This window comes from Salvia hispanica, chromosome 6 (genome assembly GCF_029641045.1).
Source record: "Salvia hispanica isolate PSC_SH4W2 chromosome 6, Shi_PSC_v1, whole genome shotgun sequence".
Taxonomy (NCBI): Eukaryota; Viridiplantae; Streptophyta; class Magnoliopsida; order Lamiales; family Lamiaceae; genus Salvia; species Salvia hispanica.
In genome coordinates, this window is record NC_142697.1 from 4,274,800 (window position 1) to 4,346,888 (window position 72,089).

The 72,089-nt window shown below is 36.5% G+C and overlaps 4 protein-coding genes, 1 long non-coding RNA gene, 1 other non-coding gene and 1 pseudogene across 7 annotated transcripts; 4 read left to right on the forward strand and 3 right to left on the reverse strand.

The window, feature by feature from the left end:
• Positions 1-4,753: 4,753 nt before the first annotated feature.
• Positions 4,754-6,426, forward strand: LOC125205145 (F-box protein CPR1-like). Its single transcript, XM_048103965.2, has one exon. The coding sequence runs from the start codon at positions 4,863-4,865 to the stop codon at positions 5,973-5,975; it is 1,113 nt and encodes a 370-aa protein (XP_047959922.2). The 5' UTR covers positions 4,754-4,862; the 3' UTR covers positions 5,976-6,426.
• A 6,920-nt stretch (positions 6,427-13,346) lies between these two features.
• LOC148923094 (F-box protein At3g07870-like) lies at positions 13,347-14,510 on the forward strand. Its single transcript, XM_089061390.1, has one exon. It carries the CDS (start codon positions 13,347-13,349, stop codon positions 14,508-14,510), a length of 1,164 nt encoding a protein of 387 aa, XP_088917516.1.
• Positions 14,511-17,719: 3,209 nt separating this feature from the next.
• LOC148923095 (cell division cycle protein 27 homolog B-like) lies at positions 17,720-26,183 on the forward strand. Its single transcript, XM_089061358.1, has 16 exons — positions 17,720-18,160; positions 19,051-19,123; positions 19,306-19,412; positions 19,545-19,591; positions 20,694-20,791; positions 21,344-21,648; positions 22,106-22,261; positions 22,880-23,093; positions 23,703-23,923; positions 24,002-24,067; positions 24,296-24,415; positions 24,670-24,746; positions 24,903-25,022; positions 25,114-25,333; positions 25,410-25,691; positions 25,835-26,183. Exons 1-16 carry the CDS (start codon positions 18,056-18,058, stop codon positions 25,892-25,894), a joined length of 2,271 nt encoding a protein of 756 aa, XP_088917484.1. The 5' UTR covers positions 17,720-18,055; the 3' UTR covers positions 25,895-26,183.
• Positions 26,184-30,698: 4,515 nt separating this feature from the next.
• On the reverse strand, positions 30,699-33,933 carry LOC125192522 (uncharacterized). Its single transcript, XR_016132982.1, has 2 exons — positions 33,138-33,933; positions 30,699-30,963 (listed from the first exon to the last, which is right to left on the reverse strand). It is a non-coding gene; the product is annotated as an uncharacterized LOC125192522 (long non-coding RNA).
• Positions 33,934-35,819: 1,886 nt separating this feature from the next.
• On the forward strand, positions 35,820-39,237 carry LOC148923096 (stromal cell-derived factor 2-like protein). Its single transcript, XM_089059959.1, has 6 exons — positions 35,820-36,180; positions 36,929-37,069; positions 37,187-37,327; positions 38,665-38,714; positions 38,801-38,930; positions 39,020-39,237. Exons 1-6 carry the CDS (start codon positions 36,082-36,084, stop codon positions 39,101-39,103), a joined length of 645 nt encoding a protein of 214 aa, XP_088916085.1. The 5' UTR covers positions 35,820-36,081; the 3' UTR covers positions 39,104-39,237.
• A 17,168-nt stretch (positions 39,238-56,405) lies between these two features.
• On the reverse strand, positions 56,406-56,512 carry LOC148923097 (small nucleolar RNA R71). The gene has a single exon (XR_016133104.1). It is a non-coding gene; the product is annotated as a small nucleolar RNA R71 (small nucleolar RNA).
• Positions 56,513-69,616: 13,104 nt separating this feature from the next.
• Positions 69,617-71,040, reverse strand: LOC125204614 (small ribosomal subunit protein eS12-like; annotated as a pseudogene). Its single transcript, XR_016132554.1, has 4 exons — positions 70,790-71,040; positions 70,181-70,478; positions 69,959-70,021; positions 69,617-69,887 (listed from the first exon to the last, which is right to left on the reverse strand). The product of XR_016132554.1 is annotated as a small ribosomal subunit protein eS12-like (transcript).
• Between the last annotated feature and the right edge of the window lie 1,049 nt (positions 71,041-72,089).

The window sequence follows — 72,089 nt, forward strand, 5'->3', positions numbered from 1 at the left end:
GCTGGATGCCTTCGATTTGAGCCGGGTTGGTCGCCTGCATCAGGGCGTTGTGCGCGTCCAACAACGTCCTATAGTTGGAGGAGGCCACCAAATCCGTGTAGGCATGTGACGCAGCCGAAGATGGGGTTGTGATCGCGCTCGGGGTCGGGCTTGGGGCCTGGTCACGCGGCGCCGCGGCGGAGGAGGTCGCCTTGCCCTTGCCCTTGACAGCCTTGATGCCAGGGGACGCCGGGAGGACATCGGTGTGCCGGAACTCTCATCCTCAAACACCGGATTGTTGAAGTCCATTGAAGATGCGCTTTTGCTGCTTGTATAATCAGTGAAGGTGCGCTTCGACGCCCTCTTCTTCGTCGCCGTCGATTGGAGAAGCACACCACCAACGAACTTCTGCTTCTCCTTCAAGAGCGCCCAGGACTGGTAGTGCTTGAATTCGCCGTACAATGACATGTACGATTGCACCACTTGTCGCGCACATCCGACAGACTCTCGTCGCTGCTCTGCTCCCTCTCGCACTTGTCGTACTCCCCCGCGAACAGATTGACCTGCTTCTTTATTTGATCCCAGTGCTTGCGGAGCGGCTCCCTTTGGCGCTTGTAGGCGATCGGCGGCTTGGCCGCGTTGTATTTTTCGGCGATGCGCTCCTTATACGCAGTAACCTTCTGGTTGTTGGCGAACACCAGATCTTCTGAAACATCAATCCAACATCTCGTCAAGACGATGGATTCTTCCGGGCATAGTTCGTCCTTCCTAGGGCGAACTCTTTACACACCGCCGTTTGTGGCAACTTCTGGGCTCGTGCCTTGGTCCGCTTCTTCTTGGTGGCGGAGGGGCGGCGGCGGGTGTGCGGTTGGGAGAAGGCTCCATGTCTGACAGCCCGTACGAGTCCGTGCTGAACTCGGGATCGTACTGGGTATTGGTGTCGAATGGCCGGTATTCATCGGGTTCTGTACCCGGTCATCGTGCACCACCGAACATTGAACTATTCGGACTTGGATAATCTTCGGGATTCATTTTGTTTGAAATGTAGAAAATGAAGTGTGAATTTGAGAGTGAAAGGAGTGAAAAATGAAGTGAAAAGTGAGAGGTATATATAGGTTTTGAAAATTGAATAAAATTAAATAATAACCGAAAACGCGTCGCCTTCGTCCGTCGCATCGTCCGTGACGCCACAGTGGCGGACGATGGAGAGGCCATCGTCCGCCCCATTGTGGATGCTCTAAGATGGAGTTTGAACGGAGATTTGAGAGACGTACGCAAAAATAAAGTAAATAAAATTAAGGAATTATGATATTTGATTAATGATTTCAATTTACATATTCTCACATTCGGGGTTGGTTCGATTTTCTTTTGCATTCTGAGAAATGATCCATAAAGAAAACCCGCAAAATAGCTTATAATTACACGAACTCAACATTATCTTAAATAATATAAATTGCATAAAACGAATTAAAATCAAATAAATTAACAAAATAAAACTAACTACCGCGAGACATAATCTTGGTAACGGTCGGAAGGCCGCATTTGATGTCTCGGTCATTGGCTTCGTCGGTCCTCCTTACTCTCGGGCAGACGCTCCTGTTGTGCGGGTTCGGCCATGGCGGTCTATTTCTCCACCCATGGTTCCTCTTGGGCTACCAATTACCATGTCGATATCAATCAACTTAAGGAGTTGTTCGCTGTATCTGATATAGCCAGATTTGGGCCTTTTTCTGCTCCAATTCCGACGTTCGCTTTATCTGATTAAATTCTACATGGCCCTAGAAAACAAGCAGGCCCGCACTGTTCCTTTGTGAATTGTCAAAATTTCAAATCGTGTTGTTGAGGTGGTTTTAAATTCTCGGAGTACCATGAACATCCAGAATTGCACACAAGATTACAATTACACCCTCCTCATTTTTTAATCTTCCCCAATATTCACTTTACCTAATTTTCTCTCTATCGCGTAATCTCTCAGCCCTAGGCAACCTGTTCTCCGCCTTGCACGACTGGATTACCAAATTGCGTCGATCTCTTCCCGGCGAGGTGAGTGTTGGTGGTCGATTAGCAGAATCCTCACCTCGACGCAGACCACGTTTAACTGATTCGTGACATTACACTGATTTGAGAATAAAAATCTGAACTTGAAGTTGAAACTTCAATTGAGGGAGTGGCATTTTGGGTGTGTTGGGATTTGAGGATTGTTGAATTCTGGTGGTTTGCTTGCAGGGAGGTATCTTACTTTGATTTTGAGATACATGTCAGTAAAGGGTTTTATTTGTATCATACTATAGAATTTGGGTCATAGCTGAAGAATATGAAGTATCTGAAATTTGGAATTTTTTGGGAGGGAGGGTTGGTTTTAATTGAAAATTGAGATCTCATTGTATGAAATTTGGGTCCTTGTTCAAGATGGGTTTGATCTAACATCTTTTCTCCCTCAATTTTGGATGTTGTTTGGGTCACGACGCTCGATGCTCGATTAGAAGCAGAATTTTATGTTCAAAAGCTTTGGGAACACTGTTATTTGGTTTTGCAGGCATCATTAATTTTGCAAATTGAAATAAGGGTATTTAGATCAGAACACCCCATCTTTAATTAAGAAAATAATTTATATATTTCCAATACTAAAGACAATTCTGGAACACCGAACGTTGGTTTACAGAATCATTTAGGTGGGCCCTACCATTACAAATGAGACCGAGATTAATTTCTTAGCTTTTCATATGAAGAAAAGCGAAATATTCTGGGAAATTATAAATGATTTTGTTTGCCCATGTATATGTACGCCACAACAAAGCATGAAGAGTTGCATCACAAATACTTTAAAATCCAATTTATGTATTTGTTAAAAGTGAATTTGAATTTTAAAAATAATTTATGTATTGTTGAATGCTTAGGGGTGCTCTTAAACCATAGTATAGATTAAGCTACAAAGTCTGATATATTTGTGAAAAAAATGGGAAAACATTACTCCATAAAACTGTAAATATTAAATAGATGAGTTAAGAATATGTAATTATTATTTTTTTAATCGAGGTTCGACTATATATTTTTTAGATTAAAAATTTATATATAAAATAACATTTTGAAAAGTAATAAATTGAAATTAAGAAATTCTTAACAAATAAAGCTGAAAATTCAATTAGTATTAATATGTCGTATAGGGAGTAACATTTAGGATGTTGTATACTTCTAAAAATTTATATACTATAAAATAACATTTTGAAAAGTGATGAATTGAAATTAAGAAATTCTTAACAAAGTGAAATTCAATTAGTATTATATGTTGTATAGGGAGTAACATTTAGTATGTTGCATACTATAGCGAATTGAGCTTTAAAAAACTCACTTTATACATAATTTAAAAAATATAAATACTGGATTATTTTTTATTGATGTTTGAATGTAACGTTACAAAATTAAGAACTTAAAGAAATCAAAATTTAGGAAAGTAAACAATTCAACCAAAATTATAAAAATTCTTAAAATCAAAATTGTAAACTTATATATATTAAATTTTAATTTGCTGCTTAATATAGTGAATTGGGCTAAGAACTCTAATAATTTTATAAAGAAAATATAAAGAAAAGATAAATTTTACCTATATAGCTTAAAAATAGTAAATAGATGGTTTAAGAATTAATTTTATGACCGATCGTCTGTAACGTTCCAAAATGCTAAGAATTTAAAGAAATTACAATTTTCGAGAAGTATAGTTCAAATCAAAATTATGAAATTCAAAAAATCAAACCCACATTGTATACTAAATTTTAATACTCTCTCGTCCCATAAAAATATGTGCACTTTCCATTTTTTCCGTCCCACAAAAATATGTGCATGTCATTTTTGTAAAGTTATTTCAATTTAAAGTAATGGTGTCAATTTTGATCCTAAACATATGATCAAAATATGAATTTATTTTACAACATTCATTTTTTGAAAAACAGGTTCATAACAAATGAAATCCTTTTCGGGGTGGTCCTTTATTCGACGGTTCCGTAAAAAAAATAACAGCCGCGCCACTGTGCAATTAGCGTTGACCATTAATTTTTTTATGGAACCGTAAAAAAATGAGTACTTTGTTGACATTTTCATTTGTTATAGACATGTTTTTCAAAATGTGAATGTTTTGACCAAATTCGTATTGGTTATCTACCATCAAAACTCATAATGTGGGTCCAACTATCTACCAACACTATTTAATTACCCTTCTTTCTATCTTTCTTACTTTACTAATTTTGTCTTAATTTTCGTGTAATATCAATTGTCCATACTTTTATGGGATGGAGGAAGCAATGAGAAGGAATTTTGTTGGGGATGTAAATATCAAGAATCTAAATATTAGTAGTACAAGTTAAGCATAATAACTTATTAAAAACTGCCCTAGGGGTACGTAGTGAATTGAGTAGATTTGTATTGTGGAGTAGGAGTAATTTGAATGGAGAATTTAAAATTGAAAATAAATGCAGATAGAATTTACCAACTGTATGTATATGTGATCAAAATTAGGTAAATGATTATTAAAAAAAGTCATTTAGCCAAATCGAAAAAGACAAATTTTGTTAATCGGAATCATAAATTTATGCACAGGTTTATGATTTAATAGTAATAAATAAAAAATATACATACCCAAGGCCAATATATAGAACGTAAAATATACATACCCAAGGCCAAAATATAAATTTAATAGTAATAAATAAAATTTAAATGTAAAATTAGGTAATGCGATAGTTTCAAATAAATCATTTTCCATTTTTCAAATACATTAACCATTGAATTTTGGGAATCCATTTCATTTCCAACAAAATCCCCAAATCGCAGCCCTCTTCTTCTTCAGTGTGAATTGTAACTGAACAGTGATTCAGTCCAAATTGAGTCCATCAATGGAGCTTGATTTCTTCAGTTATCTACCATCAGAACTCACCACCGAAATCCTCTCACGCCTCTCCATCCGAAGCCTCGCAATTAGCAAGTCCGTTTGCAAACCATGGCTCAATCTAATCGATTCCGACGATTTCCCCAAATCCGAAATCAAAACCCCACCCGCCCTAGCTCTCCTGACGCCGAAGGAGAGAGACTCAACTCAGTGCACGATTTTCGAAATTGAAGACGAAGACGAAGACGAAGTCGATGATGCCGAGAAGAGCCACGATCTCCACTACATTCCGCTCACGGATTTGGTGATCCCTCACGGAAACAGGGCATTCATCGATGTTATCACTGCTAGAGGATTGCTTCTCCTCTACTCACCGTTACCAAAAGGTATTCATGTTCACATATGCAATCCGATGACTCGTGAATATACTGAGCTCTGTTGCCCCGAGGCCTACGCCCCGGGTCAATTGTTGAAATTCGGATTTGGTGTGAGCGAAATAAGTGGGCGATATAAGGTGGTTTACAGAAATGCGGACACCGAGTCTCAATATGTATACACCCTCGGAACAGGAACATGGAGGCGAGTTGAAGCCGGTGCTGTTTCTGGTTTCCGATTTTTTGGTCCAAGCATTGTGTGCAATGGCAACGTCCATTGGATGGTATTTGATTTGAACGATAACTTGCGAATTTGTGGTTTTGATGTTGAGACGGAATGTTTTAGGATCTTCTCTGCACCTCCTATGGGATATCGAGATGGGGATTTGTCTGTTTTGAGGGGTTGTCTGTGTTATTCTTACACACGCGACAATGAAATTGTCATTTGGATGATGAAGGAATACGGAGTCGAGGGTTCTTGGACCGTAGAGTTCAAGTTGAGTACTGTTGGTTGTGATGATGATTGGGATGATATTTCTATTGATCCGATTAGACATTTCAGAGATGGTGACGTTTTGATGTCGTTGTACAGATATCAGCTCATCTACTACTCTAACAAGGCAAGAACTATTCAAGAAGTGGGTATGTTCAAGGATGCAGTTGCGGGTTACCTTACCGCCTTGATTTTTACTCCTACCCTTTTGTCACTCAAGAATTTCGGATTCGAGAATGTGATCTCGTTTTAGTTCATAATACTAGTCTGCATAGTGTTCGGATTCTATGGTTTGTTTGTTGTGTAGTGTTCGGATTCTAATGTTTGTTTGTAGTGTAGTGTTCAGGTTCTAAGGTTTCTTTATCGTGTAGCGTTCAGGTCCTAAGGTTTCTTTATCGTGTAGCGTTCAGATCCTAATGTTTCTTTATTTTGTAGTGTTCGGTATTGGTCTTATCGTGTACAACCTGCAACTGAGCCGTTTTAATGCATTCACTCGGAAAATTTTTGAGTCGTTTTACTGGAAAATAAATGGCGAACAAAAGTGGCAGCTTAGTGATGAAATTTGAAGATAGAAAATGGCGGGCTGAATGGAAGTAATTTGAAAGGTAAATAACTGTAATGCTATTTTTGCTTTTTCAAATATTTTTTATAATATTTTTTTCTAATACGTAGAGCTAAAGGATATAAAGTGCATTTTTTATTGACTTTTGAATCATTGGAGATCTGAAGTGAGCTCTTTTTTCAGTTTAATACAATTAATTAGATTAAAGTCCAAATTTGTCGTCTAAATTTGCCCATAAATATTTGCATTATTATCTACAAATATATTAACAATTCACCAAGTTTCGAAGATAAATAAATGATGCGTACTCATTTCACTAATATTTCCTCTCTTCCCGTCCACAAAATGTTATCCACACTCGTTATTTCAGTCGGTCTACAAAATATTATCCACATTTATTTAATTTTTCATTTTTTGATAATGATCTTCACTTTCGACTAACTCATTAACTCACGTTCTATAAATGTGTTTGAATTGATAGATATGCACATTTTAAAGTGCATTTAATGGTCTTACTCCTATCTAGTGTTTCATATGTTGGTTAAATTTTCTGTGTGGTCCCCTCAATGAGCAAGAGCCCATTGAATTAAGGTTGAAAAAGGGTAGTTTATTATTATGAAAAATTGAGTGATAAAAATATGTACAATACTATTTCAATCATAGATTACCTAAAATTACTAATATAGCCCCAATCTTGGAAATATAGAAAAAGTCCGAGGATAGTTTTGGAATTTCCTACTATTATGTGGCTTTAAATAACAAATCAAACATGTGTTATTGAGGACTATAGATAATATACCATCAATTCAAATACCACAAATAGAAATGGAAAAACAAGAAAAACATTGTTGCAAAATGGTTGTGTTCTTAGCTAAATGTGTTCTTATCTAAATGAAAGATAAACTCCAATTCAAACACACCCTTAAACTAGTACTCCCTTCATCCCACAAGAATATACACTTTTAGTTGGGCATGAGTTTTAATCCACAATTGGTAAACTAAGAGAAATGGCATAGCCAGAATTTGACGTGAGGAGGGGCAAAGATATACTATTTATCTTTTGCATGTGTTAGATGATACATAAAGAAAATTAAATTTGCTAGAAACATATGCAGTTTATTTATTTGGTTTAAATTGGTGTCAGTCTCTTAGGCTTGTACTCCCTCCGTCCCAGATAATTCGATCCAGTATTTTATTTCGGGTCGTCCCACATAATTTGTCCCATTTCATTTTTATAAGTTTTGATAGTGGACCCCATATTCCACTAATTCATTTTTACTCACATTTTATTATAAAATTAATACTTTAAAAGTAGGACTCACATTTCACCAACTTTTTCAACTTACTTGCCATTAGATTTCTTAAAATCCATGCTGGGTTTAAGTGTCTCAAATTATCTGGGACGGAGGTAATATGTAGTTTGAAAAAGGTAGTAGTATAAAATATTTAAATTGAGTAAGGAATGGTGGTGCATTTGGAACAACACTAACTACAGCGACAAGGGAACTTCCTCGTTGTTGTTGACATCGGAGACAGTGTGAGCTTGCTTTAGTACCTTACAGATTGATTGCCTATGGAAGAAAACAGAGACATTGTGATTATGTTAAACAGAGTACAAATTTGTATCTCGCTTTTTTTTTTCTTCTATTGTTATTTGTGATGATTTCTTGATTTTATTTTGTGTTCCTGATTGAATAGTGCTGGTAAAAGGAAATTTAGAAAAGAATTGTCATTAATAATTTAATGTTATAGATATTTGCTTCTCTTATTGAACCCAAGCCAATGTTATTATATTATTTTGATACAGCAGAAAGGAAGAGAACAAAGCAACTTAATTCAAGAAATAAATATTCCATTCGTCCCATAACCATATACACTATTTTCTTTTTAATCCGTTCTACAAGAATATGCATTTTCTAATTTTGGAAAATCTTTTATCTTGAAGGGCACTCACAATGGTGGCCGATCACAAAGGCCGAGCGACCGGCCACCCCATCGCCGCTAATAGGCTCCCATTGTAGAGAGCCAATCGCCACTCACCAACAACTACCCCTGATGCACTTTTTATTAGCACTAAATAAACCTGCAAATATACAGAGTATATATAATATAGCTAAAGGTTAGTACCGGATATCGAACACAAGAAAAACGATGTTGTTTGGAGAAAACAAAGATTTTTGGTTTTTGAAAATAAAAATTGTAAAAACAACGAAAGTAAATTACTAATGCAGATAAAAACACAGAGAAAAAACAGATGAGATAAGGGAATTCCAGTTATGTGTTTTCATAGTTATGGTTCATATTTTACTAGAACGAGTCACACATTTATCGTCCATGCGGCATAAAGATGATTACGACACTAGGGGCGTCAATTCTAGATTAGTCATTCCTAAAGGCTCCTAAGACTCTTAATGTTCTCGCTCTTAATTAACCGCGTTGTTTTAAGGGAAGCTAATTGTAACGTCAACTAAGCACTGTCCTAACTCGCAAACCTTCTCTCACGATTATGTTGTAAGTCAATAGATCATCATAGAATGTGTCACTCAAACACGAAGCAATTATCCAACACTTAGAAAAGAAGCAAAGTAATGAACAAAACGGTTATTAAATAAATATGAACTGTATAAGCCAAAGTCGTTACTAACACATCCCTAGAATTCTATGAGTTTAGTTACACATTACGGAATAAGCTAAACACATAGTTTGTAGAGAAAACAAAGAAAACATTAAAACTAAAGAAATAGAATCTAAAGGTTGAATCTTGTAGTCTCTCTGGATTCCACACTTCAAACACCTTGAATCTTGATGATCAGTGGAAGGAACTCTCAAATATTATCTCTGAAAATTATGCAACAAAAGATTCCTTTGATGAAGCTTGATGGGGTATTTATAGCCTCAGGGTCGAATTCCCTTGATATGGTAAATCCTTCTTCTAGTATGGTAAGTCTTGGAGAGAAAATAGGGCAAACCCGTGTGCAGCGTTTTCTCAGCGGGCCGCTGCAAATCATCCCGTAGCTTCCGTCTCTCGATCAGCGGTCGCTTCACTTGTTTCAGCGGTCGCTGGCAATTCCGTAGACTACTGGATGTAACCGAGCGGTCGTTGTGCACAACCCAGCGGATGCTGGGCGTGTTCTTCTTTTTAGCTCTAATTTTTCGAAGTGGACCGCTACAGGATCAACGATCGTTGGATGTGTTGCAGTGGACCGCTGGCTGGATCGAATACTCCAGATTTCCATCTTCGACTTTTTGCTATCTTTTTAGGCTCTATGTCGCTTATTTCTCACAACACACATCAAAATACCAAAATAGATAAAATATTCAAATAATGGACATGTTATGTAACTTTGATACTCAAAAAGAACAAATAATGACCTTAAAATAGTGCAAAATCCCAGCGTATCGCCCCACCCCCATGACCGATCATACGCCTTAGTCGATCCGCCATCCTCAATCGGCCCTGAGATAGGCCCCCATTGCGGGCACCATGGCCGATAATTTCAAAAAATCATTTTAAATTTCTTCTAAAAAATCATTTTAAATTTCTTCTCCTATTATAAATACCTCACAACCACATTCATCTCACACACCCACATCCTTCTCTATTCACTATTTTTAAAATTACTTCATTATATTTCTTATCCTATTATATATGTTTTATTATAATTTTATTGAAATTTTCTTATCGTTGTATTCTTTTTTTCCAATATTGTAATACATCAGAGAATTAATTTATTATGTACTCCCTCCGTCACTTATTTTAGTTTGTCCCACAAAATATGTCACATTTTCTTTTATGGAAAAAACTCTCTCTCACATTAATATAAATATGCTATTTTCTCTTTCTATTTAACACACAAAACAACATCTCCTAAAATCTCGTGCCATTTCATAAGTGTGTCATCTACTATGGGACGGAGGGAGTATTTTAATTCACACTCACTACGTCCTAACTAAGTTGATTCATAACTTTTGGGCACGGAGATTAAGAAATTGTGTTGAAAAGTAGGAGAGGGGAATAAAGTAGGAAAGATAAAGAAAGAGTAAAGTAGGTGATGGAATAAAGTATGAGTGATTGGATGTTTTGTTTTTTGTTAAAAAATGAAATGACTCAACTTAGTTGGGACATCCGAAAAAGGAATACGACTTAACTTAGTTGGGACGGATGGAATATTATTTAGACATTGACATTAAAGATAAAAGAAAATAGTGATAAGGTGGAAATGAGATAGACTCCCATTGCAGGGAAATGGGCTGCTGACGTGACAGAAGAAAATGAATATAGGCTCTGATAGGGATGTCAATCTAGCCCGAAACCCACGGGTCGACCCCAATAACTCGGTAAAATCATAGGGTTAGGACCGAAAAATCACAATCCATATTCAGAAGCGGGCTACACGGGCTACGACAGGTTACGCGGGCTGGCCCGGATGGGTTGCGGGTTAGCCCACGGGTTGAGCATTTAAAATAAAAATATAAATAAAATTTTGAATTATATACTTATATGAAGTATATTTGGTAATATCAATATTAAATATAACATTGATATGAAGAATATATGGTAATTATGTCTTCTCTCGAATTTTTTTTAGCCTTTAGAATTAGGCAATTAACATGCATTCAGCTAAACCAATCCTTTTTCAATTTATTTTTAAATTAATAATAATAAACCTCTCTATTGCCAACGTTAATTAAAACTCAAATGAGAGAAAATTCATCATCGTCATGGCCAGTTTCATCAGCCCAATCCACTTCGAATTTGCCAGCTGATTTCATCAGTTTAGTTAGTCCGGTTAGATCTTCTAAATATGTAGGATGGTTGATGGCTTCAAGTATAAAATCCAATCCTCTCTTCTCATACTCCTCCACAACAATATGAAGTGCATGATTTTCATTTAATTGTAGTCAGATTCATGTGTGCTATTAATTAAACGATATGTTTATCTATTTTGTTTCAATTTTCAATTATTATTATTTTCTTTCTCTTGATCACTTTTGATAACACTCTCTCTGTTCCATAGTAATGGATGCATTTCTTTTGTGTTAGGTGAGTTAAGTAAATGGAGAATAAAGTAGAAAATGAAAAAGGTAGAGAGATGAAGATAGAATAAAGTAAGAGAGAGTAAAGTAGGTGTGGAAAAATATGTTGACTTTTACTAAAAAGGGAAATGACTCTATTACTAAGGAACGTACCAAAATGGAAAAATGACTCTTGTAGCAAAAGGTGATGCGGTCACCCTGGCCACCCCACACCCCGGCCCGACAGTTTGAGAGGGGGTTCAATCAGGGTACACAGCGGCCCGTTAGAGAGGAGGCCTTCAACCCACTGTCCTGACAGGAGCCCATCTCCCAAGGCCTCACACTTGTGCCTGAGAGATGGAAGCTCCCACACGCCAGTAGTGGGATTCGAACCCAGCTCCTTGTAGCAATATCTGCTCCCCCGGAACCAACTGCGCTAAGCCCCTGCGGGCAAAATGGAAAAATGACTCTATTACTATGGAACGGAGGGAGTACTTTACTATTTGTAACAATCTTCTTTTTAATAATTTAGAATATTGGATTGGATATAAAGTAACATATAAGATTACTATTGACCCGAATAACCCGTGGGTTAGTTCGAAACCCAAAAATTTAGGGTTAGAGCCAAAAATTTATAACCCGAAAAATTCACAGCCCGAATAACCCGCACCCAAATAGCCCGACAACTTGAGTGGATTGGCCCGAACTCGAGCGGGTTAGCCCAATTGACATCCCTAGGCTCTGAGATGAGCTCTGGATTTAATGCCTCAATTGTGAGTGCCCTAATGGGATAAGACTCATTCTCCACTAACAAAATTTAATTACTTTTTCTCTCGACATCTCTCTTACTTTACCAATTTTATATTAAAATTCTTGCCGAACTTAAAGTACATATTCTTTGGGAACGGAGGGAGTAACACCAACGAAATCTTCAACACAAACACAACTAGTATAAACAAAAACATGTAACTGTAATAATATAAATTACATACTTAAATAAATTTTTCTTAGTAATTTATTTATATATTATATACTCTATCCGTCTCATAATAAAAGTCTTATTTTGCCATTTTGGTTCGTCGCACAATAAGAGTTCTATTTTACTTTTACCATAAATGATAAGTAGGTCTTACATTACACCAACTTACTACACTCACATTTGGTTATAAAACTAATATATATAAGTGGGACCAATAGTCCACTAACTTATTCAACTCACTTTTCTATTCATTTCTTAAAACCCGTGCCATAACTAAATTGGACTCCTATTCTGGGACGGAAAGAGTAATTTTTAATGAAAAGTTACTCTCTACGTCGCATAATAGATGACATACTTTGTTAATGACGTGAAATTTTAGAAGATTTTATTTTATGTATAAAATGGAGAGAGAAAATATTATATTTATATTAATGTGATTATGTGAGAGAACTTTGTAAAAAAAAATGTAACATCTTTTATTGAACAAACTAAAATGAAAAGTGTGATATCTACTATGGACTATACTGCAATAATATAGTACTAAAATAAATCAAAATTAATTTAAACATTGAAATGCATTATACATACTACAATAAATTTAAATTGAACTAATCCGTTGGTTGAATTAACTTAATAAGCTCATTTTTTACTACGACCAACTCATCTATTACTAACAAATTGCATAAGATACTAATGATACTTAATTATTAAGCCCAATTTTAATGGGTCCATCTACATATAACTTTAGCTCACTTTTACTCATAAAACAAACAAATAATTAAATAATAATCTAAAAAATAATAAAATGTCTTTTGACTTGTGTCGCCTCAGTCTCTTCTTTTTCAGACCTTTTTCCTCCTTCCAACTTCCTGGTGACTTTTCTTGCTCCCTTCTGTCCCCTCTTTCCAATATCTAGAAAGAATTGACCTTAGATACAATAATCATAAATATTTGCATAGCACTGTTCAAAAACGCAAAAATTGGGGGATTTGCGATTGTTTTGGAGCATGGTTACAGGTGATTCTTTAGTGTGTTTGAGAAGTACTCCAGTCTAAATCCTTCCATTAATGGGGCGGCGTAATTTCTTCAAACACCTATCATCAGAAGTCAGCACAAACATCCTCTCACGCCTCCCCATCCGTAGCGTTGCCGTTAGCAAATGCTTGTGCAAGCCATGGCTCAATCTGCTCGAGTCCGTCGATTTCGTAAAATCTCATCTTTCCAAAATGGAAACCCCACCCGCCCTAGCTTGGTTGATGCCGATGGCGACGAGGAGGAACTCAAGTCTGCTGAGGGTTTTGGAATTTGAAGACGAAGACGAAGCCGATGTGGAGCACCATATTCTTCACTACCATCCGCTCACATCATACATTATCCCTCACGGAGCAGGCTCAGAAGAATATTTATCAATGAGAGGTATAGAAGCTCATGGATTGCTTATACTACACTTATATATCAATCCTATTAAGATATGTAATCCTATCACTTGTGAATATATCGAGCTCTGCTGCCCCAAGCAATACAAGTCGTTTTATTCTTTGAGTTTTGGATTTGGTTTGAGCAGAATAAGTGCACGATATAAGGTTGTTTGTATCAATCAGGACGTTGGATTCGACTCTTGTCATGTATACACCCTTGGAACGGCAACATGGAGGCGAGTTGAAGCCGGAGCCGCCTCTGGTTGCTTTTTCGCTTACCATTCACACATTGTATGTAATGGCAACCTCCATTGGATACTAAATGATTCGACTCAGATTTGTGGTTTTGATCTTGAAACGGAATGTTTTGGCATATTCTCTGCTCCTACTGAAGATGGGGTTCCTACGACAAGTAATGGAGTTGTGGATGAGAAGTTGCATGTTTTGAGGGAATGCCTTTGTTATTCTTACACCTTCTACGATAGGATTTTCATATGGTTGATGAAGGAATATCAAGTTGAAGAATCTTGGACCTTAGTGTACGAGATTAGTATTTATTTTGACTATAATTTTAATTTTGATTTTGATTGGGGTCATATGACTATTCATTCAATCAAACTTTTCAAAAATGGTGACGTTTTGATGTTGTTTGGAGAGAAGTGCCTCGTCGACTACTCCAACAAGGCAAGAACTACACACAAAGCAAGTATGCTTACGCGCGCAACTTCAGAGGATGACTCTGTCCTTGCCATGGTTTATCCTAGTCTTTTCTCATTCAAGAATCTCGGATTCAAGAATGTGAAGTCGTACTAGTTCATAATATTAGTCCATATTTCTATTTTGTTGTAATCTGGTTGTGTTTGTATTTGGTGGTGTTCGGGTTTAGTGTTATAATGTTGACTTGAGTCACTTGATGCACACTATGTGTGGCCTATCTATTATGTATTGTGGTGGTTGTTTAAAGTCTCATTCTAATGCATAATGTTAATCTACATTTGTTTTTTGTTGTATTAGATCGTGTCAACATAAATTAAATTGTGTTGTCATCGTGTTCGTGTTCGTGTTTGCAAGTGGCATGTTCGTTTATACAAGGTATTCTTAGCTTGTGGTGTTTGAGTTTGACCTTATCATGTTTTGTTACTGTATTAAATGAACTCATTTTGCAAATGTTTTAAAAATGAATTATTGTGAGCTATTGTTTATGATCTTGTATTGGTTTATACAAATTATTAACCTATATTTGTCCTTTGTTGCCAATAGGTGTGTCGACATGAATTAAATCACGTTATTGTGTTTGTATGGAACAAGTTCGTGTTGCAGGTTTTCTTATTGTGTGGTGTTAGTGTTCGACCTTATCATGTTGTGTTGTTATTGTATTAGACTATTATATGCTCCGTATTTATTTGTATATCATAGAGTTTGAACTGAAAATGGATTCAGTTTTGTGGATGTACCAAAGCATAAAAAATGAGATCTTTTTTAGAAACAAAGGAAGTTTAATGGGACCTCGTTCTAGTTTATAATGCTAAATTATTTTTTAGGATTACCATACTTCGGCCATTATTTTCTTACCTAGCCTTTTATCACGTAAGAGTTTCGGAGTTGAGAATGTGATCTCGTTCTAGTTTATAGTGTTAGTCTACATTTGTGTTTTGCCATTATCTAGTCATGTTCGTGTGTAAAGTTTCATAATCGTCAGATTTGTCTTTGTTATATTGACCTGAAATATACTACTGTCTAGCGTAGCTAGTATACAGGGACGGAGCCAATGTATTGGCAGGTGGGGCATATGCCCCTCCTAAAATTTTTCTACTCCTCAAATTTTTCTACATACATATGCATATCTATACCTTTTTGCTAATTTGCACCATTTATTCACTTAATGCCCCTTCTTAAATTCTTCAAAATTTTCTCTCTATATATTTTTGCCCATCTTGATACTATTTCCTAGCTCCGTCCCCGCTAGTATATATATCTTGTGACGCTCTCTATGATATCATTCTAGTTGATAATCTCAATCTACATTGTGTTCATATTCGTTTTTAAATTTCTTATATTGTGTTGTCCGAGTTTGGCCTTATCATGTCGTCGGAATTATAGATATCATGGGGTTCTATCTATATATAAATGAAAATAGACTAGTTTTAGTGGACTTAAAAAATGAACTATTGTGGGCATTTGTTTATATTCTCGTTCTAATTCAATAATGTTATTCTATATTTGTCATTCTCATTATCGAATTATGTTAACAAGATAACTTCATTATCGTGTGTACGAGACATATTCGTGTTGAATGTTTTTTTATTTTATTATGTGGTGTTTATGTTTGATCTTATTATTATGAGTTGTATCATGTCAGGCTATTATATAAAGTATATTGTGTAGATGTATAATAGGAAAATCAAAAAATTAATGGAAATGGACTCAATTTATGCAGATTATAATAGTAATAAAAATAAATTGTTTTTCAAAAACCTCACCAACTGCTGAGAGACTTTCGGTCTTAAAATTCACATACTCAGGCGAGCAAGATTAGTTCGGTACACCTATGGTCACACCAGAAAAAGAATTGTTTTTCAAAAATGAAGGAATTGTGTAGTTAGAAACACTTATATTTGTGAACATAGTGTTAAAAAAACTTGATCGGCTTAAAATTGGTCCGATGGCGAATCCATGTTTTGTCTGATCTGATTTGGACATGAAAATTGTGTAACTTGAGTTGTCTTGAACCGAATAATTTAGCCTCTAAAAATATAATTTTAAATGTAGAAAAATTACAACACGCAATAAGAAAATTGCAATCTCCATTTTTCATGTCATTTCGCTTAATTATCAATGTCCAATGAAATTACCAAAAATTAACCATAAAACCTAATTCGATGAAATGCAAAAATGGTAATTTATTCAATGAAATTAGCAATAATTCGTGAATAAATCTGTTCACCAAATGTTTGCATCTAATTTCTCATGGTTCCAAATAGGAGGATAACCTAACAATGTCTAAAGAGAAAGAATAGAAGTAGTCAAAAGCTTGTAGTGAATAAACTCATGTCTACAAATACATCATCTAATTCATCATGTAATTAAATTACAATTCTCCAACTCTAATTTAGTTTACAATTCTTGAGCTACACCTCCACCAAATCAAGTAATACTATTTCAATTCACCGCTAAACTATAAATGCGTTGTTGATTTAGAGATTCTTCAAGAAATGACTGCTCGTTTAGTTATTAGTTAGGATATTGGATTGTGTTGGAAACAACGTTATAAGGTTTAAGATATACAGTTTGTGGACGTAGAGTTTACTATTATCCAAGTAGATCGCGTTTGCTGGAAAATTTAAGGGTACGGAGTTTGGTCAAATTCTGCAATTGAAAAAAATGATCAAATATCACAATTTGATATTTTTCTCAATTGTCCTATAGTCTATGATTCGTGGAAAATTATGTATGCTGGTAGACGAAAATATATCTTGCGAACAAAACATTCGGTTAAATAAACGATGTTAGTATTAAGAAAGATGAGATATAACAAGATTTGTTAAATAAGATAAAAAATGCGGCTTCGTGTCAAGATAAGCTCGGATGAAGGTTTTTTCGTTGTTGTTTGATAGACAAGAAATTACCTGGATTTTGTATTAAAAATCATAATAAATGAGGTAGAAATGCTATCCGACCAAATTTGTGAGATACATATCTTTGTATTTTAAGGAAAAATTTGCGGCTCGGATGGGCCATAGAGAAAATCACGGGCTGACATAATAGGTTGACTATGATATCAAACACTTAGAAATAGTCTTATAAGTATCTATATCTAGGCATTACTAGCTTATCAAACGGGTCCACCGTAAATTAAATATCGGGTGTGGCTAAAAAAAAAAATACGCAGAAATATTGTAGCACATATAAAGTTAATGATTTTAACTACTAAAATCTTACTAGGAGTAATAAATAAATTTAAAAAGAGGAAGGACAAAATATATGCCGAATTTGAATTTTAACTAAGACACGCGTTACTAAAACTACTGTTTGCTTCAAAATTAAGAAATTTTCAAATCTTAGGGTTTTTGTCAATTGGGGGTTTTGCCTCACGAATTAGCTGATTCCAACGAGATGTTGTTTTTGTTTTCCGTTGATGTTTAATTCCGAGAACATCTCCGAATTTGTACAATTAACCAACTTTCTCCGTTTTCAGCTTATCTTCTTTCACAATTTAAAATCTAGTGAGATTTTTTTTCAAACCTCCATCTCCCTCCATCTCAGTCTCTCGCAATCTGAGTGAGTATAAGTATTGATTTCGTATAAGATCTCCCAAATCCTTAGTTTGGCCTAAAAAAGTGTTTGAATTTACGGCCAAGATGGAGGCTATACTTGCTGATAGTGTCCGCAACAGCCTCCAGCAACTAATGTACCGAAATGCCATTTTCATGTGCGAGCGCCTCTGCGCTGAATTTCCTTCCGAGGTTAGTTTTTTTGAATATGGCCTGATGATGAAATTTTAAATACAATGCGGAACTGTGGAATTGTGGAATATTATTTACAATTATTTCTGGAAAAGCAATTACGGCACTTATGTTTTATTTGAAGTGAACCCCTTTTTGAGATTGAGCTGAATGATGAAGCCATGTGGAGTTTAAATTGCGATGCCGTATAGTTTACACATCCTATACATCTTTGGTTGTATAATGTATGTAGTCTGGTGGGAGCGCAGCTATTAACCCCAGTCTGTTAGTACTTTTTAGTTCACTTCTACTTCCTGTCAAACAAGAGTCATGGTTTTTTACTTTGTCGAAAAATGATACTCCAGTACTTTTAATGTGCTACTGCATATAGTTGTTGGCTTGTACAGTTATGTGGGAAGGAGTGGGAATTTGTAGTTATATCTTAGTGGTTAGTCTTGAAATTAACACTTGTGATTTCCTCAAGTATTATTTCTAATTTCAGTACTGGGACACCACTAGTTGAGATGAGTTGAGTTGCAATGCCATATATTTTATACTCCTACTTCTTTTATTGTATAATGTAGTCTGGTGGGAGCACGGCGATTAACTCCAGTATGTTGATTGTTGTTTCACCTACTTCATGTCAAACAAGATACATGGTTTTTGATTTTGTCTGAAAATGTACTTTTCATGCATTGCTGCATATATTGTTTCCGGCTTTGTATAATTATGTGGGAAGGAGTGGGACTTTGTGGTTATCTTAGTGATGTTTGTCTTGAAAATTGAAATTAACATTTGTGATTTCCTAAATTTGTTTGTTGAATGTTGGGTATGGCTAAGTCTGGACTAGCTTTGAATTTGATTGAATTTGAATAGTTTTGTTTCATTGATATTTATTTTGTTGAGTGCAGAAAAATCTGCAACTGCTTGCTAGCTGTTATTTGCAAAACAATCAAGCACACTGCGCTTATCACATTTTGAAGGGTATGTGCTGCAAAATTTTCTTCATTTATCTGAATATCTGACCAATTGATTAATGGACCATGATTAGTTATGGTGCATGATTACTGATTTATTCTCTTATCTTTGTAACATTTAATCATGGCATATTGTTGCACTATGTGTGGAAAATGGCTTATTTAATTCTTTGTTCTCTTCGATTCAAGGAACACATATAGCTGAATGTCGCTATTTGTTTGCACTGGCGTGCTTCCAGATGGATCTTTTGAATGAAGCAGAAGCAGCATTATCCCCTAATGAGTCTAATGTGGAAGTATGCTCATTAAGTATAATTTGTCTTTCAGCTGTAATGGTTATACTTACATGACTTTTGGCTGAAGCTGTTATTTGCGGAAATAATCATTTGTATGGGAATGATAGTTAGTAGTTTCCTTACTTGTCGCAGGTTCCAAATGGAGCTGCTGGGCATTTCCTTCTTGGACTTGTGTACAGGTTTTAACGTGATACCTTATTCAATTCTTAATTACATTGGATTTTGCTGTCTTTTTGGGTTGGATTGCAGTTGCCATTTTCTCTAGTCCTTGTATGCTTTTTTTCGTTCCTGTCTATATTAATTGAAACTGACACATTAAGGGAAACAAGGCTGAGGCTCTTTTTTCGAGTTGCACTGTGTATTGAGCGGCTTTCTTTTGATCATAAGGAGATGTTAAAAATTGTGGTCTGATTGTAGATATGTGTCCTCTGATTATTGATTAAGGTTGGGCCTCTAGAAAAGCGTTTGTTGTGGACAATAAGTTGCAGTACATAGTTTTTTTTTTCTTTGTGGACAGGGGATTGTTAGCTGCTATCTTTCTAGCGCGATTTGATTTCAAATGACCAGTAACAAACAACTCTATCCTAAATTAATAATCTATTTATGAATGTTTTCTTTTTAAAGTACAATGTGGTTTCCTAATTTCTCGGGCAATAAGTGACAAGGGATTAAGGTCTTCCCACTTCATAGGTCATAAAGTTCTTTCTTGTTTATTCACTAGAAAGTCTACTGTAAAATTCATGACTCAGTGTTTGCTTATTCTTGTGTAGAACAGAGTGAAAGGGCGATCACGATTCATCATGAATTATCATATGATGATATTGCAGAAAAGTGCTTTTACTAAGCATGATATTTCAAATAAATTTTCATTTTTGTATGGGTTGGTGCTACCTTCTATATGATTAAGAAAAGAGAGAAAGCAACTATGGTGAGTGCTACCGATAGTATGATGACAGTTGCAGATATCTGGAACTGTCAAGGAGTCAAGGACTCAAGATGGTGCCTCTTCCATGTTGTTAACTGTTAAGTGTGTCTTAATGGCTTACAACCCAATAATCGAGATATTTAAGTCTGATAAAATGGAAAATTCCCAATTTGTTGAGAATTCTTGGTATGTTTGAATACTGTGGATAAGATTTCAGAAGAACTTGGAAATGAATTTTCTGGGAAAAAAAATGCAATTGTGTTTTGGGAGAAGTTACTAGGTAGAAAGTTGTTTTGGAAAACAAGCTAAATATTGGCATTATATTTGTTCTTCAATATCATATGTTGTTATCACAGGTATACAGATAGAAAGCAGAGTGCGATCAATCACTTCAATCAGGCTCTGTCATTGGATCCATTATTATGGGCTGCTTATGAGGAGCTTTGTATATTAGGTATATTAAATATTTGTTTACTTTATATTTTTTAATTTTCTGCAATCTGACCCCATCTATTAAAGGAATGGCAATTGGATAGCCATTTATGAGGCTTTTTTCTTTTTAAATTTTTTTTCTACGCTCTTCAATAATGCTTATAATAGAAATACTTAGCTGCTTCTCATGTCTTTGCTTTTCCTGGTAAATGCTTCATACATCTGATTTGGAATTGGCCTCTAAAGATTTTTATGCACATATATGTCTGTATATATCTGATCTGATCCAAAGTTAAATTAGTAACCTTAGCTAGACTGATGTGAAAATTAACATGTGAAATTGGCTGCACATTTGGGTAATGCCTTACTATTTTGAGTTTTGTGAAATTTGAAACATTTTTATCAATGTAATGCTTTTCTATTTCCTTTGGGATGAGTCTTTACTTGAACTTGAGCATATTTTTCTCCCATTTTAATCAGTATGTTGCCATTATCTTTTCATCTATAGTTTAAATTTCAAACAGTGCTATAAAAAGCTCTCTTTTTTAACCAGATAAAATTGGCATCATTTCAGGTGCTGCTGAAGAAGCGACTTTAGTCTTTGACGACGGAGCTTCTCTTCTTATTCAGAAGCAATACCTGCAACGTGGTTTGCCTTCCCATAGTTCCCAAGCAACAAATGAGGATCATGAGATTACTTCAAACAGGAGTTCAGTCTCTGATGATGTTAGTCCAAGAAAATTGAAGCACACTTATGGTAATAACCTAAGAGAGATGTCTGGTAACTCTTATGCAACAACTTCCAATCAGCCCCTTCATGGTGGTCCCACCAGCTTGCCATTTTACAGTACTCCTTCCCCGATGGCTACACAAGCACAGGTATAATCATGTATTGATGCTGTTTCTTGTCATTTTGGGCTTGATAATGGATAGTTGAACTTTCCTTTTCGTTCATCTTCTCCATTTTTTTTGTAGCACCGGCTGCATATTGATGCTGCATTACTCTGTTTGAGCTCTCATGCTGGTGGCCATGATCATGCTCTCTGTTTTTTATATTTAAGCTGAATGTTGGTGATGACATGTATTTATTTTCAAACTCTCTCATCTAAATTGTGGAAGTTTTGTTACTGTCTTTGTACTTGCTGTCTGACTGAAATTAATCATCTTATTTGCTGGTATTCTTTATATATTGCTTATTTTTCGGTGAATTATATTGATCTTTTTGGAGAATGATCAAGTGAGATTCACTTATGGTATTATAGAAACTTGTCTTTGTTTCTTATCTTTTGTGCTAAAGAATACTAAGTTTGTTCTTAAACTACTTAATGTATTGCAGTTATCTGGAGTTGGTCCACCTCCAGTATGCAGGAATGCACTACCAAATGGGCCGAATATGAGAACATATGGAGCTGATGTCTCCCAACGAGTAACCATGAACTCTGCTGTTGCAGGCCCTAGAAGAAAATTTGTTGATGAAGGAAAATTAAGAAAGGTTGAGATATTTTAGTACTAGTATTTTGTTATTGTACTAATAGTTTTGTGCATGCTATTACTCATTTTGGCCACTGTTTGCAAGTTTATTGTTTCCTAAGTTCCCGTTTGAAACTAGTATTTATTTCCTCTGGATCTCTTTTTCTCCTTCATCAATCCCACACGATTTCCTTATTAACTGTATAATAATATAACCTCTCAGAGTTCAGTAATAGCCTCTGCAAAAATGCAAAATACATTTTGACTGTACTTTATGTCTCAAGTTTAAGTTCAATTCTCTTCATAGTTGCTTGTGATGGGTACTGCTCACTTATATGCTTTCCGTTAGTTTCTCTCGTTCCAAACTGATAAATTTTATTCTGAAACCTATCCGAGAATCTTGTACAATCTTTTTTCATCCACCCATATTCTTTTAGCTTATGAGACATATCTTGAGGGGGCTGGAGTTATATTGGATTCTGCTACAGCAGCAAAGAGGGCCAAGTTTTGAAACTAACAAATAACCATTGGTATAGGGTGAAATTTTGGAGTCATGACTTCTTTTTGTGATAGAGACAACACAATTAGAATTAGTTGAGAAATTGTCCTAAAGTTTGTCAGTTCCTTCATATGCGTTTAGGTGTCTGAGAGGCTATTTTCTGATTCCGGGCAACGACGAAGCATGAGACTTGCTGGAGAATCTGTCAATGCAAATTCAAGTACATCTGTAGCTTCTGGGAATGGAATAAGCCACTCTTCTAAATATCTCGGGGGATCCAAGTTAAACTCAGTGGCTTCACGATCTTCGACACTTCGAAAAAGTCACCCTTCTTCAAGTGAGATTGCTGACGAAGGTAAATAATTGATTGCTTGGCTTTTTTCATAAAATTTTATCTCTTTATGTTTTATCTGATGAGTTATATAAATGAAGATTTGTGTAGTAAAGCTTGACATAATGTAACTGTATTGAAACCATTAGACCTGGTTATTATGCATTTTGTAATCTTGAACCCTGAATCATATTCTAACATCATTCTGAGTGGTCCTTCACCTATAGCTCTTTACTGTGTTTCCCCAGCTTTTTTGATGTTCAGAAAACTAGTTTCATGGTTTGTGGATGGCTTCCAATTGATATTCAACACTTTCCATTCAATTTTTTAATTATTTACTTTAGATGCTACATAAGTTTCCTAATATTTGACGTTAATGAAGTTTATGTTGTTCTTTTATTAGTAGCAATATTTTGATTGATTAACCTTAGATGCTAAGTACATAAGTGGTTTCTTAATTATTTACCTTAGAAGATGCTAGATGAGTGGTTTCCTAATATTTGTTCTGTGAATTACCAATTAGTTAACCAGTGAAGGGTTAATTGAGGGAAAGAGAGAGCTGAACAAGGAAGTTTCAAAGCTGTTACACAGATAGTCTTTTGATCTGACCTAACTGAATTATTGCTTTTTTAGGTAACCATCATGAGGTGTATGATGAATCTAGATTAAATGTTACCAGTTCGACCTCGTCACCTAGTGGTGATAATAGGTCTCTTGAACCAGAAGGAGCAACCAGATCACACGGTGCAGTGATTTTGAGCAGCTCCAAAGTTGCAGATGGTGCTTCTGATATTCTGGGTCTCCTAAGCCTTCTTGGGGAAGGCTTCAGACTCTCATGTCTTTGCAGATGCCAGGTAGTAGTCAGTAATCTTGAAGGAAATTTATTTGCCATTAGTTTACATGTAAAGTAAAGTCCTGCTTGTCCTGAACAGGATGCATTGAGCATCTACATGGAACTTCCACAAAAGCATTATAATACCGGATGGGTGCTTTCTCAGGTAAACAGTTCCCCCTTAAGAGTTAAAGATTCTTTGCAAGTTCATTTTTAGAAAGATAAACTCAAGAGAGCTTGGTAGCACTTGATACGCTTATCTTGTTGTTTGCTCTGTACTTCATTGTCAAGCATTTAATATCATTGCTGTTCATACACTTGTGTGAGTGTATGTCTGCTTCGACCTTTACATATCTTTGACTGTCATCTTGTATATGATCTCACTCAAGCACAGGTCGGGAAAGCTTACTTCGAAATGGTTGATTATCTTGAAGCTGACCGTGCCTTCAGTCGTGCACGCATTGCTTCTCCTTACAGTTTGGATGGAATGGATATATATTCCACAGTTTTATATGTGAGTTTTATCTTTAAAATTATTTTCCCAGTTGTCATTCATTCCTTGGCTTCAAACCCACTTTATCTTGATGATTCATGATTGCGATAGGGGACTATGCATTTAAAATTGTGGTCTTCCCTCTTATAGTGTCAATCTGTATTCTATCAGGCCTTATTCGTTTAGATTATACTTTTATTCTTAATCAGTTACCATTTCAGCTCAACCCATGAATTTTAACTTTTTTATTTACTCAATCTGCCTCCAACTTTTAGCATTTGAAAGAAGATATGAAGTTGAGTTACTTGGCCCAGGAGCTGATATCAACCGACCGTTTGGCTTCTCAATCGTGGTACTTTCCATCACACTCAACTGTACTTAGCTTTATACATTAATAAGATACGCATAGATGTTTGGCTTCTTGCATACCTTTTGTGGAATTCAAGTTAATTACACAACACAACACAACACGTGCTATTGCGACTGATTTATGTATGTTGTATTACAGGTGTGCTATGGGTAATTGCTATAGCTTACAGAAAGATCACGAAACTGCTCTCAAGAATTTCCAGCGTTCTGTGCAATTAAATTCAAGATTCGCATATGCCCACACCTTGTGTGGTCACGAGTATGGATCACAATCTAATTCCCTGCTATATACGTATACCATATTTCTTACTGTTGCTATTTTTAGTAATCAAACCTGTGTTTGTTTATAGATATGTGGCTTTGGAAGATTTCGAAAATGGTATCAAGAGCTACCAGAGTGCCCTTCGAATAGACTCCAGACACTATAATGCTTGGTATGGACTAGGGATGATATATCTTCGGCAAGAGAAGTTTGAGTTCTCGGAGCATCATTTCCGGATGGCTTTCCAAATCAATCCACTTTCTTCTGTCATAATGTCATACCTTGGGACTGCTTTGCATGCATTGAGGGTAGATAAATATATTACGAAAAGACTATCCTATCTTGGAATCAGTTTTGACTAACAATTCTCATAACTTCCAACAGAGAAATGATGCAGCACTGGAGATGATGGAAAGAGCTGTATTGGCTGATAAGAAGAACCCTCTCCCACTATATCAGAAGGCTAACATCCTTGTGAGCATCGATGATCTTGATGGGGCCCTAGCAGTCCTCGAGGAGCTCAAAGAGTACGCCCCATGTGAAAGTAGTGTCTATGCGTTAATGGGCAACATATACAAGCGGAGAAATATGTACGATAACGCCATGCTTCATTTCGGACTGGCATTGGATTTGAAACCATCTGCAACTGATGTCGCTCTTATTAAGGTAACAAACTCATATCTTTATAGTCTATGGACTTATAACTAATTATTACTCCCTCGTATAGATTTGTTAGAATACACAAACCTTGTTTATCAGTATTGTTCATTCCATCCGTTGTTTATGAGGTTTTGGCATGTTCTGAACAGGCTGCCATTGAAAAATTGCACGTACCAGACGAGATAGATGAGGGTGATTCCATGGATTGAATTGTTGACGGGCTAACTTATACGGTACATGGTGGTGATCCTGTGCTTGTGCTTTCGGGTCGAACACAATATGCTCGTCTGCATATTGTTTTTCAAGGATCTGGTGGGGATGCTGCTGCACAAGCGATCCAACTCAACTCCAACCCATCTCAACTTACTTCCAAAGTCTATTCTATATTATGTTGTAACTCAACTCCACTGTAATGCACACATATAATTTGCCTCTTTCCAGAATGTATACATACAGCAGCTCATTCTAAATAAGTTCAATCTAAATATTATGCATCTAGTTCGATTGTTATATTGTTTCTAAAAATACAAAAAAATATATCAAATTCTATTTGATTTTGATATGTATACTATTCTTTTTGTTTAAAATAAGATTATTGCATTTTTGGGATGATACGAGATTTTATGAGTTCAAGTAGAGAGAAAATGTACTTAAAATTGATAAATGTTCTAAATGGTTAGAGACAAAATAATTGGATATTTGAAAATTTCATCCAGTTAATTTAACTTATTCTAAATTCTATCCAATTTTCATCCGATTAATTCAATTAACTAAAATTAAATACAAATTCAACAAAAAATTATCGCCCAAAATGTAAAAATTTGTTACTCCATATTGCATGTTAACAAACACTAAGGCCATGTTTGGTTGGCGGGAAAGTAAAGTTGGCAATGAAAATGATTCCTGGGAAAATGAATTTCGAAAATATGATTCCTAGTAACTTTACTTTCCTGTATTTGGAGAATATCAAGATTTTAAATTTATACTTAATTTAAACACCAAACTAAAAATATATTTATTATTTTTTATTTATAAAAAAGAATAATATTATAAAATTTTAATAAATTATTAATTATAAATAATAATACTTATTATATTATTATGTTTATCATTACGATGGATAGTTTAAATATGGATTATCCATCATAATATATAATAATATAATTATAGTTATAGTTACATGGAGTATTATACTCATTTATTATAATAATAAATATAATAATTATTATATTATAATTATAAAATTTACAGATATTATAATTGAATAAATTTTATAAATTAAAATTTCATTATGACTTTATTGATTAATTATAATTTATATAATATAATAATTATTATTCATTATACAATTTATAGTTATAATTATGATAATTTTAATTATAGTTATTTATTATAGTGAAATTAAGCATAATTTATAATTTAAAATTATTTTTAAAATATAATAATAATAATAATAATAATAATAATAATAATAATAATAATAATAATAATAAAACTATACTATATTGCTTAAATATGTAAGAATCCTAAAACTGGGAAAAAGAATACCTAAGAAAAGTTAGGATTCAGAATCCTGGAAAGTTGTACTAACTTTCCTTGTTCTCGGATTATGATTACTTTCCCAGTTTGATTAAAAACCGAATCAAACGCAGGAATTTAAAATTTAAGGAATCAGATTACTTTCCCAGAGAGAATCCTGACAACCAAACATGGCCTAAGGTTTTAAGACATTTTTACACAATTAGATTTTTATTTTTTTCATATTTGATTTTTGAGTCTTTTTACACTTGGATTTTATAGTCATTTTGTAAAATTGTGTTTTAATCCATGTTTCACACATAGGTTCTTACTTATTGCTCATGGCCACAAAAATGATTGGGATGCATGGGAGATTTAAATGCCTACTTAGTATATTGGATTAAAAACTTTAACTTTTGGCTGTCTTTTTTCGGATGGAATGAAGTAAAATAACAATTTTTTTTGAATGCTCATTCTATTCCCTACTTTATTTCATAATTTATTTTTTCGAAAATGTGTCGCTCGTCCTTGTTCGTGCTCGCCCTTGGGCCTGCAATTGGCGGACGAGGCAACGGACGACGTGTCGGTGAGTTCTTGTCCATCCACCAGTGGTCGGACGAGCGCATGGACGACACCTGATGTGAATCAAATTGTAGTCCTTTATTGCATTATGTTAACGCACTTTTTAAGATGAAAAATGGACTCAAAAAATCAAATATGAAAATGACTTAGAATAAGGAGCAAACAAAGATAAGGGACCTTCGAGTTAGAACCGATTAGGTGATAAACCGGGGGTGGATCCTTTGTGTTGAATTGTGTTAGAAGCTAATCCCGAGCTTACTATGCGACTGTAGGAGTGAGGGGTTGGTGAGTAGAGCCTAGGAGACGTGATCAGCCTATCCTAGGTGTACAATTCCTCGATCAGTGATCAGCTGCGAGCGAGTGAAAAATCAACACGATCCCTAAAAGCATTGGAAAAATAATTAGGAAATAGAAGTCATGTGAAAAACAACCCGAACCAAATTAGTAGTAGTTCTTCCCCTTTATTGTGCTAATCTCAAGGTTACTTTCTCGATCTATTTGCTTGAGTCGTTTGTCCAAACCTATAAAACTACAAATTTATCGCTTTTTAGTTAGATTTAATAGTTTTAGCAATTAATCTCCTCCTTGTGGGTTCGACACCTTTTATACTGCATTGCACGTCTGTATACTTGCAGAAGTAGTATTTTTAGGGAATTATAACTTGTTTTGTGTACTTAAATTAGACCCTAAAAATCACAATAACACCTCGTCCGGGCAAAAAATGCACCACTGTAGACGCTCTTTAGGAAAATAGTACAATATCAAGATTAACTTTTGTGGAGCGATATAGTAAAAATTTAAAATTGTTAAGGGATAGTAAAAGAAAGGGATATTGGTCCCTAAAATCATGTACTTTGGGTAAATTTTCGTGTTTGTCATAAACTTAAAAAATGATAAAAATATCACAAATTTTACATTATGTTTGTTATTTCTTATGACTTGTTTATCATCGTATCCGACTCACGTATGTGCCTCTATTTAAATCCTGCTTGGTTCAAATAAATCAACGCGACTTTTTATTCTACTTGCGACAAACTTTGAAAGTTGTCTTAAATACTCCCCATGTCCGTGAAATATTGTCCACTTTTGCCATTTTGGTCCGTCCGTGAAATGTTGTTCGCTTTATTTTTTTTTTCTATTTTTGGTAAATGGACCTCATTTTCCACTAACTCATTACACTCACACTCTATTAAAAGCTAATATAAATATGAGACTCACATTCCACTAGCTTTTTCCACTCACTTTTCTTCACATTCCTTAAAAATTGCACCAAGTCAAATATGGACAACATTTAGTATAACAACATTTTACATATGGAGAGAGTATAACAAGTATTTCACGATCACCCACGTAGAATAAATTTCACAAACAGAGAGAGTATAACAAGTATTTCACGATTACTCCTGTAGAATAAATTTTTACCGAAAATCTCTTATTTGGATGAATTGAGATATACTGAACGAAATACATACCACTAGTATCTATTTTGTCGACTTTGGGCAAGATTTACTTGCATGATTTCATGTTTAGAACATGGAAACTAAGAGTGACCACAATAGAGCTGTTGCGACGGCCTATTGTAAGCCGCATAAGAGCCGCATCGGTGATGCCACAGCCGGGTACCCGGTTGCGCCGGGTGGAGAGGGGCGGTCACGCGACTGCCTATTGCATGCCGCGAGACCGCCGTGGCGGTGCAATTCCGGAATTTTTTTTAATTTTTTAATTTTTATCTATAAAATACTTATATTCCCAATTCATTTTTTTCATTCCATTCCAATCTCAAATTTCAAATTTTCTCAAATCCACTCTCCGAAAATGGATACTGACGATGGGCAACGATGGGTATCAATGTGCATGGGATGAGGGCATGAGGCCTATGACGCGTTGGTTGAAGAGGTTGTGCACGAAGTACAGGAGGAGGAGGAGCGCTTGGCAGCGGCGGTCCCTCAACCTATCCAGCATCGGCTGAAAACCCACGTTTTCTGTCTAGAGTTTTTTTGTTGGCGTTTCAGAATGTCTCGACGACTCTTCCTACATATAACCTCGTCATTGGCTTCGCAGTAGGGTCAGACTGTCGACGATACACAAGTGCACTGCTGCAATTAGGCAGCTGGCCTATGGCGAACCGACTGACATGTTCGACGAATACCTACATATCGGCGAGACGACTTTCCTATAGGTTTTGAGGCAATTATGCGTATTTCAGGGTTGCAGGGTCTTAGAACGACATCAACGTTTTGCAGTTGTCGCCTCTCTTCAATGAGCAGTGATAGGGTGAGGGTCCGGAAATCAGCTTCGTAGCCAACGACAGGCAGTACAATAGGGACTACTATTTGACAGATAAGATATACCCTCGGTGGCCGTATTTTTAAAGACGATCAGACATCCAGTTGGTCGGAAGAAATTTTGGTTCGCGCAACGAAAAGAGGGTGCGATGAAGGATGTTGAGCGAGCATTTGGTGTGCTCCAAGTGCGATGGGGCATTATACGGTGCTCGACGCGAGTTTGGCACGCATACGACGTCGTTGATATCATGTATTGATACGCTCGGATTTTACACGGTTTTAAGACAATTATTTGGTCCGTTTTGAATGTCAAAGTTGCATTACATGTTCATTAGTTTCATATTTTATCTATTTTGGTATTTTTGACATATTTTGTGAGAAATGTGCATAATTGAGCCTAAAAAGGGAGTCAAAACGCGAAGTTGGAAATTTGGAGCTGTCCTGCATGTTCAGAGGCCGCTGCAACACCGCTGGCGCCCAACGATCGCCAAGTCAGTAGCGGCCCACTCCGGAAAAGTTGTGCATAAAGAACAAGACTGTCACGACCGCACTTTGCTTAGGATAGCGGAAGCGGGTAAACCGACTATGAGAGGGATTTAAGAAACGGAGAAAGAAAAGGGGAAACAACTTGAGAATATGCCCAAAGGCCAAGTCGATCATATCATAGAATATAAGTCAAATGTACCATTACATGGTCTTAGAACTAGAATAAATATTACATCAATAAATCAGAGTTCGATGGTGAGATTCTAAGATGTCTCACTTCACAGAAGAGCAGCGGAATAAGTCCATACTAGACGACTTCGTGTATGAAGACACGAATCGTGAAAAGATCCACTGGATTATTTAGTAGCATCGACTCCGATCATTTCTCCATCCTCTTGACGTTCAACCTGCACATTCATAAATACATGCAGGGCTGAGTATATGAGTACTCAGTGGACACATGCCGAAAACAAAACATACAATATATAGTTGTCATCCATCCACAGTATCACACGGGGTTTTTTCTTAAAAGGCCCGAGCATACTAAATTCTTTGTGATCTTAAAATTCTGACTGCAGTCTAAGTTCTTTCAAAACTCTCGCCAAATCTGTGTATCGTGTACCATGAAGGTGGCCACCTTCAGCGGACACTTCGCTGGCCAACCGCTGATGGCTCACGGCCCTCGTGCACATTATTCCGAACAGGATTTGCGGTCCTATTGGGAACCGAATTCGTCAAACTAGGTTTGACATCGCCAAACCCCGCGGGCTACAACCCCAACAGATAGGCCTCAAAACAAACATTTTATGGCATGACAACAACTTTAAGATAATCACTGCTTCATTTTGAGAAAATGATTTTTCATAACTTCAAAAGTATTTTCTTTATATCCACACTATAGTGTTGGATATTAAAAGAAAGCCCACCTGATATGCTTATGTCTCAACTCAAAAACTCGCTTTGGCCTCACTCGCCCTTGAACAATTTATCCCTTGAAAATAAATAGCGTAGCACGCTAATTAATACTTAAACTATTTTTCTTTAGAAAGAATGCATGCATCCTATTGGATAGCACCTATATCTCAGTCTCGGCTTATAAGATTTTTCTTTATCCTGCCTCGGCTTCACTACTCTGAATAGTTTATTTATTCTCTTTACTAACTTTGGAGAAATTCTATTTTCTCTAAATAAATATTCGGGCCCTTATCTAATAGAATAAGAATTCTTGGACAATCTCTTCTTAAATCCTTTTCTTCGGATTTTTCTTAAGGCCGCCCATGGCGTCGCGGGGCGACGCCAATCGGCCCTCGCTTCTCCCACTTTCCTTCTTCGGAAATCTAAATAAATATTCGAAAATTAATTTATCAACTTTCGAGCTCCAACTCGATATTTTTCATCTTTGGAAACTTAGCAAATTTTTCAGGAATTAATTAATTGAGCTCCAACTCAAGTCCGTAAATTAATCCCATCCAACTTCTCATAATTAAATCTTGGCCCAATAATAATCTCCACTTATTTCTTTCATTCATAAAAATCGGCCCACCTTCTATTTTAATTAAATGGGTTTAGCCCATACTAATTAAAATATTCCATCTTTAATTACTAACAAGTAGTCCCTTTCCTTAATTCCAATTCGGTCCAAACAATTTAAATCAAAGTCTGGAATGTACTCTCTTCTCGATCCACGTTGAAAACTAACAAGTTGGCCCAACCCCTTTTTTTTGATTTATTACCTTGGCCCAACTTATCACTTTACTTAGACCCCAAACTGTAAAAACTTGGCAGCCCAATTATATCTAACCCATCGTCCCTCTCTTCTTCTTCCAAAACTCAACCATTTCAAATCCCTAAATTCAAAATCAAAGGCGGCGGCTTTGCCTCTCTGGCGAAATCGCCGCTATTTCGACGGAATCTCGGAGTCCCGCCGACGCATACGCCCTCCGTCACGCTTCTCTCTCCGTCCTTTCTCTTCCTCGGCGGATTCACCGTCCACTCAGCTTGACGGAGATTCGCCGGCTCCGTCTTCGTCTCCAGTCGATCGACGAGCAGACCCGCCGGAGCTCCACCACGCCTCCTTCGCCAGGCAGCCACGGCGCTCACCGGATACTCACGCCGGCCTCCTCCGTCTTGCGCCCACCGTCCAGCACCGGCATCCTCGGTGAATCCGGCAGTAGAGAGGAGGCATCGCCTCCTTCTCCCTCTCTCAGCCGCGGCCTGCAGCTGCTCCGCTCGCTCGTCGCCCGGCAGCCCCTCCGCCTAAGCTAAGTCACCTTCTATTTTCTCCTTTACTCAATTTCTTTAATTTCTAGCTGATTGGTGATTGATGGTATTTCGTATGATCTTGTTGGAGTATTTAAATTCCATGATCCAATTTTTTTGAGTGCTCACTGGAAAGATCTTTGGCTATGGTATTAAAGTTCTAATTTTTCATTTGGGGCTTTTAGCTCATTGTGAAGACTTGATGGTTCTTGCTACTGATCCATACTTGATTGTGAGGATCCTATGGAAGTTCTAAGTTCTTGTGCTATCTATATTTGTTGTTCTACATGATGCAAAGGTTATTGGGTGTTGAGGTTGTTACCTCACTTTGATGAATCCTCTCGGATGGGGACCGATGTCCTGTCTCAGAATCTCCTCCTTGCTCCTCCTCCCTTCCTTGCTGTATTGCTTGACTTTATGTGAGTTTGGGGTGTCGATTTTGTGGGGAGGAGAAGGGAGATGAGGCTGCTTATATAGTGCTCTATCTTTGGCTGTTTGTGCTTGAAACTTGGAGGCAAAGGCTCCTATTTTCGGGCTGCCAGCTCTCCCTCTTTTGAGCTTGATGTTAATGTCTTTCATACCTCTTTGGTGCAAGTTATGGGCTACCCACTATGGCTGATCTCATGGATCCTATTTTTTATTCTTATGGTGCTTCTAAAAGAGCTCTTCTTCACATACCAAATGTCTCTATTCCCTCTTTGGGGAAGTTAGAATATCTTGGTCTATGGTAGCAAGATGTTGCTTTGCACACCTCACTTTACTACATTGGTGAAAGTCTCAACTCTTGCTCTTTTTGTTGCTAGATTCTAACCCCTTTTGGTGCTACTTGTAGGCACATGAGTTGTCAACACTTGGAGCTTTGTGGAGGTGGAATCGAGAAGGATGGAGGAAGATCTTTCTCATGTCATCTCTATTATCTACTTTTCCAAAGTAGTTAACATCCCAATTGTAATCCCAATTGTAGACTTGAAAGTCCTAAAATAGTAGCTTTGAATTTCTTTGTCTAAGTGTGGCCTCTTTTAGGAGTAGATTAGAATATTTGTTTGTAGGAAGCCATCTAATGTAAGCATGTACTAATTGTATTTAAATTCCTCCAAGATTTATCTAATAAAAGTATAGCCTTTACTTTTATCCTTGAATGTGAATTTCCTTGCCTTTTATTTCTTCCAACGAAAATACTTAGATTACTCCATAGTCGAAATACAACGAGGAATGTACGATTACACATCTTTTAAACGAAATTAATTAAGCTACTAAATCCGATTTATCCCGAAGGAAAGGAACGAAATTTCGGGGCGTCACATACGCCCAACGACCGCTGGGAAGTGCGTGGCGACCGCTTGCCAAGAGTCAGAAGCTTCAGACCAACCCACAACGACCGCTGGCTGAGGTGCAGCAGCCCGCTAGAAAAAAGTGGCGAGCAGATTTGCCCTACTTTCTCTCCAAGAATTACCATATTTTGCAACCATTTTCCTTATTTGAAGAGGGGCGATTTTCTCCCTATAAATACCTCCCAATACTTCATCAAAAAGGTTATTCTTCTTTCCAAATATTTCCAGCGTTTAAAAGCTAGAGTACTTCATTGTGCAAGAGATCGATGAAGGATTCAAGTTTACACCAAGGCTACAAGGATTCAACCTTTGAGTTCTATTTGTTTTAGTTCATATGTTTTCATGGTCTTCCCTACAATCTATGTGTTTAGATTATTCTATGATGTGTAATTAAATTCATAGGATTCTAGGGATGTGTTAGTAACGATTTTGGTTATACAATTCATTTTTCTATTTAATATCCGTTTTGTTCTTACTTTGTTTATTCCTTAAGTTAATGGATAATGCTTTCGCGTTTGAGTGACACATTCTGTGATGATTTAATATAACTTGCTACATAATCGTGATAGGAGGTTGTCGAGTTAGGTCCACTTAATAGACACTACAATTAGCTTCCTTTAAAACGACATTGTTAATTGAGAGTGAGGATTTTTCAAGGATTTTAGGAGCTTTTAGGAGTTACGTATTTATGATTGAAAACCCTAATGTTTGTAATCAACGTTTGCATCGCATAAGCATAAGCTAAGTGACTCGTTCTATCAAAGTAAGAATTGTGTTAGGGTGTTGTAGTTGGAATTTGTATAACCATAATTGTGAACGCGCATCCATGGAATTCCCTAATCGTATACTTTTATCTTCGTAATTTATTTGCAATTAGTTATTATTTGCTTTCAATTGTTCTTTGTTTTCAAAAATTCACAAATCTTTCGGTTTTCCAAATAGTAATTGAGTTTTAGTAGACAGTCTGTGTCTATTTTCCCCGTGATCGATATCCGTTACTAATCTTTAGCTATACTATTCATACTCTGTATATTTGTTGGTATTTATAGTGCTAATAAAAAGTGCATCATGTATGCATGAATCATATTACATAACATTAGTAGATGATGAAGGTATATCTGTGGAGCGTTAGATAATGGACGATGGTGCTGGACCAAATCACGGTGTTGCCAACGCCCCCTGGGTGTACCGCGTACTGATAAATACTTGCTCCGAGCTTTCCTTGGTATACGCAAGGAAAGAGAACGTTTCCAACTCCAGACCGATATGGTTGAAGAGATATGGTCACGTAGGGGAGAGAGCACATCATGATTACTTTCGTTTGTAATTCTCGCAATCTAATTATTTTCGAATGAATTTTGTTTTTTATTTCTAATTATTTTTTTTAATTAATTTTATTCTAGTCTAATTAAAATATATTATCAATTGATAAAATAATGTGATTTGTGACTCTGGGTTGACCGGATAAGTTTTATAATTTTTTTTTTTGGCGGCGGAGTTGCTGTTCGAGTAGTGTGGATACCCTTCCAATCAAACTATGCAGATCACGCACCAATACCCAATAGTAACATCCCACGTCAACAGAACTCCACGTGGAATGATGCAATTCGCAACCTCCGTCACTCGCACGTGGCAAAATTCCAGTTGAATTAATTACCCCACGCCCAGCCCAGGGCTCATTGCAACTTCAATCGAGAAATTAGCCGGAGCTCCGGCACCGCCGTTGAAGATTTAACCGTGGCTCCCCCCGCTCCGCCGAAGCACCAGCATAGCAATCTCACTCGCAGGAAATCCGAGCCAGCTTCCGCCTTCTCAGCCGCGTCTTCTTCGGGTCCGACCCGAATAGTCTATCGGGAGTCCGTTTCCCGCTCATCCGATTCGGATCTGAGTCCGCCATTTTGGCAGAAGACTTGGTTCATTGTCCTATTGCTAGCGATGGCCGTCTCCTTTTTCGCTCTCGCGATATTCCTTCTTTTCACGCTCGACTCCGATTATGGTTCAACTCCGGCTTCCGCCGCCTCCGAGGGCGTTCAGGCAAGTCATAATTCACCTTTAATGTTATTTTTTTTTCGCGTATAGTTATAGTATGTGTGAGCTGGAGAGGAGATTCACCTTTTTCCGAAATTTCTCTATTTACATTGTCTATTTGATCGGCGAGATTTAGGTATTTTTGTCATTAAATTTGTTTTATTGACGAGCTGGAATTCAAAATTTTGAAGATACTATGTTCTGGTTTTTGTTTTTGATTGGAGCTGTTACGATTACGGCGTGATTTGGTTGCAACTTAGTGATGAATATCAGTGCAATTGTGAATTGACGAATATTCGTAGTTTATTATCTGGCCTCGTTGTTGTGATTTTGTTGAAGTATGTTGAAATGTGAAGAACCAACTTGCTAAAGGTTTTAGACTTGTAGGGATTTAGTTGGATTTTATATGATTCCTAAATAAGTACCGGTTTGTGTCTTAGTTCCAAATGGCGTTTGATAACTATGATTTCCATGAGAACTGATGAGAAAGGAAATGAAGATATAAAGACAAGTTGGTCAAGTTGTATCCCTAGGGTTTTGCTAGTGAAGAAACTAAGTAAACTAGTATTTAAATTCAGGTTCACTCTGACAGTTGTGAAAGCTAATTTCGTTGCTTTTATGTTCATCCTTCTGCTTTACTGACTCGAATGCTGAGTAGCTGAAGTAATTTATAATATGCAGTTAATAAACTAGTTTTATATGCTCTGTGTTTCGAGTGCCATTGTACCAATGAGTTTTCTCAAATATTTTCCAGATATCGTATGGTTCAGTCATCAAGCTGATGCATGAGAGGACAAAATATAGGCTGCACTCGCATGATGTTCCTTATGGCTCTGGCAGTGGGCAGCAGTCTGTTACTGGTTTTCCTAATGTTGATGATGCCAATAGCTACTGGGTATGTCACCAGTCAGCACTACATTGTCTGATTGTTCTGGTGTAATTGTAGCTCCTTTGTGCATGTGATCTATTAATTCTGATTCCTGGACTGTTAAATAGAAGTTGTCATTTGCAGATTGTCAGGCCTACACAAGATTCATCTGCAAAGCAAGGAGACTCAATAAAAACTGGAAGCCTCATTAGGTTGCAACATATGAAAACTAGAAAGTGGCTGCACAGCCACTTGCATGCCTCGCCAATATCAGGCAATATGGAGGTCAGTGTTCGTGAGTTTGCTTAGCAACCTCCTGCCTGCATCAAATATTTGAACATCTAACTATCTATCTGCTTTTCTGGCTGAAAATTCTTCTTTTACTTTCCTATTTCATTGTGCACAATTCTGGTATGTAGAGTACGTGTGATCTTCAATGTTACTCAAATTTGTTTTCAGCTATAAAATTGTGTAACCTGATTGTTAAATAACAACAAAATCAGGTATGAATTATCATGTTTAGCTTTCATCACGCATCTGTTATTGCATTTAGACTGGGAGATTTAATTCAATCATTCAAAACAAATTTATTTCAAATTTGTCAGAATTAGTTCAAAATCCAATAAATGCTGAATGTGTTTGCTTATATTGATATGAAATATATCTTCCAACTCTTGAATCCATTGAGACCTAGTAAAATGTTTTTATTATATCAATTGAAATTTTGAGAAACAACTAATGACTAATCACTCTTTTACTAACAATGTTTTTTGTTGGGACTGGGAGCTTCTTTTTTGCTAGTTTGATGCACATTGTCGCTCACATAGAAACAGTCTTAACTTCTTGATATATCACAAATCCTTTTTAAACTTGTTAGTCCAGAGTCTTTAAATCTAGATGTGTTAGAGCTGAGGTAAAAATCTGAACTTCTAAAGTTGGTTGTTGTGTAATATAGCTTGATCTTAACTCAAAGTCGTTAGTTTACTGACAGAAGCTAATATATGCTTATAATTTATAAGTCAACTCCTATAAGTACTAAGCTTGCACTGGTATCTACTCGTGGCACTTAGACCTAGATGCCACGTGACACTACATGGACCTTGTATTTCTACACCCAATATGTTTTGCAGTTGTTATTCCCAGTTTAATACTGTATGGTTGTCTAATTTCTCAGATGGACTTTATTTATCAATGACTAAATGTTTTTCCTTTTCCTTTCCCCTTGTGTAACCTACGCGCAATTGAGTAACTTGTACTACGTGAATTTTCAGCTGAAGGTGCTTATAAGTTCCCACTAGGAAGGAATAGACATAAGATCCTTTTTTCGTTCTGAAAATCATTTTATTTGGTATTTTTAGTACTAATCTGATTGGTCTGACTAATCAACCTTGCTCTTGAACTATGCAATTGATGTGTCATGTTTATTCTAAAAAAGTTATTCATCTTTGTTATCAGTACCAGCATTGTGACGTTATAGATTTGTACGAGTTCCACATCTAATATTTTCTTGTGTCTTAAATTGTACCGTGTATACTTATAGATCCATCATATTTGATATTCCATGTTGTATCGACCTTACTATTATTGCGTTAAGCCGAAATACATGATGGAAAAAAATACAGGTCAGTTGCTTTGGCAGTGATAACGAGTCTGACACTGGGGATCACTGGAGGTAAAGACATTTCGTTATGATACTTGTGGATGATGTGATTAGGTTTTGAAAGGAGGCATTCATAGTGTTTGTTGCATGTGGTTCAGTGTCGAAATTGAGGGAAGTGGAAAGACATGGAGGCAAGATCAAAGGGTAAGGCTTCGGCATGTAGATACTGGTGGGTACCTTCATAGCCATGACAAGAAATACCAACGCATAGCTGGGGGTCAGCAAGAGGTGAGAACGAAATTAAGTGAAATAATAGTGGATTTGACAAATTGCAGCATCGACGTCTTGATCATGTATTGTCTTCGGAATTGTTTCAGGTTTGTGGCGTTGGGCAAAAGAAGCCTGATAATGTTTGGCTAGCAGCGGAGGGTGTTTATCTTCCCGTTACGGAAAGCAAGTGAAAGCTCCCCTGTAGTTTTATGCAATCAGTATGGTTAGCAGTTCTCTATCCCCTTCTCCTATAGAGTATGGAACGCAGTTGTATCTGAACATTGCAAAGTTTTGAAAATAGTTTATGTAATTTCCTTCTAGTGAATGTAGACTTTATGAATTCCACAACTCAAATCATGTGTTCAAATTGTTAAACTGCACATACAGTTATGTTTGAAAGTTTTCGATTATAATTTTAATCTTGAAGAACCCAAGGTTCATTTTTGCTGAAAATTTGTATAGGGCCTTGTAAATGATGGATATTTAGGGAGCAAATATGTATTTAGAGCATTCCCAACGGTTTCCCTAAAACCTCCCTTATTTCTCCCTAACTCCTGCCACATCAGCGCCACATCAGCACCATAATTTATCCCCAGTTTTTAGCCAACTGCTCCAATGGTTTCTCCCTTATTTCTCCCTAACTCAACATTTCATTTTTACATCATCACTAATTTAATTGTTTTATTTTTGTATATAATAAAGCTAGCTAATTTAATTTATAAGACAAAACAAATAATAGTAATAAAGTTTGTTGTATTAAACACGGGTAAACATTACAACGATGAAAATTAATAAAAAAAAATAGTACAGGAATGGAAAAAAAAATTCAAAATAAAAAAATGAGATATCTCCTCGTGGGAGCGGGAGGTACCTCCTCTTCGGAAGAAGAATGAGATATCTCCTCGTCGGACCGAGAATGAGAAGACGATTCAGAATTCATTAAATATAGATGGAGAGAGAGAAAATGAATGAAGATAGAAAAGAGATGAGGATGAGGAGAGAATGAAGAGAGAAAAGGGATAGGGATGGGGATGAAGAGAGAATGAAGAGAGAAAAGGGATGAGGATGGGGAGAGAATGAAGAGAAGGTGTGTATTTATAGGGGGGAAATTAAAAAATAAATATATATATATATATATATATATATATATATATATTTATCGCCGAATTATCGCCCACAGTGGTCGGCGATAATTCGGCGACAATCCGGCGATTTTTCGCCGGTTGGCGATAAAACGGGAGAAAAAATCGCCGAATTATCGCCGACCTCTCCCATTGGTCGGCGATAACTCGGTGATAGACGGCGAAAAAACGCCGACTTTTAGCCGGCACCATTGGGAGTGCTCTTAGGGCATTCAGAATAAGCACGTTACAATCAGTCATAAAATCAGCCACAATCAATTTTTCTCCTATCACATCACCATTTTTTTTGGTTTCAGCTTAACATCAGTCACAACTTATTTCACCATTTTAAAGTTATTTTTGAGTTAGAAAATAAATAAAATTGTAAAATAACATATACTCCATCTGTCCAAAAAAATAGTCCCGTTTATAAACGGCAAGAGTTTTAATAAGAAATTGGTAAAGTAAGAGAGAAATAAAAAGTAGATAAAGTAAGATAGATATAGAGAAAATGTGGATAAAGTAATAGAGATATGGAGAAAAAATGGATAAAATATAAGAAAAAACTTTCCATTTTAGAAATAGAACTATTTTTGTGGATATTCCAAAATGGCAATGATACTATTTTTCATAGAAGGAGGAAGTCTTAAAAAAAAATAGTAATAATTACATAAAACCATACCAAGATCGAGCATACACAAACCATTTACTAATTTACTTGCATTCAATCTATGATTTTCGGTATGATATGATACCGTAGCATGTTGAATTTTCAGTATATACCATAAATTGGTATAGTAAATCCTCGATATATACCAAAAATCAGTATAGGAAAATTGATACCATTACCTTACCAAAATCATTTGACACGTTATCATACCGTACCGACTATTGTGATATACCAAAAAATCAGTATTTTTGATATTTTTTTTGTTGCAGTAAGTGGGGTATTTCCGTATTTTTCTCCACCGTCACGGTACGTTGTAAATATGTAATCCAAATCTTTAAAGTTTTCTCTAAACACCAATTTACGTTGATTCTTATATCTTTGTTTTCGTCGCATGAGTATCAGGATTTCAGCCATACTCTACTATACCCTATTCTTCCGCTGCCATACCCTATAGTAGTGTAAGTATTTGATTTAATATTTTCTATAATTATCTCCCATAAGTTGTTTTAAACCTTGCAACTAATCCACATTCATTAACACAACTTTTCTCTAATCACTATTCACCACCAATTCATGGTGATTCCTATATCTCTTTTTTCGGTAAAGTGATTCTCATATCTTTGTATACACATATTATACACTATTTTCCACATTACAGGCAAGTCCTATACATAAACGTTTATAAACGTGATGTACCTAACAAAGATCGACCATGCACAAACCATTTATTAATATACTTGCATTCACTTTATGATTTAACATAATAACATATAATATGAATAATTTGTAATCTCTCCGTTCCATAGTAATGGAGACGTTTCTTTTCGGCACAAAGATTAAGTAAAAAAATTGTGTTAGGTGAGTTAAGTAAGACGAGAGTAAAGTGAAAAATGAAAAAAAGTAGAAAGATGAAGAGAAAATAAAGTAAGAGAGAGTAAAATAGGTGTGGAAAAATTTGTTGACTTTTACTAAAAAGGGAAATGACTCTATTACTATGGAACGTACCAAAAATGACTTTATTACTATGGAACGGAGGGAGTACTTGTTAAGTATGATGCTTATCTGCTAAGCGTCTATTTCTGAGCGTTAAGTAAGCGACTGTTGACGTGGCAGTGACATAACCAATCTTTATATACATTATTTAATTTTCTTAATATTCTCTCTCTCTTCATGATCACTACAAAAAACGATCGGTTTACTAGCGAAATTTTTTGTTGCTAATTCTCATAATTCCGCTAGTAAAATGGGTTAGCAGCGGATTAGCAATAGATCTACACTGCTTGTAAATTCCTTGCTGCTAAAATTTAGCAACTACCAAAATTGTGCTACTAATGGTTTAGTAACGAATTAGTAGCAGAATGTGTCTGTTGATAATTGTTGGCATCCAAAGGGGGTCGAAAAATTTAGCAACAAATTTAGTATGTTGCAAATTGTTAGCAACGAATTAGCAATGTACTGAATCTGTTCCTAAATTGTTGGCATAAAAAAGGGATAAAAAACGTTAGCAACAAACTTAGTCTGTTACAAATTGTTAGCAACGAATTAGTAGTGCACCAAATTTGCTCGTAACTTATTGGAATAAAAAAGGGATCGAAAATATTAACAACAAACTTAATCCATTACAAATTGTTAGCAACGAATCAGCAGTGCACCAAATTTGCTCCTAAGTTATTGGCATAAAAAAGGAATCGAAAAAATTAGCAACAAACTTAGTCCGTTACAAATTGTTAGCAACAAATTAGCAATGCACCAAATCCACTCCTAAATTATTGGCATCCAAAGGAGATCGAAAAAATTAGCAACAAATTTAGTCCATTACAAAGTGTTAGAAACTAATTAGCAATGCACCAAATCCTCTCCGAAATTATTGGCATCATTAAAGGTATCGAAAATATTAGCAACAAACTTAGTCCGTTACAAATTGTTAGCAACGGATTAGCAGCACACTTTTTCCGCCCTAAAGTTAGCATGCATCGAAAACTTTAGTAACATAATCAGTTCGCTACTATTTAGTAGCAACGAATTAGCAGCAAGCTCAATTCGAGTCTATCGTGATAATTTTTTTAAAAATCACCAATTGGTATTCTGCTACTAAGTTCAAGTTACACATTATTGTTTCAATTATTCGTTTGCTTATCCCGTTAAAACAAAGCTTACAACGAACCAACAAATTATCAAATAAAGAACATCAATTTAGAGATAAAAATAGTAATGAATATACTAATAATGTATTTTTCCAAAAAAAACAAGAAGTATTATAAGCTTAAATTATAGTAATAGACTATAAATTAAAAAGCAAATGTCAATCTCCTAATTCTGTAGAATCATCACGGCTAGAAGTAGAGTGACTCGAGTGCTGGGATTGATGAGGCATGTACTGATCCATCCTTTCATTTAACAACTTCACTTCTTCTTCTAGTTTCATTCGCATCTCGTGCTCGGCATTGAATTTCTGTTCCATCTCAAATTGCCACTGACGGTCTACTTGTTGGCTCGTCCCTACTGTGCATAGTTAATATGAATGATAATAAATGTTATACGCATGATAAGTGAAATATATAATATACTTAACTTATGTCTTCACATCGATGAGTGAATCATTATTTTCCTACAACATATGATAATTAATTAATATATTATAAAATCAAACTTAATTAATAATCAATAACCAATATAACCAACCCAGTTTGTGTATCCCTTTGAAATTGCTTCCTCCCATCATGTGGTATGGGCACATCACCAGCCATGAGATTGACATCTTCAGTTGCCATATTTATATCTTCTTCAACCGACGACGCTGCATATCAAATACACATAAATATATTAGTGCAATCTTTCGTATAAGATTCATATACAAGTTGAGCAAACTTAAAATCACAAACTAGGATTGAGGCATGTTAAAACTGATCCCCAAACTTAAAATGAAATTATACTATCATTTTGTCTTTTTAAAATAATAGGAGCAACTATGACCATTCAAAACACATTGTACGTGTGATTCAGCCCTCCTTCGTCAACGGGAAGGGGCAAAGACCAACTCAAAGTCTAACAATAACATAAACTCAAATCAAGTAGATAAATAGTCAACTAATTTCCTTAAAGAAAATTAACTGTATTTAACTATATAAAGACTTGTCATTTTAAGAGAATATATCAGTTAAGTTCTAACCTATCATTGATATGTCGCTAGAACATATATTAGCAAAACAAGTTAAAACTAAATACACTTAATGTGAGCAAAAAAATGCATATACAAGGTAGTTTATAAAGCATAATATGTCCACATCTTAAAATTTTTTCGAGCATTTTATAGTATAATAATGATATGTTATTAACTTTTAAAAAGTGTTATCTTCTTCTTATTTAACAAAAGGACAAAAGCGATCAAAATTCACAATCACATGTGTATTATATTCATATAAAGCAATCAAAATTCACAACATTTGTATATATAATGCATTAGCAAAATCAGAAGCAAGATTTAAGAGAGAGAACCGTGAGAGGAAGATTGAGGAGGACAGAAACCGGTGAGGAAGATTGAGGACAGCAGTAGCAGAGATGAAAGTAGCGGCTGTAAGTTGTGTGCTATTTAACCTATGGTGGGAGATTGACCTAATTTATATATAGAATGAATTAATATTTAGGTTTTAATAGTATGTCTTAGGGTTAGATAATATTGGGCTTTGCTTAGTAGGTTAATTAAAATAAATTTCCGTAAAGAAAAATGGTCCTTTTTAGTTCCAAGGACTAATTAATGGTATTGAAATTCATTAGTTATCAAAAAGATGAAAGTAGAAATACATATTTAATAGGTACAACATATTAGTTGATATTATTAGTTTTTCTTGATGTGATTCATAATGCATAATCTGTTTTCGTTCCTCTTTGTCATATAATTGAATATTGAAATAAATTTGAACAATCTATTTATTAATTTCTATTTCCGATATTGAATTTAAATTTAAGGTTATTTCTATTAATTTTTAATTGAAAATTTATAAAAATGCTAATAAATAGTTAAAGTGGAGATATGGTAAAGTAAGAGAGTGAATAATGTACAAAATAGAGTCTTCTACATTCTTCTATCTCTTACTTTACTAAATCTCCACTTTAACTATTTATTATCATTTGCACAAAATAAGTGAAATCACCACTTTAACTATTTATTATCATTTTTTATAAAATAAGTGCTCAAAAGTTATCATGTGACTATTATATTATTGGTTTCTCTTGGAGACTAGATTTTAGAAATCATACTATTGAATTAAACGAGAGAGAATAAAAGTAGGAGGGATAAAGAGAGAATAAAATAATTAAGAAACAAAAATATTGTTTTTATGTGAAATAGGAAAATTAATCATTAGTGACGAGGGAGTATGATAGAAAATTTCTTCTTCTTATTATTAATATTTAGTAATTTATACTAAATTGACACAAATAATAATAATAATAATAATAATAATAATAATAATAATAATAATAATAATAATAATAATAATAATAATAATAATAATAATTTATTATTAAGTACTACCTCCGTATTTTAAAAATAGAAACCTTTGCAACGGCACGGATTAATGCACAATTGAAAAAATTGAAACTTTTGAAAGAACATGGATTTTAATGCACAATTGATAAAGTAAGAGAGAGGAAGAGAAAAAGTCGAAATTAATGTTAGTGGATTGTGGAGTTCACTTTATTGTAGTGGTATAAGTGGTAAATAAATTGATGTGTAGGGGTTTAAAGATTCCCAGAAATACAAAGTTAGAAAGTTTATATTTTTAAGAGACGGACTAAAATGAAAATAGTTGCTATTTTAAAATACGGAAGTAGTAATATTTTGCAACTTTTTGTTAAATGTTTATTTTTGTTGTTAACTAGTCGCTGACCATTAACTGTTGCTAATTTGTTAGTAATTTATTACCAACGACATTTGTCTGTTACTACTTACTAGTGAAAATTGTTCTGCTGTAATTCCGTTGGTAATTTATTACCAACGACATTCGTCTGTTGCTACATACTAGTGAATATCAATTCGCTGCAATATTGTTGGTAATTTATTACTAGTGACATTTTTCTGTTGCTACTTACTAGTAAAAATTAGACCGTTGTAATTCCGTTGGTAATATATTACCAACGACATTTGTTTGTTGCTACTTACTAGTGAATATCAATCCGTTGCAATATTGTTGGTAATTTATTGCCAATGACATTTGTTTGTTGCTACTTAGCTTGCAAACAAGTCCGTTGTATTTATGTTGGTAATTTATTACCTACAACATTTGTATGTTGCTACTTACTAGTGAATATTAATCCGCTGCTATATTATTGGTAATTTATTGCCAACAAAATTTTTTTATTGCTACTTAGCAGTGCAAATGAGTCTGTTGTAATTCCGTTGGTAATTGTTTACCAACAAAATTTGTCCGTTGCTACTTACTAGTGAATATCAATCCACTACAATGTTGCTAGTAATTTACTAGCGACATTAGGTCGTTGCTACTTACCAGTGACTATACGCTGCTAATTATGACCCGTAATTGTGAAATCAAAATCCATCATAAATTTGCTACGAAGAATATCGATATTCTTCGTTCTCACCCAAATCTTGCTCAATTGTCGAATACCAATTCAATATACTCATGCAAAATTGCCAAAACGTTTGCTAAATGAGATTTTCATTCTTCTATGCAAAACAATTAAATTTAAAACACAATTCAACTTGTTTTCTTCCATATTCTCTTCCTAAGTTTTCCTCTCTTCTCTGAAAATTCTCTTTTATCTCTGTGTAACTTGAAAACAATTTCTCTATCATCACCAGTACTCCCTTCGTCCACGAAAAATAGACAAGATTGTGAATGACATGGGTATTAGGCCATGTTTGGTTGGCGGGAAAGTAAAATTGGCAAGGAAAATGATTCATGGGAAAATGAAACCCAGGAATATGATTCCTAGTAACTTTACTTTCATGTGTTTGGAAAATATCAAGATTTTAAATTCATATATAATTTAAACACCAAACTAAAATATACTTATTATTTTTTTATTTATAAAAAATAATAATATTGTAAATTTTTAAATAAATTATTAATTATAAATAATAATAATTATATTATTATATTTATTAATACGATGGATAGTTTAAATTGAATTATCCATCATAATGTATAATAATATAATTGTAATTATAGTTACATGGAGTATTACACTCATTTATTATAATAATAAATATAATAATTATTATATTATAATTATAATATTTACAGATATTATAATTGAATATATTTTATAAATTAAAATTGCACTATGACTTTATCGATTAATTATTAATTTATAAAATATGATAGTTATTATTTATTATCCTATTTATATTATATAATTATATTTTAATTATTAATTATTAATAATAAATTAATAATTACTAGTGAACTGACCAGCAGACCAGAGCAGACCAGTGAACTGGCACAGACCAGCAGACCAGTGAACTGATTCTCACTTCAGGATGTACATGTCTAGATACATCCGGGATTCAACATCCGTAACGTTTTGTAACCCCTGTCGGTTACAGACTCTCCATGATGACAGCCATCAAGGTTGTTGACCCCTGCAGATGGATGGAGCCTATAAATAGGCTAGTCATTTGTGCATTCTAGCATACCTTCATACCAACGAACAACATCCGCATCATAAGCTCTCTCCCTCACCTTATTTCAGTTCGCCGGAGCTTTGTTGATTGCGGTGCTGCTTCATCAAAGACGTTAGCCGTTTTATCTTTGGGGACGACATGCCAATCCGAGAACACTACCGGGGCGTATCTCGTCTTGCGGAAAGAGGCCTCCTCGACTCGGTTATTTCTTTCTTTACTGTTTATTTGTTTCGATTATTTCAGTTGTAATCTTGTTTCAGTTTTTCTATTTGTATTTCTTCTTTGGGTGTATTACGCCCGACAAGCTTTTATCTTTTGTAACCCCAGAATCCCCAACATCAATATCCTTATCATCATCAGATCTGGCAGAGCTCTCTCCAACCTCAAAATTCATCACTGATAGCCTCAGTTGTCTACCTACTTTTGAATGGCATTTCTCTTCATTAAAAGTCACATCCCTGCTCACTATGATTCTCTGACCCTCTTTATCCAGGTTCCATAATCTGTAGGCTTTCACATTTTCTTAAAATCCCAGCAATACACATTTCTTAGCCCTGGACTCCAACTTATTCTGCTTCACATGTGCATAAGCAGCACACCCAAAACTTCTCAAACCAGAATAATCACCCAGCTTTCCATACCATCTTTGATCTAGAGTTTCATAGTCAATAGCAGATGAAGGACATTTATTAATGAGTACTGCGGCAGTAGCAATGGCCTCAGCCCAAAACTTCTTAGGCAATCTAGAAGAAAATAGCATACACCTTACTCTTTCCAACAAGGTCCTATTTATTTTCTCTGCAACCCCATTCTATTGTGGATTCTTTGGAGGTGTACAATGTCTCTTAATTCCTTTCACTTTGCAAAATTCTTCAAACTCAGCTGACAGGAACTTCATACTATTGTCTATTCTCAAACACTTCAAAGTACTTCCTCTCTCATTTTCATATCCAGTGTGCCATTCTCTGAATTTTGCAAAGGCTTGGGACTTTTCTTTCAAGATGTAAACCCACACTCTCCTAGAATAATCATCAATGATAGAGATGAAATATTTTCCTCCACCCATAAATTCTGTCTGTGCAGGGGGTATAGATCACTATGAACATACATGAATGGTGCATTTGAGCTGTGTTTGCCAGTTCCAAAGGACAGTTTCTTTGCCTTTCCCAGAATGCACGGCTCACACTTCCCAAGACTTTCTGATATACTAAGTTTGATAACTCCTTGCTAAGCCAATGCCCTGATCCCCTTTTCTTCAACGTAAACCAATCTGGCATGCCAAGAATCTAAAATCACTGACTAAGAAAATTGTGCAGTTCCACAGTTACAGTTTCAACCAATAAGTAGTACTCCCTCCGTCCCACTTTAGGAGTCCCGGTTGATCAATTTCGGGCGTTCCGCTTTAGGAGTCCCGGTTGGGATAAACTAATAGAAAATGTCTACAAAGTTAGTAAAAAAGTGTTAAAAGTGGGTCCCAACATCCACTACAACTTTTATTTATTACACACTCAATTAAAAGTGGGTCCCAACATCCAATACAATATTTATTTATTACACACTCAAACATTTTCTTAAAACATGTGCCCGACTCAACCGGGACTCCTAAAGCGAGACGAAGGGAGTAGAAGTTATTTCTTCTCTTGGCCTCCATGATGATCCTTGAATCCTTAGTGACCCTGAGCATTCCATCAGCTGAATCAAACCTGTATCCCTTTGATTCCAGAACTCCAAGAGGTGTAAGATTTCTATTGATATTTGGTATAAACCTACCCCTGAGCATTACACACTTTCTTGATTTTTCCAATCCCTTTCACCTCACAAATCTGATCATTACCAAGCATTACAGATCCTTGAGAAGCACTCAAATTATGAAACCAAGACTTGTGAGAGCATATGTGGAAACTGCACCCAGAGTCCAAGACTCAAGACTCTTAAATGGCAGCTCCATCATATTCAAGGTAGGGATGTCAATGTAGCCCGCAACCTGTGGGTTGACCCGAATAACCCGACAAATTTATAGGGTTAGGGTTGAAAATTTTTAGCCCGATAAAATTACAGTCCAATTGGCCCGCACCCGATTAACCCGCAAATTTATAGGGTTAGGGCCAAACCCAAAAACCCGATAAAATTTCTGTCGTTCTATTTATTTGACTCCTAATTAGACACTTCATTGATTATTTTATAATATAGATAACTAAAAATATATCTTTCAATTTTATATATTAAATATATAAATTATATATTAAATTTTTATTAACATAATAATAAATAAATTAATTAATTAGAAACTTCAAATTCACTACAAAATATTTAAATTTCTAAAACATGCTTTAAAATTTCTTGATGTTTATATTTTATTTTGCACAAATCTCAAATATTAGTATTTGACCATGTTTATATTTGAGTTTAAACATGTATCTCAGATTAATCATAATTAAATATTTTACATTCTATAAATATAACTAATTTTCATCATTATTTATTGGATTGATCGCATGTTAATTTTATCGGTAGCAACCCGATTAACCCGTTGGGCTAGCCTGAAACTCGAGCTCTTAGGGTTAGGGTTGGATTCTTATAACCCGAAAAAATCGCAACCCGATTAACCCGCACCCGATTGACCAGCAATCCGAATAGGGTTGGCTCGAAACCCGCTAGGCAGGCCCGATTGACATCCCTAATTCAAGGCTTCTGGTGCCTCTACTTCCTGAGCCAGATCAACAGTCTCCCCACCCCCAAGTTTCTCCTATTCTTGCTTCATTTTCCAGGAAAAACATGCCTTTTTCAAGTGCCCTGTTTTCTTGCAGTAGTGAAAACTTCTGGTCACTTTTCCACCTTCACTCTTGTCCTTCTCTTTCTTCTTTGTGAACTTCTTCTTGGACCCTTTCTTGCCATTGCTCTTTAGGTGGCTGCTTCACTATAGTTCTCTGAAAATCCTTGAGCTTCAAGGCCGAATGAACTTCTTCATAGCTAAGCTTGGATTCTCTTCCAAGAAGCATAACATCCTTGAAATGTTCATAACTTTTGGGAAGAGAATTCAACAACATCAGTGCCTTGTCCTCATCCTTGATCTGCTCATCTATATTTTCAAGATCATCAATGCACTTCCCAAAATCTTCAAGTTGCTCAGCAATATCCTTTGTATCTGAAATCTTGAAAGTCAACAATTTCTGCTTCAAATGTAGTCGATTTGCAAGGGACTTTGTCATGTACAATGACTCTATCTTCTGCCATACACCAGATGCTGAATCTTCCTTGGAAACTTCCCTAAGCACTCTGTCAGTAAGATTCAAGATCAAGGTGCTATATGCCTTGTATTGGTTATCTTGCAGCCATGCCTTCTCCTTCTCATCTGCCTCAGGCTTCTTTTCCTCGTTGTCACTGGTACTTGGGATTTCCCATAGGCCTTGCGCATCAAGATGGCCTTCATTTTTAGCCTCCACAATCCGAAATCATTTCGGCCAGTGAACTTCTCAACTTGAAACTTTGTTGTAGACATTTCCACAAATAGTTTGTCTGCTACTCGGTGAGATCAGCTCCAACACAGAAAACACAACCTCAATCGCCCAAGATCAGCTACAATCAACTTCAATCACCCAAGAACGGCGCCACTTGTGAGGATTCAACCACTGATTATAAGCACTCAACAAACAAGAAGTAAAGAGTGCTGAGGAGCTAACGTGGTTCGGCAAGATGGGTACGTCCACGGAGAAGTTTGATGGAGTTTATTGAACAAGTGTGAAGGAAATGGTGTCACTCTACAAGAAGATACGCTCTCTACTTCCTTTAAGCAAGAACTATCCTATCTATCTTGAATGTGTGTGTTACAATGCAATGCAAACTGATTCATCTAGCTAATATATGAGAAGTTACAAAAGAGCTAAACTTAACTATCCTCCAACTGTTTATGATCAGTTATAACAGATTCTCCAACTGCTAGTTCTTGGCTTTGAAGTCAAGCTCATTCCTGACCTCCCTTTTCCAAGCCCAACGGCTCCCAGCTCGATGAGTGGCTCATGATTGCACGGGCATAACTCCATAGTCTGTGGTTCCATCAACAGAGCAAAACTTTACTACCCTCCAGCTGTTTATGATCAGTTATAGTTATAACTGATTCTCCAACGGCTAGTTCTTGGCTTTGAAGTCTAGCTCATTCCTGACCTCCCTTTTCCAAGCCCAACGACTCCCAGCTCGATGAGTGGCTCATGGTTGCATGGGCATAGCTCCATAGTCTACGGTTCCATTGCGTGTGCTCGGGGTAGAAGTTTTTTATAAATGTATTGGAGGGGCGGGCCCGACGAATGTTTGGCGTTAGTGCATTGCATCTTTGCTGAGTTACGTACGACTACTAAATAAATTGAATTTGAAAAATAAATATTTAACTTTGTAGTAGCATTTCTTTTTTTTAATAATAAACTTAAAATACCTCACAAAATCTATATATGAAGCTAGAAAATTACCTAGAGGAATGAATGCTTAAACTATGTACTCATTTATAAAGTGTACATTCGTATATGATATGAAATCAAAGCCTCAATCCTACAAACCTATACGGATATACCTTAAATTGGATTGGGATTTGATTTTCAATTAATTGCAACATTCTATATATGTTAGTGGAAGGAGACTATTCACCAACTTGACTATCTTTAATGATATAAATTACTATGACTTCATGAATAAATTTTAGGGCAAATTGCCTAAAAAGTCACCAACTTTGAGGAAAGTTTGGTTTTTCCCATAAACTATAAAAGTTGCGCATAACGTCACGAACTTTACCGGATCGTGCAAATTTCTCAAACTACTCAACCCGGCGGCATATTTCCGTTAAAAACCTATCCCACGTGGCATGCCGAAGGCATGACTTGGCAAATTTTTTAGCTTAACCCTAAAATCAGGTAATATAACCTCTTTTAGGCTGATTTCAAAAGCGCAACCCCAATTCAATCGATGAAAAATGTAATCGACAAGAGTGAAATCGTCGACAAACGGTTTAGGGATGAAATTGGCCACATGTAAAGAAGATTCAATGAAAAAAAGCATAAAACGACGTTGTGTTGTGCCCAGTCAGAAATTTTTCCAAGTCACGCCTCCTACATGCCGTGTGGGATAAGTTTTTAATGGAAATATGTCGTCAGGTCGGTAGTGTAGGAGATTTGCACGATCCGATAAAGTTCGTGACTTTAGGCGCAACTTTTATTGTTTGTGGGAAACATCAAACTTTCCCCAAAGTTTGTGACTTTTTAGGCAATTTGCCTTAAATTTTAAGTATGTTATTTACAAAATTATGTTGGTTGAAACAAAATTTGCTTGTGAAACAAATGAGTATCGCTAGAGCTGAAGGAAGCATTAATTATTAGCGAGATGAAAGTATTAATGAATGGGAACTTCACCAACTTAGTTTCTTGTTTGAGTAGACTTATTAAATTAATGAAACATAAATTATTTAAACAAAAAAAAGAAAAAATATACTCCCTCCGTCCCAAGGAAGATGACCCCTTTCTTGGGCGGCACGAGATTATATGCAAATTTATTTTGTGTGTTGAGAGGAGAGAGTAAAGTAAGAGAGAGGGAATAAAGTAGAGATAAATGTGTTTCTATTTTAAGTAATGGGTCATCTTAGTTGGGACAAACGAAAAAGGAAAGTGGGTCATCTTCAATGGGACGGAGGGAGTATATTTGTAATAAAAGACTCTGGGAACAAAGTAATTACAGCAGCCAGCCACCCACCATACTCTATATAAGAAGTTCCTTTGTTGAAAAAACACACACACCCAAACATACACACACACACACATGAAAAATAAAAATGTTACTCGTTTGTCTGGTTTCATTGATAACGCTGACGGCATCCGCATCCTCAACGGAGGTAGTGCCCGCATTGGGGCACTACCTCCGTTGAGGATGCGAACGTCAGTGAAACCAGACAAACGAGTAACATTTTCATTCTTCGTGTCTGTGTGTGTGTGTGTTTGGGTGTGTGTTTGTTCAACAAACAATGCGGGCACTGCCTCCCGACCTCAACCCCTGTGCCGACCCCTACCTCATCGTCGACTCCCCTCCTTCCCTAGATCCGGAGCGCCAATAGCGAGTGTTTCCAGAGTTCTTTTGTACACTCATTCCATCTTCTAAGTATTATCTATCTTTTCAATAAAAAAAGGGCAATTGCCTAAAAAGTCATTTGTTTCACAAGCAAATTTTGTTTCAACCAACATAATTTTGTAAATAATATACTTAAAATTTAGGGCAGTGTGTTTGGGTGTGTGTGTTTGTTCAACAAACAATGCGGGCACTGCCTCCAGACCCCAACCCCTGTGCCGACCCCTACCTCGTCGCCGACTCCCCTCCTTCCCTAGATCCGGAGCGCCAATAGCGAGTGTTTTCAGAGTTCTTTTGTACACTCATTCCATCTTCTAAGTATTATCTATCTTTTCAATAAAAAAAAGGGCAATTGCCTAAAAAGTCATCTGTTTCACAAGCAAATTTTGTTTCAACCAACATAATTTTGTAAATAATATACTTAAAATTTAGGGCAAATTGCCTAAAAAGTCACAAACTTTGGGAAAAGTTTGGTTTTTCCCACAAACTATAAAAGTTACCCCTAAAGTCACAAACTTTATCGGATCGTGCAAATTTCCTACACTACCCGACCTGACGACATATTTCCGTTAAAAACTTATCCCACGCGGCATGCAGGAGGCGTGACTTGGAATAATTTCTGACTGGGCACAAAACAACGTCGTTTTATGCTTTTTTTAATTGAATCTACTTTACACGTCGTCGATTTCATACCTTAATCGTTTTTCGACGATTTCACTCTTGTCGATTACGTTTTCCGTCGATTGAATTGGGGTTGCGCTTTTGAAATCAGCCAAAAAGAGGTTGTATTACCCGAGTTCAGAAATTTTGCCAAGTTGATACGCCCGGATTTTGCACTGTTTTAAGGCCATTATTTGGTCCGCTTTTGTTATCAAAATCACTCTACATGTCCATTATTTGCATATTCTATACATTTTGGTATTTTGACGTGTTTTGTGAGAAATGTGCATATTTGAGCCGAAAAGGGGAGTAAAAACGCATAGTCTGGAAATCTGGAGTCAGACGGCGACCAGCGACCGCCGCGAAGTTGTACGGCGACCGCCGGCGCCCGGCGGTCAGAGCTATGTGGCGGCCCGCCTCGGAAATTTACGCTAGGAGAAGTGTCTCGCCCGGAGACCGCCGGAGGACATGTGGCGGTCCGCCACCGAAGGGTCAGAGTCTCTGGACTCCAACGCGGCGACCGCCGGCCAATGTGCGGCGGCCCGCCGGAGAAAGGCGGCGAATTCGACCAGCCCTAGATTTGCTCCAAGATTTACCAAATTTTGAAGATCTTTTCCTTCTATGATGAGGAATAATCTTCCCCTATAAATAGGACCTCAAGCTTCATCAAAAAGAGTTTCACACAACAAGAACACATTCATAGAGAAAGAGAGTGACTACTTGCAACATTCATAGAGATCAAAAGCTAGAGTACTTCAATTGTGCAAGGAGTTGGAGAAGGATTTCAAGAACATCAAGAACGACAAGGATTCAACCTACGGGTTTTATTTGCTTTAGTTTTATGTTCAAATTGCTTTCCCTTCAATCTATGTTTTTAGTTTATTCAGTCATGTGTAACTAAACTCATAGGATTCTAGGGATGTGTTAGTAGCAATTTTGGTTATACAATTTCGTTTTCTATTTAATATCCGTTTTGTTTTTACTTTGTTTCTTCCCTAAGTTAATCATGATGCTTCATAATTGAGTGACACAATTATGTATGATTCAATACAACTTGCTTCATAACTGTGACAGAGTTCTAGCGAGTTAGATCCACTTAGTAGACACTACAGTTAGCTTCCTTTAAAACGGCACTGTTAATTGAGAGTGAGGACTTTTCAAGGGTCTTAGGAGCTTTTTGGAGTTACGTGTTAGGATTGACAACCCTAATGTTAGTAATCAACGTTTGTATCGCATGAGCATAAGCTAGGTGACTCGTCCTTTCAAAGTATTAACTGTGCTAGGGTATTGTAGTTTGGAATTTGTATAACCATAAAAGTGAAAGCACATCCCTGGAATTCCCCTTATCTCTATACTTTTCTCTCCGTGATTTGCTTGCATTTAGTTGTTTACTGTTTTTAATATTTACTGTTTTCAAAAGTTTCCAAAAATTCTTGTTTCTCCAGATAGTAATTGAGTTCTAGTAGAAGATAGACACTTTGTGTGCATCTTCTCCGTGTTCGATACCCGGTACTAACCTTTTGCTATACTATACCTACTCTGTATACTTGCAGGTATTTATAGTGCAAATAAAGAGTGCATCAAGTTTTTGGCGCCGTTGCCGGGGAAGACAATTCACTTTGGAGTGATATCTTCAAACGGATAATTTTACTACTTTGGATTTTTATTGCTTTTTGTTTTAATAATTTTTTTTTTTTTTTTTTTTTTTTTTCGAGTCTTGCAGGTTTTGTATGCGAACGAGTTCTGGGAAGTACATCTTAGAGCCGCTTGATTTAGAACTTGAAAGAACTCGTAGAATAATAAGAAGTGAAAAAGGATCAGGAACAATGGGTGACCGAACAGATATTGAGAAGCTGCAGGAGATGGTGAAGTTGCTGATGGATGAGAGAGATGCGGAGAGAGCAGCCCGAGAAGCCATGGAAAAGAAGAATAGAGAAACATTACCTGTGATGAACATGTTCAATCATGAGAATATGATCACTTTTCCTAACGGCCCTCGTATTGATGCTAACAATTTTGAGTTACGCATGCCCCTTATCCAAAGGGTCGAGCAAACTCCTTTTTCAGGTAGGGCGACTGAAGACGCTAACCGCCATCTCTCCAAATTCGTGGAAATCGCAAACACTCTGAAATTAAATGGTGTCGACGACGATGCCATACGGGTAAGACTTTTTCCATTCTCATTGATTGATTCTGCTAAGGAGTGGTTTGAGTGTATGCCACCAGAAAAGGTCTCCACATGGAAGGACATCGTAGCTACCTTCCTCGACAAATACTACCCGCCAGGCACTATTTTGAAGCTCAAAAGTGAGATCTTTCAGTTCACACAAGGCCATGACGAGCCCCTCTATGAGGCATTTGCTCGTTTCAAAGCTCTTCTTCGAAAGTGCCCAAACCATGGTTTTTCCATAGACCATCAGTTAGGAATCCTCTATAATGGATTTAATGAAAAATATGTGCTATGCTTGATTCAGGGGCAAATGGAGGATTTCTAAGAAAGACAGGAGAGGATGCCATGGCGGTGATCGAGGAGTTCGCCACCAACAGTCGGGGGTGGTCGAAGAAAAGGCATGCCACGAGAAGAGTAGCAGCCATAGAAGAGGCCGAAGAAAGTTCTTTTGCTAAGGAGTTAGCAGAACTTAGAGTCAAGATTGATCAAATAGACATCTCGAGGAAGGAAGATCCAATTCCGGCAACTTCCTTAGTGGCGGTCAAGGCACCCGAAACTGCCATATCAACTGTGGAAGAAATCAACTACGTGCAAGGAGGCGGTCCCAGAAACTACAATAACAATTATCGCCCTAATCAGGGGGGCGGTAATTTCAATAATTATAATGGGAACCGTCTGCACCCAAATCTTTCTTATTCTAACAATAATTACTTGCAACCCCCTGCAGGATTTAATGTTAGCAAAGGATGAGTGGTTGAGCCGATGAAGAAGGAAGACAAGTATGAACAAGGAATCACGAAGATTTTGGAGGTAATTACGCAAGATAGGAAGATTAATGACACCAAGATCGGAGTGGTCGAAGCAAGGATAAACAACCTCGAGCAAGGAATGAACACAATCTCGGCAGCTGTAACCAATATTATCACTCAAATGGAGCAAATTCAGAAGAAGTTAGATGAGGATAGAGCAAAGGCAACAGCAAGAGTGGATGATATTAACAAGAAGTGGGTGGCAAAGCAGAAATCTGGGGACTGCCCAGTCGCCGGCGGACCGCCGCACACCCCGCAGCGGCCCGCCACTGAGACGGCAGAATCGTCCACTAAGCAGGAGCTTGTGCGGCACAACGGGATTGTACTCCCTTTTCAGCCAAAGAGGAAGTTCAAGCTTGAAGAGCAGTTCAAGCAATTCCTTAACATGTTTTGCAAAGTCCATACTAACATTCCACTTGTTGAATCGTTGCAGGAGATACCAAAGTATGCGAAGCTACTAAGGGAGGCGGTAATGAGGAAAAAAAAGCCGACTAAAGCCGACCTTAAGCTACCGCATCATTGCAGCGAGATCATCCAAAAGGAAAGGGCAGTGAAGCAAAGAGATCCGGGCCAGTTCATCATTAGGTGCCGAATTGGAGAAGGGAAGGTTGACAAAGCACTGTGCGACTTAGGATCGTCCATCAATCTCATGCCACTGAAGTACTACGAAAAGCTCAACATCGGGCCACTCAAATCTTCAGATGTAACACTCAGGTTGGCCGATAACTCGTCCATCAAGACTGTAGGTATGATTGAGGATGTCTTAGTTAAAGTTGATGATTTTATTTTTCCTGCCGACTTTATTGTGCTTGACATGAAAGTAGACAAGAACGTCCCTCTAATCTTAGGGAGAGATTTTCTTGCCACTTGCAAAGCTTTGATTGATGTAGGTCGTGGCGAGATCACAATCAGTGATAATCATGGTCAATCCACCTATAAGATCGAGAGCGAGAGGCTAAAGTTTGAGGAGGCAAAGCGGGCAAAAATGGAACAACAGTGCAGAGCAGTCATGGCTACCGACTTGACCAAGTCCAAAGATCCCTTTGAAGCGGAGGATCCTTCTACCTCCACTATCTACATTGTCAAAGAGGTAAGACACTCTTCTAAAAAGGGAGATGCTAATTCTTCTACATCTGCTCCACAGAAGAAGAAACAGAAGAGAAAGAAAACACCCAAAGAGGACCCCGAGATATATGTCATCAAAACGAAAGAGGGGAAGTACAAGTGGTGGAAGAAGCTAGGGACCAAATTGCTCCCTATGCCAATTTTCAACACTCGAGTTATTGATCCGCCCAACTAGTGGGCCACTTCAAGTCGAGCTAACGACTTTAACAAAAGCGCTTATTGGGAGGCAACCCAATTCTCTTTTACTTTTTTTTTTATTTTCTCGTTTTTTTATGTTCTGTTAAAAAAAAAATAATAATAATAATAATAATAATAATAATAATAATTTGGTGGCGGTCGCCGCATTTAAAGCACGGCGGTCGCCACACGTGTGTTAACATGTGCAGGAAGGATCGGGCCTAGGGCAGGCTTAGGGCGGGCCAGAGTAACCGCTGCACGGGCCGCGGCGGCCCGCCAGGATTGCTGTTTACGAAGGCCCGTGTGGCGGCCCGCCACGAGAGACGCGGCGGTCGCCACACGCAGTCCAGAGACGGGATTGCCACCATAAAAGGTATGTTTTCCATTCCTTTTCACTTTCCTTCTCAAATTCCTTCCTTGCACACAACCCCCACCTATATAAATCACCAAATTCACACACCCACACTATCATTCTCTCAATTCTCTCAAAGTCTAGAGCTCTTCTTCTACAAATTCTCTCCACAAAAAGGTATGAATCCTAACTCAATTTCTGGGTTTTTCGTTACTTCTTCCATGGATTGTGCTTTATTTTGGGTGAATTGTTCGGTAGAATCTCTTAGTTCATGATGGGGGATGATTATGTGTATGAATTTTTGAATTCTATGGTTTAAAATTTGCTTGGTTGGTGATTATTAAGTTGTGAATGATGATTCTCTCTTGGTTTTTAGAGTTTAAAAGTAGCAATCATGTTCATAGCATTGTGAGGCTATTATTACTTCCATGAATTGCAATATTTGTGATTTTGTAGAGATTGTTGGTTTTTATGGATATTTGGTTGATACGTCTCTGCATGGGGGATGAATTCACGTTGGGGGATGATTTTTTGTGTCCTAATTTGGTTGTTTTGCTTAAAATGTTTTTATGCTAAAAATTAGGATGATATTTTACCCAAGCTTGCATATAAGTTCTTATCTCTTGATTTTTACTTGGTTGAATGCAAGTTTGGGGGAACTTTTGATCTCCTACTTGTTGATGCTCTTTTAAGAGTGTAATTTCTTTTGTAGGATAATGGGATCAAAAGGGAAACCGGAGAATGCAAAGAACTTTGGCATTAGCCTTGCCACGGAAGAGCAAAAGGCTATGTGGAAGAAAGTGTCAGCCCGAGAAACGGCACCTTCTAGATATCCCCACGATTTCCCTCTCCAAACTTTGGGGATCATGGAGGATTTTTGGAAGTTGTGCGACGTGGGTGATAGGAATGGCCTCGTCTACATGTTCCAAAGGAAGTTGCCATCGTTTCGAAAGTATACTCTCGAGTTCCTCAGCTCGCTAAAGGTTACTAAGGATCGCCGCCAAAATTTTCCACTTAGCATCGATTTCCGCCTAGGGAACCGTTGGCACTCGCTCACCATGGAAGAGCTTAGTGGGATCTTCCATTGCTTCGACCCCAACCCCGAAGAGGACAATGAATATGAATTTTCCGAGGTTTGGGGGGCGATGACAAATGAGCAAGAGCATGCAGCGGGCTATGCCAAGTCTTCATCAATTCGCAACCCTGTCTTGAGGTACCTCCATCGTGCTATGACTCAGCTTATGTTTGCTCGTATCGATGGGGGAAGTGTCTCCCAAACGGAGCTCAACGTGATGTGGTGCCTACTCATTAAGAAGGGAATCGATTATGGGACCCTCTTTACTTACTATGTGGATAGGATCACGAAGAAAGACGGGGGCGTCATTTGTTGTGGGGGATTGATTACGGCAATTGGCGAACATTTGGGGGTCTCTTTTGCCGGTATGACAGAGGATGGTGGAGAAAAGTTTATCACTTATGAGGTGCTATTTTCGGTGGGGCTTTTGAAGACCGATCATTGGGGTCAAGGGTATTTTATGCAAGTAGCGGGGGATCACTTTCCCGTTCCACTCCCGCAATTGACCAAGGTCGATGTTTGGGCAAACCAAGCCAATTGGAAGCTCGACACACCCGCCCACCGGAGAGCTATCGAGGCTAACCCCGTCAATGGGGAATTTAGAAAGAGGAACATTCCCTCTCGCATTCCTCGATTTGAGCCCGATGAGGATTCCGCATTTGATGCCATTGATAACTATGAAGAAGGCGCGGAGCATTCACAAGCTCAAAGGAGTGAAGCACCGCCACCACTGCAATCCCAACCACGACGAGAAGAGGAAGAAGAAGAAGAGGAAGTGGAAGGACATCGCCGCCGGACAAGAGCGAACCGCCGCCGCGGGAGGCCAAATCCGGAAGAGGAGTTTCAAGTCAACACCTCCGCCCAATTAGGAGAAATTTTCTCCTATATGCAAAACATGTCCAACGCTTGGGACAATCGATGGGCGGAGCAACAAGCGGAGAATGCCTACAACCGCCAAGGGTGGACGGCTCAAGGTGATTGGCGCACGGCGGAGCAAGAATTTTGGGAGCAACAACGTTTGGAAGACGTTCATCGGCGTCAACATTATGAAGAGCTCCGAAGGATGGCCACCGAAGCTAGAGAGGAACGAGAGACAATGAGAAGTGATATCACGTACCTCGTTGGAGCTTTCGAGGATCTTAGCGCCCGTTTCCCTCCACCTCCTCAAGATTGAAGAAGTCAAGCTCGATGACTTTAAATGAGCATTTGTACCATGTTTTTGGATATTTTTTAGACGATTTATTTCCTTGTTTTAACAATTTTTGCTTTAATTTTCAGTATTTTTGGTTTTGGTTTAATTTTGTGCTTTGCAAAAATTTTCGCAGGTTCTGACCTCTCCGTGGCGACCGCCGCAAGCTCTGCGGCGGTCCGCCACCTGAATGCTGGAAAGCATCTTTGACGTGCGGCGACCGCCGAACAGCTGCCGGACCGCCACCTGGGCACAATCTTCCAGCGCGATTTTTCGAAATTCTTCGAATTTTCGCCCCTCTCAACCTCTACGCGAAATTTTTCAGGGTACGTTTTTTTTCAGTAGTATACTCACGTCCCTACCGACTCTACAAACTTATTTTACACTTTGTTGTAAATAAGTTTGGGGGGATGAAGTGGTGGACCGTGAGTTTAGGGTTTTCTTTTTGCTGTTAGTTTGTTTTTGCTTTAATTTTCCAAAAACCCGTAGGAGATTTTTGTGTTCTAAAAATGTTTTCTTGAATCCATGTCATGAACATAACATGAAGAACTTAGAAACACGCATGCTTAGGGACACATTAGACCGAGTTGCCAATGATATTATATTCCATCTATGTTTAAGTGTGGCTTAACGTTTTGATATGATGGTTGGGTGAAAAGGTGCATAATTAGTGAATTGCTTGTTCGCCTTGAATCGTGCTTTTACCTTGTGAGATTTGAGCCTTAAATTCTTTCTTGTGTGATTTATCTGTATGCATGTATATGTTTCTAGAACTTGCTCCTAGTCTGCCTAAGTTTACATAGTGTTTAAGTTGATTTAGGAGGATGTTAGGCCGTCTTTTCTTAGCTACTTTTATATCCAAAATTTTTGACCCTCTCAAATTTTTCCTTTGGAGCCAATTTTGAGCCTTTAAGCCTTTTCTTTGGAAGCCAAAATAAATGGGGGGACAATTCCTTGGGTTAGTATAGTTTTTGTTATCTTCTTTTATAAAGGAATTGGAGAGATAAGGAGGAAAGTATAAAAAGTAGTGTGCTTAATATTAAGAAAGTACAAGTTGTGAAATTGAGAAAAATTCCAAATATGTGCTTGATCTTAGAAAAAAAAAAGAAAGGATGTGTAAAAAAAAAAAAAAAAAAAAAAAAAGAAGAAAAATGTGTGAAAGGTTGTGAAAAGAAAATAAAATCAAAGGATTGAAAGTAAGTTGAAGGAGAAAAATAAAGTGTTAAAAGTGCCTTAAGTTTTAGAAAAGTGGAGTCATCTTAACTTTACTTGGGATATTTTTATATTTGAGTCACTTTTTAGCCAAATATTCCTCACCTACCAAAGAGCCTATGTTACAACCGAAAAGAAAGACCTTTCGGACTTTTGATGCTTAATCACATTGAGTAGAGGAGGGATTAGACTTTGAGTAAGCCTATGGTAAACTTTGCATGATGCATGATTTGAGTGATTTACACTTTACCTTTATACACTTTGAGAGTGAGAGAAAGAACACTTCCCATCTTTGGAAGTTTGCCACATGTGAGTGCTTGAATTCAAGGTGTTCCACGAGTTAGTAATGAAAGTGCACTATTAAGCCTTGCTTGATTTGATTGTGTTAATCCATGCTTAATCTATTCTTTCATCTTTTGAGGCAATTATGACGTCTAGTCCTTGTGCATTCCGTGCGTCTATTCTTGTGTCTTTAGTGTTTTGTTCGAGGACAAACAAAAATGTAAGTTTGGGGGAGTTGATACGCCCGGATTTTGCACTGTTTTAAGGCCATTATTTGGTCCGTTTTTGTTATCAAAATCACTCTACATGTCCATTATTTGCATATTCTATACATTTTGGTATTTTGACGTGTTTTGTGAGAAATGTGCATATTTGAGCCGAAAAGGGGAGTAAAAATGCATAGTCTGGAAATCTGGAGTAAGACGGCGACCAGCGACCGCCGCGAAGTTGTACGGCGACCGCCGGCGCCCGGCGGTCAGAGCTATGTGGCGGCCCGCCTCGGAAATTTACGCTAGGAGAAGAGTATCGCCCGGAGACCGCCGGAGGACATGTGGTGGTCCGCCACCGAAGGGTCAGAGTCTCTGGACTCCAACGCGGTGACCGCCGGCCAAGGTGCGGCGGCCCGCCGGAGAAAGGCGGCGAATCCGACCAGCCCTAGATTTGCTCCAAGATTTACCAAAAAGAGTAATCCTATGATGAGGAATAATCTTCCCCTATAAATAGGACCTCAAGCTTCATCAAAAAGAGTTTCACACAACAAGAACACATTCATAGAGATCAAAAGCTAGAGTACTTCAATTGTGCAAGGAGTTGAAGAAGGATTTCAAGAACATCAAGAACGACAAGGATTCAACCTACGGGTTTTATTTGCTTTAGTTTTATGTTCAAATTGCTTTCCCTTCAATCTATGTTTTTAGTTTATTCATGATGGGGTTTGGTGCCCCTTGCACAGCGGAAGACTTGTACAAAACAAATTAATTAGACGTAGGATCTATTTGACCGATTATGCGATTAATCAATTCACATGTTAAACAGATAATTGCATGCTAGAACGCAAATAATTCATGCTCAAAGAAAGTAAATCCTAAAACATGAATTCTACGGTTTAGAGCTACCGATTTTGATTCTCCAAAGAATCGTCGATTGCTCGCGCCTTCTCCACGTGATGATCTTCAATACTAGACCACGGATCTTCTCTCTGGTTCCCGAACTGTATCTCGATATCAGGGTGGGCTGATCTTATCAAAATACTAGGACTCGAATAAAGAAGACAGAAGAAATCCTTTTAGAAAAGGGAGTGGAATTCGAAATTCTCCTCAGCTGGAGAGTTCGAAATTTTCGAAAATTTTTGAGAATGAAAATTGTGTTAATTCTGTCTCCTTTATTCTCCTATTTATATTAAGTTTCTTATAGGCCCAGACAGGGATCTATGGAAGGTTTTGGATATGGGCTCGCCCAATTAGCTTTTTACTAATTAAATTGAACCCACAATTTAATACAAGCTTATATTGGAATATTACGAGCAGCCACTACAGAAGTAATATTGAACTCTCCCCATCCAAATCCGAAATTACAAGTAATCCGGGTTTCCACTTTGTTTATTTATTTCCCGCGCTTAAGATATAAATGTCCATTAATTAATTAATGTCTGCTATGGACTTAATTAATTAATATCTTATTAATTCCAAGAATGGACTTAGCAAGAAACACTTATTTATTATTCATAGAGTAATAAAACTCCAACTGGCCAGTTTTCCGAATAATAAAACCTTGTTCGAGCTCCTCTTGAGGACATTATCAAACGAGACTCACCTCGCGCACGTTTCAACATAATAGCAATCCTAGCACCGCTAGATATTAATCACCACTACCCAATATATCAGGATTATTGGATTGCGAAAAGCCCGCACCATTTGATAAGTCAAAGTAGTGCATAATCAATACCGTATGCTCAATACTAACATATGCAGATTAAGAAAAAATATTTTATCAAGACCTAGTCTTTCAGTAGATAGCATAAAGACACGTCTTGCTGTTAGATCGGTTCAGTGCTATACCACACCAATGTCATCTTATTTCAATAAGGCTTAGAAATATGCGGACTGACATTGCAACCTTTCACGATAGGTAGTCAAAGCCTATCTAGGTTGTGAAATTCTTCTTTTTCTTTTGCAAAGCATTGCATAGATCTGACCGTGTTACCTTAAAGTGGACGACGCCCACAACCGGTCTACTAAGCAAAAGACTTAGACTTTGTTTACTTCTTATGCATTTAAATGTTTGTACAACATCTTATAAATGCACAAGTAAACACAATGTAATAATAATAGTGATTCTATTCGTGCGAGACTGCCCGAATAATACTGAATCGGGTTAAAAGTGGATTGTAGAGTTTTACGTATACAAGCAAGATTCTATTCGCGCGAAACTTGCTCGAAACATGCTTTTCAGTATACCAAACCTAACAATTCAGTCATGTGTAACTAAACTCATAGGATTCTAGGGATGTGTTAGTAGCAATTTTGGTTATACAATTCCGTTTTCTATTTAATATCCGTTTTGTTTTTACTTTGTTTCTTCCCTAAGTTAATCATGATGCTTCATAATTGAGTGACACAATTATGTATGATTCAATACAACTTGCTTCATAACTGTGACAGAGTTCTAGCGAGTTAGATCCACTTAGTAGACACTACAGTTAGCTTCCTTTAAAACGGCACTGTTAATTGAGAGTGAGGACTTTTCAAGGGTCTTAGGAGCTTTTTGGAGTTACGTGTTAGGATTGAAAACCCTAATGTTAGTAATCAACGTTTGTATCGCATGAGCATAAGCTAGGTGACTCGTCCTTTCAAAGTATTAACTGTGCTAGGGTATTGTAGTTTGGAATTTGTATAACCATAAAAGTGAAAGCACATCCCTGGAATTCCCCTTATCTCTATACTTTTCTCTCCGTGATTTGCTTTCATTTAGTTGTTTACTGTTTTTAATATTTACTGTTTTCAAAAATTTCCAAAAATTCTTGTTTCTCCAGATAGTAATTGAGTTCTAGTAGAAGATAGACACTTTGTGTACATCTTTCCCGTGTTCGATACCCGGTACTAACCTTTTGCTATACTATACCTACTCTGTATACTTGCAGGTATTTATAGTGCAAATAAAGAGTGCATCACAAGTCACGCCTCCGGCATGCCACATTGGATAAGTTTTTAACTGAAATACGTCGTCAGGTCGGGTAGTGTAGGAAATTTGCACGATCCGATAAAGTTCGTGACTTTAGGCGCAACTTTTTATAGTTTGTGGGAAAAACCAAACTTTCTCCAAACTTTCCCCTTTTGTATGTCAACTGTTTTGCATTACCCATGTCTGCCTAACTACCTCAAGTTTCGGAGAGTTCGATCGATCTCTCTTTACCCTAATTCGTTATTTTTACTAGGGATGTCAATTGGGCCGGCCCAGTGAATTTTGGCCAATCATATTCGGGTTGCAGGTCAATCGGGCGCGGGCTGATCGGGTTGTATTTTTTCGAGTTATAAAGGTTCGACCCTAACCTTAAAAGCTCGGGTTTTGGGCTAGCCCAATGGGTTAATCGGGTTCCTACCGATAAATTGACATGCGATCAATCTAACAAATAATAATGAAATTAGTTATATTTATAAAATGTAAAATATTTTATTATGATCAATTTGATACATATGCTTAAACTCAAATATAAACATGATCAAATACTAATATTTGAGATTTGTGCAAAATAAAACATAAACATCAAGAAATTTTAAAGCATGTTTTAGAAATTTGAATAATTTTTTTAGTGAATTTGAAGTTTCTAATTTATTTATCTATTGTTATGTTAATAAAAAATTTAATATATAGCTTGTATATTTAAAATATATAATTGAAAGTTATTTTTGTAGTTATTTATATTACTCTCTCTGTCTCAGTTTAAGAGTCTTATTTTGCCATTTATGTTCGTCCTAGTTTAATAGTCTCATTTAGAATTTACCATATTTGGACATAAAATTTAACCTTATTGTTGATGAAATTTACACTAAAATGTTATTACTTTTATAAAAAAAAACAAACAAAATACTAAACATACAAAAAGTCAAAAGGTCTCACTTTCCACTACCCCACTTCAATTATTACACACTCCAACAATTTCTTAAAACTCGTGCCCTAACTAAATTGCACTCCTAAACTGGGATGGAGGGAGTATAAAATAATCAATGAAGTGTCGAATTATGAATAAAACAAATTGTACGGAAGAAATTTTATCGGGTTTTCGGGCCAGTCCATCGGGCTTTCGGGTCTGGCCCCAAGGGGTTGTGGGTTAATCGGATGCAGGCTAATCGGACTCTAATTTTATCGGGCTAGAAATTTTCAACCCTACCCTTATAAATTTGACGGGTTATTCGGACCAGCCCACAGATTGCGAGCTACATTAACATCCCTGCTTCTCGTTATTTATGTATTTCCATTATAAAGTAATACTAATATTTATAATTTATCCTAGAGTTCTTAGAGTGTAATCTATAAATAAAAAATACTGGTGGAGTAAAATAATATTGAAAGATTTAGCAAGGAAATAAATAAATGCATAGTTGTTTCCGTTCACATCTGGAATTAAGGGCGTATACCACCAAAATGTCACACAAAAAGGCCGTATTTACAACATCTAAGGTAACAAACTAACTAGTATGTGATAATTAAACATAAAAATAATTAGACCGATATGTCTCATGGGAAGTTGTTGTACATGTCACATATGCAATCCAAATCTATTAATACAAGTTTTCTCTAATCAATGTCATAATACCTATTCTTTGGCTGTCAAACCTAATTAGTGCAATTAGAATTGATTTCACATTGTCTATAATCATCTTCATCTAAATCATGGAATCATCTTCTCAAGTATTATTATGAAGCCATTGCTTGGCCACATTAGAGCATCCACAATGGGACAGAGGATGCGACGGACATGCATCCTCCGCCTCATAGTCCACCACTGCAGCACCACAGACTATGCACACATTATCCTCTGCGAGGATGCATCGTCCGCGGATTATGACACGGAGGATGCATCCTCCGGCCTATCCTCCGCCCCATTGCAGGGGGTGCAGAGGATATAGGCCAGAGGATGCACACATTTTTCAATATATTTTTTTCTTCTTCTATATATGTCACCATTTTTTTACTTCATTTCACACCTTTCACTCCACTCTCTTCCCCATCTCAATTTCTCTCTAAATTCAATAATGAATTCCGAAGATTTTCATATTTGCAAGCATAAAATATAAAAAATAAAAAATAAATATTGACAATAGGATTGCCTTTAATTTGTGGTGTTTTTATATTTTTATTCTTGCTAATTGATATATTTGCAAACATAAAAAATAGGATTAATGAATTTTTGTAGTGTTTAAATATTCAAATAATAAATAAAATGTTTAGGACGGGCTATAGTCCGCTCCATTGCAGGTGAAAGTGACAGGATAGAATGCTGATGTGGCGGAGCATAGGGCAGGAGCTTAGGGCGTCGCACCCTCCGCCTCATTGTGGATGCCCTTAGTAAAATAAACATTTTTATCAGCACTCTTACCCATACTTTATGTTTTCAACCGTATACATTTTGGTAAATAGTAGGAGTAGTATATAGTAATAATTGAAATTTGGATTATTTTTTTAAAAAAAATATCCTATGTATTAACAAAGTTTGTTGTCCAATATTAAAGTCTCGACTCCGCCACTGGCTAACCATGATGACTGGCAGTAGAGGTCCAGAGTAATTCTCATAATTTTCAAATTTTTTATTTAGTTCCATATTAAATCGCCAGAGAATAATTTTTATATCCGAATTTTAGAGATATTATAAGAAGACATTAGCAAAAAAAAAATTGGTCCTACGCATATCTTCCGCCCTTGCAATGTACTCAAAGTAAATGTGTTGTTAATGATATTGGAGATTTTCTTTGTAGTAAAAGATGAAAGAAAATATTTGTTTCTACTTGTAAAATACATATATTGATTCAAACAATAGGATTGCCTCAAATTTAATAATTTAAGTACTTGCTTTTATTTACAAATTTATGCATAACCCATGCTTTATTTGAAGGGATATTTGAAATTATCCGAATAAATCACGTTCTAAGGTACCCAAATTGGAATTAGCCGAAAAAAATTTCAACTTGCATCAAATATCGTCTAAAGGTGTGTGTATCTTCAATGGTAAAAAAAAATATCCTTATATATCTCCAATATAATTAAATATGTATTGGTCTTTGCCCATGCATCTTAAGTTGTGCAAGAAGGAAAAAAAAAGAAAAAAATTTCTATGATTAATGTAAATAATTTTATTGAGACTTAGGTGTGTGACGTTTTTTAAAATATCAACTATTTCCATTTTGGACTGTTCATTAAAAAATAGAAACTTTCGAATCTTTCTATTTTAGGACTGGACCCCACAATCCAATAACTCTACTTTCACTACTTTTTCTCTTCTTTCACTTTACTCAATTTTCTCTTTCTCTCTCTTACTTTACTAATTTTTCTTACTTACTTTACCAATTATGTATTAAAACTCGTACCGTTTTTTAATACGGATGGAGTAGGTTTTTTTGGTTAATAATTTAGATTTATTAATGAGTAATTTTTCCATGCATTGCATTAGGATTCAATCAACATTTTCTCAAATTTTACAAAATAAGTTTCGTGGTCAAATTAGGGAAGGGACAATTCTCACTATTGGCAATGGATCATGCGTAGGTTCTTAATGGAGTGCATTTTTTTGGATATGAAGAGAACCATTGAGTTTAGGGACCAAATTTTCATGTTGTTATAAGGGTGAAATATAAGATTCCTGAAATGTATGCTTCTCATGTTGTCTTTCAAGATTTCACATTCTCTAAAGACTTCAAATATGTTCATTATTTGAGAAATACTCCTTCATATAATTTATTCACCTCTATGGATGGTTGGATTGATAGTAGGTTGAAGGAACAAGTCTTTTAACATTGTTAATGACATTATTTATTTAATTTTGGTGTCGTATCACTATTCAAATTTTATACTATAAACATTATATACTTTGAGTTAATCGTATTTAGCAAGTGCAATATCTATGTTACCAAAAGAGAATTTACTTCTTTGCCTTAATGATTAAGTGCAGTATTCTTCAAGAATAACATGGCATCAAAAATAGCGAGCAAAACTTCCAACATTCTCATCAAAGAAAAAACAAAAGCCTCAACCCTCTGGAAGAAAAACAATATCAGAGAGCTTATGTATATCTAAACCCCCTAAATCATCTTCAACAACTCACTTGACAACGAGCTTCAGTGCGACTTCACGTACTCCTGCACAATGTGGAGCCCCTCACTTTCCTCGCCAAAATCCTACATAGCAAGAAACTCGGTTAAACTCTCGAATGATTAATCTATCAATTTGAGAAGAAAACCATGATTACCTTCACAACACAAGCAGCTCCGACAACTTTCCTGGCCTTGCCTTCGGAATCAATCTTGCACAACTACATAAGTAACATTCAACACTGCAATCAAATACTATCTCAACGTGTCCCAAGTAGCAAAAAAGACAACCGGCTCAAGATGGTCCGTCATCACCACAGTTGTCAAAGACAAATCAGAAGTGGTTTCAACAGCAAATAAAGGGTGCAGTATGCACTTACACCAGCCTATTCACCGAGGGTTTTGGCACTTGCAACAGAGATAAGGTTGACATTGTGGTCGGAACACAATGCCTTGACCAACTTAGTGTAGTCAGGTTGGTCGCAGTCCTCTGCCAGCACACAGAGAAGGGCAGCGTGCTTCTCAATTGCCTTGGCAGCCTCATGAAGGCCACGAACAAGCCCACCATGCGCCAACGACTTTTTTAGCACAAGCTGCAGAGCAGTCATGATATCCATAGGCTCACCAAGGGTGGGAGCAGCAACCGGCACTGGTGTATCCACAATAACAGGCTCTTCTCTGCAAAAGATCCAATCTAATTCAACAGGGGTTCAAAGAAAAAGCATTCAGCATGCCCTAATTTGCATCTATCCTCGTTTCGTTCCGTTTAAAATGAGTCTACAATCTGACAAATCTCACAAAAACATCTCTGCATTCGCTCAGCAATGAAATCACCATGAAATACCAAGGAAAATCAACAGATATACAAAATTCCAACTTTACAGTTTTTCTCAAAGAATCAATTATTTAATACAACAAATCGAAGAAAAATATCTTTGGAAACACCTTCAAATACAAAGGAAATTCAACAGATGAACAAAATTCCCTACCCAGACATTCTTGCTTCGGGTTATGGGCAGCCTCTAATTAAATAAACTGCAATGTGCAAAAAATACAAATCAGTAAATTGTAAGTGAAAATTCATGTCCGAGTTCAAATCAAATTCAGATACGAACGATTTGAATCTCCGAGGATCAATATTTCTGAAATAAATCCAGATCAATCTAAACAAGTTGGGGGAAAATAAAAATAACAGGATAAACGTAATAAGCAAAACAAACAAATAAGATCACAATAGAGAAAAAGGAACGAAATAACAAGAGAAATTAACGTACCTGCGGAATAAGGGGTTAAGCAGGAGACGCAGCGTCTACTATTTTGGTGCAATTTTATAGTGAAGAAAACCACAAAACCCTAGATAGATACCATTCTTGCTTTCCTGGACTTAATCAATTTTATTACATGGGCCTACATCGCATCTCTTTTATTTATTTAATTTATTTAACAGATCTGTGGAATTTAATATTTTTTCAGAACATTTGATTTGACACTAATTTTAATATATGATTAAAAATGTAAGAGAAAGATCAAAAGAAAATAAGGCCATGTTTGACTAACGATAAAGTAAAGTTGGCAGGAAAATAATTTTTTAATACTTAAAAAAAGTTAGGATTCAAAATCCGGAAAGTTGTACTAACTTTCCTTGTTTCGGGATTCTGATTATTTTCTTAGTTTGATTAAAACCAGAACAAACACAAGAATTTAAAATTCAAAGGAATCAGATTACTTTCCCAGACATAATCCTGACAACCAAACATGGTCTTAAAGTATTGTTTGTTAGTGAAGAATGGATCCCACCTCATTAGAGAAAAATGAGTTTTCAAAATTAGAAATTTCATATTTTTCAAAAAGGAAATACTCCGTACTAGTTTATACTTTTCAGGGACGGATGGAGTACTACATCCATCCATATATACTCCTCCGTCCGCCAATACTTGGCACAAGTTGATTCGGCGGCTGGCGCGAATTTTAAGAAATGTTATGGAAAGTAGGTTGAAAAAGTTAGTGAAATATGAGTCTTACTTTTATATATACTCCCTCCGTCCCATTAAAAATAAAACATTTGCTTTTCGGTACTAGATTTTATTTAGTTAATGATGAGAGAATAAATAAAAGATATGGAAATGTAGAAATGATGTTGTTTCCATTTTAGAGAATATTTCATTTTTAATTGGATAATCCAAAAAGAAAAATATTTTATTTTTAATGGGATTGAGTAGTATTAGTTTTATAGTAATAAATGTGAGTGAGAATGAGCCAATGGAATGTAGGATACATTACTAAGAGTAG

Excerpts from the sequence above, each read along its gene's own strand:
- LOC148923094 (XM_089061390.1), top strand. The coding sequence starts at position 13,347 with ATGGGGCGGCGTAATTTCTTCAAACACCTATCATCAGAAGTCAGCACA.
- LOC148923095 (XM_089061358.1), top strand. The coding sequence starts at position 18,056 with ATGGAGGCTATACTTGCTGATAGTGTCCGCAACAGCCTCCAGCAACTA. Across the intron at positions 23,924-24,001 it reads CATGTCTTTGCAGATGCCAG|GATGCATTGAGCATCTACAT; the intron begins GTAGTAGTCAGT and ends TGTCCTGAACAG. Across the intron at positions 24,068-24,295 it reads CCGGATGGGTGCTTTCTCAG|GTCGGGAAAGCTTACTTCGA; the intron begins GTAAACAGTTCC and ends ACTCAAGCACAG.
- LOC148923096 (XM_089059959.1), top strand. The coding sequence starts at position 36,082 with ATGGCCGTCTCCTTTTTCGCTCTCGCGATATTCCTTCTTTTCACGCTC. Across the intron at positions 36,181-36,928 it reads CCGCCTCCGAGGGCGTTCAG|ATATCGTATGGTTCAGTCAT; the intron begins GCAAGTCATAAT and ends AATATTTTCCAG. Across the intron at positions 37,328-38,664 it reads CAATATCAGGCAATATGGAG|GTCAGTTGCTTTGGCAGTGA; the intron begins GTCAGTGTTCGT and ends AAAAAAATACAG.
- LOC125205145 (XM_048103965.2), top strand. The coding sequence starts at position 4,863 with ATGGAGCTTGATTTCTTCAGTTATCTACCATCAGAACTCACCACCGAA.